Source organism: Parasteatoda tepidariorum, chromosome 1 (genome assembly GCF_982258835.1).
Source record: "Parasteatoda tepidariorum strain Cologne lab strain chromosome 1, Ptep-v5.0, whole genome shotgun sequence".
NCBI lineage: Eukaryota > Metazoa > Arthropoda > Arachnida > Araneae > Theridiidae > Parasteatoda > Parasteatoda tepidariorum.
Window position 1 is genome coordinate 137,173,231 of NC_141755.1, and position 72,089 is coordinate 137,245,319.

A 72,089-nucleotide genomic window follows, 5' to 3' on the forward strand; every position below is an offset into this window, starting at 1 on the left:
ATGTTTCATTTGTCTGTGTCGACCTAGATTAATAACTCGGGGGTCACTCAAATCAATAGTAATGCAAAAATGACATGATTAGGGTTGAGAATATTCTCTTTGGCCTACTTTTAAGAATCACTATCGTCCGTTATGGATCAGAGTTTCCGTTATAGGCAATGTTCTCACTTGCTTTCTAATTAATATTAAATACTGCATTTAAGGAGGTCATTTGGTGGACACTTTAATGATTTTTAATTATTTTTTGGTCCAGAAAAGAACTTTGGTTATAATTTCATATCCTTCCCCTTAGGAAAATTTGCTATAGGTTTGCCATAAAAAAATGCCATAGGATATTCCTATGGGGTTTTGCCTATGGCAAAAATTTTGCCATGCACTTTTGCCATATACGTATGGCAGAATTTTGCCATACATGTATGACAAATTTTTGCTGTAAGCAAAATCCCATAGGAATATTCTATGGCATTTTTTTGTATGGCAAAATTTTGCCATAGGCAAAACCCCGTAGGAATATCCTATGGCATTTATTTGTATGGCAAAATTTTGCCATAGGCAAAACCCCATAGGAATATCCTATGGCATTTTTTTGTATGGCAAAGTTTTGCCATAAGTGTATGGCAAAATTTGCCATAAGTGTATGGCAAAATTTGCCATGGTCAAAACCCCATAGGAATATCCTATGGCATTTTTTGTATGGCAAATTTTTGCCATAAAACTAAGATGTGCTACAGTTTATGAAGAAATATGTTTCCGTAGGTTATGGTACACCCTTGCCATACAGCTATGGCAACATTTCTCGTTGATATTTTACCATACGTCAAAAAATAATTACTTGCAAGAATCTTTCGCAATAGATTTTAAAAAGGCAAAACTTAATAATTGTAGAATAAATATATATCCAGAAAGCTTTTTTTAAAATTTCTTTGATAAACTTCTCCTGTTTTACTTGCAGAATCCTTTTTGTATGTTGTTCTTATTCAAATAAATTTCAAACGGTTGGTACTAACCGTTAGAAAATGGATCCGGTGGTCGGAGCGAGTGGGGAAAATATTAGTTATGTTGATTAGGAACAAAATATATTGAGTACAAGCAACCAATATTTATTAAAGCTGTAAAAAACAAGAAAATAGAAAGTGGGTCCGGAGGTCGGAGCGAGTATAAAAAAACGTTAATTTGATTGATTGGTATCATAATTAGTTAGATAAGCGTCAGATAGAGGAACCTAAAAGAAAGCGAAGCAAAATAACGTTCCGATGGTCGGAGCGAGCATGAAAATTTTTTAAATTTTGATATGTGACACTAAACTAAAAATTAAACAGACTACTAACACAATAAAATACTATTAAAACTCAAAAGATAAAGAGTGGGGCCGGTGGTCGAAGCGAAATCAGTTTAAAATAGATCAAACGGGACAAAAGCTGAATATGTAACGGTGCAACCAGTGGTGGCATGTGAACAAAATTTTATCTATAAAAAAGATGGTATTGGACTATGAATATTGGTATTATACTATGGTATTAGATTTAGGTGCAACCAGTGGTGGCATGTGAACGAAATTTTATCTATAAAAAAGATGGTATTAGACTATGAAAAGCTAAGAATAGAAAACAGGCTAAATTAGTTGATACCCTACTAGTGAAGGATATAAAACTCAGAAAATTTATGTTGAATTGTGTTAAGCACATTTAGAAAGGAGAACGCAATATAGAAACATTGGTAAATACAAAACATGTTTAAGACATGATTAAAATTGGTAAAATTAATAATTGTTATTGACAAATTGACACTTGGTCTGGGATAGTAAATAAAAATTATTTGGGTATAGGGAATCACTAAGACGAAAAAAATGTAAACTTAAGGAAAGATTAAATTGTTAAAAGCATTTTTGGTAACAGCAGCAGATGATATGTCTAGGGACTGTCCAGTTGATATTGAAGCAAAACAATTGTCAACCAGTAATCCAGCAAATCCAGTTAAGTGATGACCCTAAGCTATGTATAAATATGCTACAGAACATTGTACAAATATATGTGGATACTTAAGAAATATTAGTCGTAAGATAGTAAAACACAGAGACATGATAAAAAAAACAATTTAATGGCAAGCAAAAATTAAACACAAAATAAAAATATAAAGCCCTAACATATGTAAGATAATGTAAGAAAGCATTGCAAGAACCTAAGTGGAATTAAAATTTAAAACTAATGAGAATGTAAACACTGATAAAAGTACCAGACAGCCAGAAATTAAAAAACTTAATAAATTCAGATAGATAATCGCATAGGCGTTTGCAATAAAATGTTTTTGGCCAAGAATGAGATCGAAAAAATATTAAAATAAGTAGCGAAAGATTCCACTTGTAGTGGATGATACGTTAATATGGCGGTCTGATACTCTAAGCCTAAATCAATGGAACATCGGATTTCAAACACTCAAAAATGGAAAAATTGGCCACCCGGAGGCAGGAAAAGACTCACCAGGAATGCCTTGTGGGTTTACATGTTGAATTTAATTAACTTCGGGGTGAAAAAATGGATATTTATTTCTTTTAGAAGATGTTTTTGAGGACTCCATAGGAGATGTTGTTTCGTTGGTGGGGATCTAGATCAGCTTTTCCCTATGGTATACTGCCATACAAATCTTTATGGTTACCATTGGCCTATGGTATACTGCCATACAAATCTTTATGGTTACCATTAGCCTATGGTATACTGCTATACAAATCTTTATGGTTACCATTGGCTTATGGTATACTGCCATACAAATCTTTATGGTTACCATTGGCCTATGGTATACTGCCCATACAAATTTCTATCTTTGCCATAGGAGAATGGTGACGTGCCATATAAATGCCATACAGGTCTCTATGGTTACCATTGGTCTATGGTATCTTGCCATACAAATTTTTATGGTAGCCATAGGCTTATGGTGTTGTGCCATACAAATCTCTATGGTAACCATAGGCGTATGGTATCTTGCCATACAAATTTCTATGGTAGCCATAGGTTGCCATAAATTACCATAGGCTTCTCTATGGCAAATTTTCCTAAGGGTCCATAGGTGTCAAATTTATAAAAATATATACATATGCTATGAAATATTGATTAAACATCTTTAAAATTTTTTTTATTTGTCTGTGTCACCCTAGATTAATAATTCAGAGGTCGCCGCTAAAATCGATAGTGATGCAAATATGATGATGATATGAGATGATGATGATGATATGAGAAGGGTTGAGAAAATTCTCTTTGGGCAACTTTTGAGGTTCACTATCGTCTATTTCCGTTATAGGCAATGTTCTCACTTGCTTTCTAATTAATATTAAATACTGCATTTGAGGATTTTAGCGACAACTGTGCTAATGATCTAGGGTGACACTAGCAAAATAAAAAAATTTTAAACATGTTTAATAAATAGTTTTCTTCATTCGCATATATTTTTAGAAATTTTGACACCTATGCAATGATTTAAAATTAATTCGAAAGTTTTCCTTTGAGCTCAAAAAATATAAAAAATCATTAAAGTGTTCGCCAAATGACCCCCTCAAATGCAGAATTTAATATTAATTAGAAAGCAAAGGAGAACAATATCTATAGCTGAAATGGACAATAGTGTACTAAAAAAGTAAGCCAAAAATAATACTCCTAGCCCTTCTCATATCATATTTGCGTCAGTGTCGATTTTAGCGACACCTGTGCTAATGATCTAGGGTGGCATGGACAAGAATATATTTTTTTAACGATGTTTAATAAATATTTTTCATCATATGTATATATTTTCAGAAATTTTGACACCTATGCAATGATTTAAAATTAATAGGAATGTTCTCCTGTGAGCCCAAAAAATATAAAAAATCATTAAAGTGTCCGCCAAATGACCCCCTCAAATGCAGCATTTAATATTAATTAGAAAGCAAACGAGAACAATGTCTATAACTGAAATGGACAATGTGTACTAAAAAAGTAGGCCAAAAAGAATATTCCTCACCCTTCTCATATCATATTTGCGTCACTGTCGATTTTAGCGACACCTGTGTAATGATCTAGGGTGACATGGACAAGAAAATATCTTTTTAACGATGTTTAATAAATATTTTTCATCATATTTATATATTTTCAGAAATTTTGACACCTATGCAATGATTTAAAATTAATAGGAATGTTCTCCTGTGAGCCCAAAAAATATAAAAAATCATTAAAGTGTCCTCCAAATGAGTCCCTCATATGCAGTATTTAATATTAATTAGAAAGCAAACGAGAACAATGTCTATAACTGAAATGGACAATAGTGTACTAAAAAAGTAGGCCAAAAAGAATATTCCTAACCCTTCTCATATCATATTTGCGTCACTGTCGATTTTAGCGACTCCTGTGCTAATGATCTAGGGTGGCATGGACAAGAATATATTTTTTTAACGATGTTTAATAAATATTTTTCATCATATGTATATATTTTCAGAAATTTTGACACCTATGCAATGATTTAAAATTAATAGGAATGTTCTCCTGTGAGCTAAGAAAATATAAAAAATCATTAAAGTGTCCGCCAAATGACCCCCTCATATGCAGTATTTAATATTAATTAGAAAGCAAACGAGAACAATGTCTATAACTGAAATGGACAATGTGTACTAAAAAAGTAGGCCAAAAAGAATATTCCTAACCCTTCTCATATCATATTTGCGTCACTGTCGATTTTAGCGACACCTGTGTAATGATCTAGGGTGACATGGACAAGAAAATATCTTTTTAACGATGTTTAATAAATATTTTTCATCATATGTATATATTTTCAGAAATTTTGACACCTATGCAATGATTTAAAATTAATAGGAATGTTCTCCTGTGAGCCAAGAAAATATAAAAAATCATTAAAGTGTCCGCCAAATGACCCCCTCAAATGCAGCATTTAATATTAATTAGAAAGCAAAGGAGAACAACGTCTATAACTGAAAAGGACAATAGTGTACTAAAAAAGTAGGTCAAAAAGAATATTCCTAACCCTTCTCATATCATATTTGCGTCACTGTCGATTTTAGCGACACCTGTGCTAATGATCTAGGGTGACATGGACGAGAAAATATTTTTTAAACGATGTTTAATAAATATTTTTCATCATATGTATATATTTTCAGAAATTTTGACACCTATGCAATGATTTAAAATTAATAGGAATGTTCTCCTGTGAGCCAAGAAAATATAAAAAATCATTAAAGTGTCCGCCAAATGACCCCCTCATATGCAGTATTTAATATTAGTTAGAAAGCAAACGAGAACAATGTCTATAACTGAAATGGACAATAGTGTACTAAAAAAGTAGGCCAAAAAGAATATTCCTAATCCTTCTCATATCATATTTGCGTCATTGTCGATTTTAGCGACACCTGTGCTAATGATCTAGGGTGGCATGGACAAGAATATATTTTTTTAACAATGTTTAATAAATATTTTTCATCATATGTATATATTTTCAGAAATTTTGACACCTATGCAATGATTTAAAATTAATAGGAATGTTCTCCTGTGAGCCCAAAAAATATAAAAAATCATTAAAGTGTCCGCCAAATGAGTCCCTCATATGCAGTATTTAATATTAATTAGAAAGCAAACGAGAACAATGTCTATAACTGAAATGGACAATAGTGTACTAAAAAAGTAGGCCAAAAAGAATATTCCTAACCCTTCTCATATCATATTTGCGTCACTGTCGATTTTAGCGACACCTGTGCTAATGATCTAGGGTGGCATGGACAAGAATATATTTTTTTAACGATGTTTAATAAATATTTTTCATCATATGTATATATTTTCAGAAATTTTGACACCTATGCAATGATTTAAAATTAATAGGAATGTTCTCCTGTGAGCTAAGAAAATATAAAAAATCATTAAAGTGTCCGCCAAATGACCCCCTCATATGCAGTATTTAATATTAATTAGAAAGCAAACGAGAACAATGTCTATAACTGAAATGGACAATGTGTACTAAAAAAGTAGGCCAAAAAGAATATTCCTAACCCTTCTCATATCATATTTGCGTCACTGTCGATTTTAGCGACACCTGTGTAATGATCTAGGGTGACATGGACAAGAAAATATCTTTTTAACGATGTTTAATAAATATTTTTCATCATATGTATATATTTTCAGAAATTTTGACACCTATGCAATGATTTAAAATTAATAGGAATGTTCTCCTGTGAGCCAAGAAAATATAAAAAATCATTAAAGTGTCCGCCAAATGACCCCCTCAAATGCAGCATTTAATATTAATTAGAAAGCAAAGGAGAACAACGTCTATAACTGAAAAGGACAATAGTGTACTAAAAAAGTAGGTCAAAAAGAATATTCCTAACCCTTCTCATATCATATTTGCGTCACTGTCGATTTTAGCGACACCTGTGCTAATGATCTAGGGTGACATGGACGAGAAAATATTTTTTAAACGATGTTTAATAAATATTTTTCATCATATGTATATATTTTCAGAAATTTTGACACCTATGCAATGATTTAAAATTAATAGGAATGTTCTCCTGTGAGCCAAGAAAATATAAAAAATCATTAAAGTGTCCGCCAAATGACCCCCTCATATGCAGTATTTAATATTAGTTAGAAAGCAAACGAGAACAATGTCTATAACTGAAATGGACAATAGTGTACTAAAAAAGTAGGCCAAAAAGAATATTCCTAATCCTTCTCATATCATATTTGCGTCATTGTCGATTTTAGCGACACCTGTGCTAATGATCTAGGGTGGCATGGACAAGAATATATTTTTTTAACAATGTTTAATAAATATTTTTCATCATATGTATATATTTTCAGAAATTTTGACACCTATGCAATGATTTAAAATTAATAGGAATGTTCTCCTGTGAGCCCAAAAAATATAAAAAATCATTAAAGTGTCCGCCAAATGAGTCCCTCATATGCAGTATTTAATATTAATTAGAAAGCAAACGAGAACAATGTCTATAACTGAAATGGACAATAGTGTACTAAAAAAGTAGGCCAAAAAGAATATTCCTAACCCTTCTCATATCATATTTGCGTCACTGTCGATTTTAGCGACACCTGTGCTAATGATCTAGGGTGGCATGGACAAGAATATATTTTTTTAACGATGTTTAATAAATATTTTTCATCATATGTATATATTTTCAGAAATTTTGACACCTATGCAATGATTTAAAATTAATAGGAATGTTCTCCTGTGAGCCAAGAAAATATAAAAAATCATTAAAGTGTCCGCCAAATGACCCCCTCAAATGCAGTATTTAATATTAATTAGAAAGCAAACGAGAACAATGTCTATAACTGAAATGGACAATAGTGTATTATAAAAGTAGGCCAAAAAGAATATTCCTAACCCTTCTCATATCATAATTGCGTCACTGTCGATTTTAGCAACACCTGTGCTAATGATCTAGGGGGACATGATCAAAAAAAAATTTTTTAACGATGTTTAATAAATATTTTTCATCATAGGTATACATTTTCAGAAATTTTGACACCTATGCAATGATTTAAAATTAAGAGGAATGTTCTCCTGTGAGCCCAAAAAATATAAAAACCATTAAATTGTCCGCCAAATGACCCCCTCAAATGCAGTATTTAATATTAATTAGAAAGCAAAGGAGAACAATGTTAACAATTCCAACAAAGCTTTAAACATCTATTTTAATAACAAAACTCAAATTAAACTTTTGAACTTTAATTTTGAAGATGTCTATTAAGTAACATAAACAACAAATACCCTGAAACAGTTCATGCATAGTTTTTAAATGCATAGTCTTGTCCATCCACATTTCTGAATTGTTTTCTTGCCGTCAGATTTTTGAAGAATAAATAAGCGTCTAAAATTTTATACTTTATTAATTGTTTATTTAGTCAATACTTTATTAAAAGTGAAGTGTTAAATAATGGTGCGCAATTCAGGAAAAAATGTTAATTGGTTGCAAAATTTGATCAAAAATAGAAACATGTTAAAATGGCGCATGGTTGAAATTTTCCCCGGATTTATCACAAACCATAAAATTCGCAGAGTGGATGCACGGCTCCAGATGTTAAATTCTCGAGCTTGAGGGGCCATTCCCTAGTTGAGTAATATTTTAGCTCTACAAAGTGACGCACTAAATCTAAATTCACAATTTAACACGTTGGCAGAGTGCGTGCCAATGCAGAATTGATAGGCGGGTATGTGGAATTGTTATGCGTTTAGTGCATAAATTAATAAAGCAAATCTTAGTTTAATGCGTAGATTAATTATGAATCGGCAGGTATTTAAGCCAAAATATCGTTGAATTTTTGTTAATTGTAGTTGCATAAAAGTCTCTGCCTATTTAAGTTCTAGTGATTTTTACTGTTTGGCTAATACCGTTTTTGATTTGAACGATGTATTTGTGTAGCTGGATAAACTTTAATTCGGGATGGAGAATACTCATTTTTGACAAATTATAACTATAGTTTTAATTCTCGCTATGTCAGCCACTATTCATATGCTGTATTGGTCGTCAATGTTAAGATAAAATCCTAATCTTCCTCGTTGCTGTCTGTCGTGGCTGAAATTCCGCTGTAATACGGGTAGACTTCAAAAACCTTGTGTATTAAACTAGTTTCGCTGTTTTTGATTAAGTATGACTCAAAATTATAGGTTTTACACATAGAGCCGTCGATCCACATCATACACCAGGTTCTGGAAAGTACTTTAAAACTTTTATAGCTATTAAAAATGATAATGCATGCCAGCTGCTAGGCTGTTATTTTATCTAACTATACTGGATCCTTTACTTGACATAAAGCTAATCTCTAACTAAAAAAGTGGATACTAGACAAATTAGTTTTCAAAGCATAAATGGTAGAGTTAATTTTAAAAAGGTTCGTACACAAATTAATTATAACAGATATCAGAATATTCCATAATCCTGATAAACGAAACTTGTTTTTGATCATTTCCAAAATGTGTACAAAAACTATAAGGTACTTCAAGTTCCAAATAAATTATAAAATTAACTTCAAAACAAAGTTTAAATATAAGTTAGATGAGAAAATTAGATTTTAAATTTAATATTGCACCAAAAGTCTATATCTCTTCGAAAATTTAAAACCATTTGGGTTGAGAATATTAACTTAGTATTACTACCAAATTTATTTGGCCTACCCAAATTCAAGATAATTTATTAAAATTTCAAAATATATTTTTAAGGAAGTGATTTAAATCTTTCAACGTTCATATGTTTCTAATAAAATGAAATATGTATTTAGTATGTGTTTTTAAAAAAAATAACAGATTCAACGTATTCACTTAGAAATTAAGTGCTGCCAATTTAAGATTTGAAAAACCGTAAGTTTGGTGCTAAGTAAATGTAGATTTCGACTCAAATGAGTGTTTCAAAAGTTCTCTAACTCATATTTTTAAACTGAACTATTTCTTTTAACTATACCGATCTCGTGCAAAAGTGCTACAAATATAGGTTCTTGGGTCAGATACCCGAATAATCCATGAGACAAGCTTTCTTAATGTGTTCATTTTTAAATCCGACAGCAAAAGTTTTAATAATTTTCAGATTTTCATAGTAAGTTGCAATTACATTTAATACTTTAAAAACTAACGCCGTAGATAACAATAAGCTTGTTTAATCATTAAATGTTGTGTGTTTGAACTATTATATGAAATGCAGATTTGCAAATTCCAAAAAATGAGTCTTTAATCTTCAAATTCATTGATATGGGTTCTATCTTAAGAGGATCATTGTTAAAACTGGCGAAAAATTGTTCTATGCAAATATAAATTCAATAAAATGTTATAGATGATACGAAATCAGGGTCATACAATACAAAACGTTAAACTAACTTTAGGAATCGCTCATAGTTTTTACTTATATTAAGTTAAATTGTCTGAAGTACAATTTCTATGAAATTCTCATTATCTACTTTTAGATGTAGGTTCAACTTTTAATATAGTACCGCTTAACTCAAAGCAAACAAAGAACAGCGTAGTAACCAAATTCACATGTCAATGCCGTTACGGATGCTATAAACATCTGATCCTCCGGGATAAATTTTGAGATACTACATCAAAATTTGAACTGTATCATTTTATAAATGTCGAGATCCAAATTTAAACCAGTTAGCACGTAAATATTAAGACTTCGATTGAAAGACAGCTGAATGAAAAACATTCAGTTCTAGCTCGGTTATAGTTGATGATATAGCAGATCTGCGCAATTTGGGAATATCGATATGCAGCATAAGTGTGCAAGTGTGAATCGGAAGTTTCGGAATGTTCTAGACGAGAGTGGAATATGACGTGGAAGTGGTAGACGGCCGTTCTGCTTCCTCGTCATATTTCACACTCGTCCAGCCGTTTCGGAATTTCTCGATTCACACATGTGCGCTTCTGTAGTGGATTAGTATCCATGTGCTGTGTAGAAACCCTAATAAATCTTTGTAACGGTAGTGTCTTGTTTTAAGAACTTGAAACTAGTTTTTTTTTTTATATGTACTCGTTCAGCTGTGACTCTTAACATAATAAGTAGGATACAACAATGACTTTTCGAACGCAAGAGAGTTCTCCGATTTCTTCCGACAATAGATCGTGTTTTCAGAAATCAAACATTATCCATTTTTTGCTCAAAACACTAAGTAGCAGTAAATCGCCAGGATTTTAATATACACCAGCTTAAAGGTGAAAAAATCCGTTCTTAGAAAAATGAAGTGAAATTTTTATAAAAATTTACTTTTTTATCTGTGCTCTCTTCTGAAAGTTATAAATTAACAGTTTAAATTTTTTTCAGCCTTATAACTTGAACTGAAAGTAAAAGGTAGTGCCAATTTTATGTAAAATTTCAGTCTAAAATCTAGTCTAGTGAAAAACTCAATGAGCAAATCTGCCTTTTGTATAAATTTGTTTTATATTATATTTTGAAAAATAAAATTTTTAATTTTTTCAGAAATTAAGCTTCAGGTGCAACAGAGACATCTTAATTTTAAAATTTATATCTTTTTTCCAAACTTTTTTTAAAATATTTTTTAGATACTATTTAAAATGACAAAATTGAGAATTAAATTTTAATGCATTCAGGTTCATTCTTTTTGCTCTGATACATATTTTTACAAGGAGAATTTTCAATAGATAAAAATATTCATGACTCTTGTGTTGTGTAATTAAATATCAAAGATATATGGTATATATGATAGCTTATTGTACACTTTAAGAAATCCATGTTAATATTTCGTTTGATGTGTTAATAAAGCAAAAGTTTAATGTGAAATGTTGCTAAAAAACACTCCATTGTAAATGTTGTTAGAGCTCCATGTAAAAATAAGGAAGATATTGTTTAAAACTAATTTGTAAATGAGAGTAACATGTAATGCCTAGATGCAGTTTGAAATATATGTAATTATAAAATGTTTTAATAAAAATATTTGATCGACAAATTGGTTAGTTATACTTTTCTTATGTATAAGAATTTCTTTTTTTCCAGACTAATAAGTTGTTCAGTTTTAAATTACCACTTTACAGATATTAGTGATACTCAGAAATGTATCTTGAGATTTTATTTGAAATTTGCATCAGGGAAATATTATGTTACTAGAACTATAGAAATACTTTACGGATAGTTATCAAAGCACATTAAGATTTCATCAGAACCGAATTTAGTTCAATGTTGAGACACTAGACAAGTATTTAGAAGAATTTTTCATGTCTGTCAACATGAACACTTTTTAAAGAATTTTTTTAGTCTTAATGAAAAATCGAATTCAAATAGATCGGCAGTAAAATTCTCCCTAACAAGAATAAGTGCTTTTATCTGATATACATGTTTTCCTTCAAACTCTTGAGAATTGAGATCCAGATTATGTTCTTTGATGCACATATTTTATTAACACTTTGCGGCTGACACTGAAATTACATTTAGGCCGTGTCAACCACCGGTGGCTGACCTTTCACATAGTCCCCGAAAAACAGCTGGCTGACAGCGTATATAGAACTATAGAATTTGCACTCTTTTATGGAATTGCAGAAAATTTATCCAAAATTTACTTAATTATTGTTATTCTTGGTTTAATAAATTCAATTTACTAGGTTTTTATCCACCACTATTTCTAAACAATTTGTATAGGCTTCTATAATTCACCACTTTTTTCAGATATGTCATGCTTTTAAAAACTAGCAAAATCTGTCTAATATTCAGTTTGTAGTTATTTACCGTTGTGGCCTGACGGGCAAGACTTGTAAAATTAGCGTGTTAAACAGAAGGATCTCCCCTTTCGCTGCAATAATTGTTATTTATTGACAGAAAATAGTTTGTATTCTGAAGTTATTCATTTACATATACGTACTAAAAGTAATTCAGTTTGCCTCCATTTCCATGTCCAAATATTATGTTATAAATATTTAGATCTATTGGTGAACAGAAGTAATTTCTCCAAGTAATCATTTCTTAAACTAACATTTACATTGTTCAAGCATTTTAATGCTCAAACAAATTTGAGACCATTATTTAATATTTTCGCTTACCAAATGGGCGGATATGTTAAATACCATTTTATTGCTTGCATCACATTGCGCGTGAAGCTAATTGCATTTAAAGAATCTCTAACGGTATTTAGAACACAGTATTAATGTTTGCAGAAAAATAATTGTAAAACTCTTAATAAGAGAGAATACACTTTATTAATAAACTTTATTTTTAAATGTAGTCCAGAATTTCGTTATAATAATCCAAGAAAATAATTCTCATAGTTTTAAGCTATTGAATTTGAATTAAAAGCGTAATAATAGCAGTAGAGAAAAATACCCTTTGAATTTGAGATACAGACATATTTATCGAAAAACAATACCTTTGACTTTTTATGCTGATAACACTATGGAAATGAGTGAGGAAAAACTGGATCCTACCACGTGATTTTCCAGTCAATAGAAAAGCTCCGACAACAGTGGAAAACTGTGTCAAAAAATTATGTCATATAGATATATTTCATACCTTTTAATTGTATTAAGTTCAAAACTGAAAAAAAATATATTAAACATTTAGTTTTTTATCATAAAATACAGAATGCACTTTTTGCTCCTGTAAAGGTAAAACCGCTGCTCACTTTCATTTATTGCTAGTTTTCATTTGCAGTTAATTAGATTTAAGAGACAGCTATTCATCATTTAAATTTATGTAACGTACAAAATCAAAATTTTAAAATATGACAAATTTTTTTATTTGGATTTTTTCTTTTAGTATCAAGTACCGATAATCTAAGATTTTTTCGTAACTATTAAACTGTTTTTAGAATTAAAAGTACCAAAATATATTTTTACTTGTAATGAGAGAGATTGAAAAATATATCAAAGGGATACCGGTGTCTCGTCTGCATCAAAGGTTAAAAAAATTTTCTCATTGTGAATTAGTTGGTTAACAAACTAAATTCTATTATTTTATCTAATTTTTTCTATTAATTGACACCTATTTTTAACCAAGTTATCAAATTTAAAAAGTTTTTGCATTTAAAGAATAGACTAAGAAAGTTTCTTAAATTTTAAAGCATTTTTAAAACTCTCAAAATCAAAACTTTTAAATTTTTTTTAAATTTTATGAATAGGTTAAATGGAACAAAATTTACTAAATGAAATAAACTGTTCAAATGGTTCACTTAGTTTCTTCAGATTTAAGGGATGGGAAGAGACCTTGTCAAAACCGTCACTAAATTTTAATTTTCCATTATGACACGAACGTAATATTTTAGTTATATAAATTCTCCATTATGATAAGCAATCTACTGACTAAAGTGTACGCATTTCCAATAAAGTTAATGAAGTGTTATTAATTTTTTGACGTAGAAATTTTATTAAACATGTCGTACTTTTTCATTAGATTGCATAAAAGTCAAAACAATTGTGTTAGTTTTATAGTTAGAATTTCTAACTATAAAACTAAAACAATAGAATAACTAACAAATAGAATAACTAACTATATTCAATAATATAGTTAGAATTTTGATCATTCATGGTTATGAAATAGAGAATGTCAATGTTTTTTTTTTTTTTTTTTTTGCTATAAAGGTAAAATTCTTGTAACGCGGCTCACTTCTAAATTTACAAATTTACACTTATTAAAAATTTACATCTAAGAAATAGTAATTCATCATTGAAGTTTCCTTAATTAATAAAATCAATTATTAAATTTTTGACCATGAATAAAAAAATTGAAATTACTTTTTGGATTATATATTTAAGTATAGATTTCGGATTATTTAAGATTTTTTTAGTAAATATCAGACTTATTTTATGATTTATTATACCGAAATATATTTTTACTTGCAATTAAGGTGTCAAAAGTATATGAAAGGGAAACTGGCTCATCTGCGTCAAAGGTTAAGGAATTGTGTATTGGTAGGTTAACAAACTAAGTTCCGTTATTTTATGTACTAATTCTTTTTATTCATTGAAAGCTCTTTTACACGTAGTTTCCAAATTTAAAAAAGTTTTTTTTAATTTAAATATTAGACTAATTAAGCTAAAATATAATTTAAAAACTTTCAAAAAAATTTTGAGTTAAATTTTGTGACTAGGTTCAATAGAACAAAATTTAAAGAATTAAATTAACTGCTCAAATGGCTCTCTTAGTTGCTTCAGAATTTTCCAAATGCTGAGATAAGGGCAAAGAGCTTTTGAAAACCATTATGAAATATCAATCCTAGTTTTCCGATATTACAGGTAATTTAAAAAATCAAATTTTGGAAATATGACTAAACATTTCGTATTTGGATTTTATATTTCAGTATAAAGTAACGATTTTTCAGTAAGTATTGAACTCTTTTTAGAATTTAAAATATATTTTTACTTGTAATTGGAGAGCTTGAAAAAATATATAAGAAATACTGGCGTCCGATCTGCGTCGGTTAAAGAATTTATCTCATTGTGTACTAGTATGTTAAACTAAATTTTTTTATTTTATGTAATTCTTCTTATTCATTGAAAGCTCTTTATGCACCTGGTTACCAAATTTAAACAGTTTTTGTATTTAAAAATTAGACATATAAAGTTTTTTAGAGCATTTTTAAAACTTTAAAAAAAATGTTTAGTAACATTTTGAGAGTAAATTCAATAGAACAAAATTTACTGAACAAAATAAACTGTTCAAATGGTTCACTTAGTTTCTTCAGAATTCTAGTTTTCCAAATGCTGAAGGAATGGAACCTTGTCAAAACCATTATTAAATCTTAATCTTCCATTATTACGCGAACGTTATATTCCAGCTATATAAGTTCCCCATTATGCTAAGCAATCTCAATGACAAAAGTGTACACACTAACAATGAAGTTTTCTGAACTGCTTTATATCCTCGAAATACAATTCTATTAAAACAGCAAATAGTTTCCATTGCGCTGAAGATTTTACAGCTTTCAAAGCTTTTGATTATTCCACAAACGCAAATCCTTGTAAAAGTACTAAATCCTTCATTGGAATTCTTATTTCCTTAATTAAAACTATAAAAAAAAAATTTAGAAAACACTAACAGAAAATCTTTTCAATTTATATGAAGATCTTATGACTGAATACTCCAGGGACCAGAGCTTTAAATGACGAAAAAAAGGTGATTTTTACTTAGAAATATGTAGCGCTGAAACTCTTTTAAAAAATGTGAGTTTAATTCATATTGTTAGGACTTAATACATTTTAGCGAGTCTGAAATCGCAGGATAAAAAGACTTCATGCAGTTTTTTTCCCTTCAGAATTAAGCTATTCCGACTTTTTAAATTTAAGCATTGAATAGAAGAATGCGTGAAAGTTTCCAAATTTCTAATCAGCATTTTTTTTATTAACCAAAAAGATACTGAGTTGGTAATTAAGGTTTCCTTTTTTGAAATGTTTAAAATGGGGATATTATCTGCTGTCAATTTTCCTAAAGAACTTGGCTCTCTTCATTAGGCCGGGGGAGCCTGGTCGGTATGTCCGAGAGTTCGTGGGTTTGAACTCCGCTGGCCGAAGACTCCCCGTGTAGTAAATGGTGACTGATGCACGTTCACTGCCGGGTCACAAAGTCCTCCTTGTTCTCATAACAAATTATACCTCTGAGGGTACAGAACTGGCGGAGGATCGTTCGTTGCTTTAGGTCAAAATTACGATCTGTGGATGAATGACTGCATGTATGAATGGGTCCGCCTTATGAACGGGTGTGACGTATGGTGTGGCAGAGGTCGAATTCTTGGCCATAGATGGCGCTTTTGGAAAACAAGAACAATCGCGCGCCTCTGCCTTAGCAGGCATACGAGAGAGAGAGATAAATGAATGGTTCCATTTTTGTATTAACTCCTTATTCACGGGGAATTTGTAATCTAAAGCATTAGGCCCAATAACTTTTACATTTCGGTACTGTACATGTATAAATACAATATTATTTATACAATGATATAGCATAACCGACGGACAAACGAAGCTATTGTTCAATAACAAATATTTAAAATTGTCGGTTAATCAGTTAAGAACTACTGTTTGTGACTTCGATTAAAGACCTTGGAGATCTCAACGGCCTTATTTTGCGGTGGGTATGGTTCAGAGACGGAGTTTATTCTTTTTCTTGTTTAAGCTTAAACTTTATTTTATAACCGTCGTTGAACAGCCAACCCAATTTTATGGATTTACAACTACTAATGTTCAACTCCGTAGCCTTGTAATTTTTAGCCCGATCCAGGAGACAAGAGAACTCCTGGATCGAGTATGGGGAGAAATTTGCCTTAAGGATGGAGCTACCCTGCATTTGCGTTACACAGAGAGGAAGATCACGAGAACCTCCCACTGTTAGCCAGATGGCAAAGGGACTCTAACCCATGATCCGCCTACTACTGAGGATATTTCACGTCGGCATTGTGGTCGGTGCAAGCCGGATGCGGGATTCGTATCGACTGGAATTCGAACCTGGTTCGCCTCATTGGAAAGCGAACGCTCTATCACCAGAGCCATCGCGGCAAGCACAAATTCGTGAAATCTCCAAAACATAAACGCTTTTTTTGATAATGCACGTGCACATTTTCAGGGGATAAAGCGTTTGCCTTCCAATATTTTGAACCTGGTTCGAATTCCAACTGTGACTAGTCGATACAAATTCCGCACTTGGCTCGCACCGATTACAGTGCTGACGTAAAATGTCCTCAGCGGTAGACGGATCATTGGCCCCCTATTTGTCAGGCTAACCGTGGGAACTTTTCTTCTTCGTGATACACCAATGAGGGTTAGTTGCATCAAAAAATCCTCTACGAAGATAAATTTCTCCAAATACGTGATACAGGAGTTCCCTTGGGTTCAAAATTACGGTAATAGTGTACCCTACCAGGGGAAATAATTATACGCTTATTATAGTACACAATGTTGCCCCATAGGTTACTACGTAAGTATATATATATAAATAAGAGTGAGTTAAATAGCGTTAAAATGATGAAATTCGAAGCCAATATTTTGTATTACAACATATTATCTATATCTCTCCATAATATTTAAATTGGACCACGTATTCTATTACTGGCGTATCCTACAAAAGAAAATAATTATAGGCTTAATAGGGGGCCCACAATGTGGCGCTATAAGTTACTATGTATGTATATATATAATAGTTTGTTGAATTGTATTGAAATAATCACATTTCAATTCGTAGACTTGTGAAATCTTGAAGATATATATACAAAAATGCCCGGCGAGTTAAAAAAAATCTCTAACTCCAATTATTTGTGGCCGTTTATATTCCGGAAAAATAAATCACGTGACCTTTAATTTGAGTTAAAAAGAAAGATTGAATTTGACGAAATTTGTCATGCAAAATGCATTAAATTTAAAATTTTTTTTAAATAATTTATATCTATATATGTATATGCTCCTCACACTTTTTTAGTCCCCAAATGTTTGGTGATGGACATTACTTTAAATTCCGGAATCTGCACTTGATTCCCCCTTTGATGGATCTATTGTTATGACATCACCTGCTGGATGGAATTTCTCTGAGAGGACCCACAATCACCTTAACACACAACAGATTGAACTTTCACATTGCTGCGTTAGAAGCCGATCAGAGTGAGCGCAACTAGCAAAGAAAAACAATGAGGCAAGTATTTACAATAACAACTTTTATTGCACCTTTCTGTACAGGAACAATGAACTGAATTCTTACATTAAAGGGAAATAGAATTTATTATCAACTACGGTACATATATTACGACACAACAACAAAAGAGATAAATGGAACTTTTCATAAATTTTACATCTTCTTAAACTAGAAACACCATAGAATTGACGGGGGGAAAAAACTTGTACTAAAATGGAACCTTTTGTTCGTATCAATGATTTCATTTAACAATCTGATTGCTCTGTCAGATACATGAAGTCTTGATAATGCATAAATCCTTGAGGATTTAGTTAATATGCATTTTCAATAAGAAATATGATTAATTCAGCTTTTATATCTTACATTAATAAACCGCTCGTGTAAAATATTTTATAAGCCAATATGCAAAACGTATTAAAAAATTTTTTTTTTTTTTTTAGATATCAGTGAAGGCATAATCTTTAGAGCAAATGATTTTTTAAACCTTTGTTTTTTCAAACTTTTTTTATCATCGAGTTCATGAAATTTCAAAAATAAAATTCTTAGATTTTTCTACAATTCTGGACTATATTTTATCTATATATGGTAATATGTCGTCAGAAATTTTTTTTTTTATTATTTGATGTTTTTACGGATTTTGAGAACAGAGAAAAACGCAACTAAATGAAGACATTGCGTAAAACTATTGAATTGCGACATCTTTAAAAGGCTTCATTTTAATACAAGTTTACAAAAAAAATAAAAAAATTTTAATCGCAATTCAATATTTAGTTAAAGTTCCCTGTAAAAAAATCAACAGTAACATTTTCTGTTGTGTTAAATATAATAAATAACTTTATAAGTCAATTTGATAATTACTTAGGATTTCCTAAGTTTATAAAATGCAACTGAAATTTAGTTTCATAAGTTATAACTGTATCAATAAATTTTGATTATTTTTTAGAACATAAGCTATTATATTTATACATGAATTGTACAAATTCAAATTATTAACAAAAAAATTTTAACAATATATAAACTTTACTTCCCAAAAATATTTTGAAAAAGCCATAGTTACTTAAAAAAAAAGAAGATAATATTAAGGGTAATTTCAAACCAAAATTTTTTTTCTTCCTGCTTTGAAATTTTTTTTTCGCCTCTGAAGAATCAATTCTCTGTGAAGAAAAATAAATAAAAATGAAAAATTAATGTGTGAAGGGCCAAACCTTCTGAAAGACCAATTTATTTTTCTTGGGCATTTTAGACTTGAGTTATTACAAATTGACTGTAGATAAATAATTTTTATCAATGACAAGTTTAACTGCATTTTGCAAAAAATTATTTTCTTAAAAAGACTTCATAATAAAAAGGTCACTTGAAACATGTCTTTAACCAAGACTTCATGAATCCTGTAATATATTAAAGAAGCACTCAATAAAAAAAAGAGATCAATAAAAAACCTCATCTTTATAAAGTAAAGCAAAATTATACTTTTTTTTTAAATGAAAGAAAAAAGCATTAATTTAAATGAGCAAATTGCTCATTAGGTCAGATTATTATTTCCGGATACAATTCTTTAATAAATTTTATATATAAGTTAAAAAATATATTTCAATCAAATAGCAACATTTCAGTTTTTTCCCCATTCTGTTATTTACAAAAGTTGAAAGAAATTTGTAGAGAAAAAAAAAAAAAGATTTAAACACAAAACACAGGAAAATCAAATTTATGACAAAACAAATCAACAAAAATGAGTACAACAAAAATACACAAGACTGAAATTGCAAATAAGTCAGATTTAATTTAAACGTACTCCTCGAAAATGTGTAGATTCATAATGGGCAGTACATTGCTAAAATCAGGCATGTAAAATTAAATTCTTTGTGTTATGCTTCAGTGCCTTTAAACATTCAGAAATTCAATATTGAACATTTTAATAAGCAATTTAATTAAAGATTAGTAAGAGAAAATAAACAGAAATGTTAAACTAAAACAAACTGAAAAATATTATGAGAAATATATTACTTTTGTAATAATAATATGATTAATAATAATAAAGATTACTAAATAATAATCATTATTATTAATCATATTATATTATTTACAAAACGATAATTCTTATATAAATGATAACTATTATATAACATAATATAAATGATTACTATAATAATAACTGATATAATGAATGATTATTTTTAATAAAAGAGTTAACAGGCTTAAGTTTTTTTTGGAATCAAATGAAATAAACAAATTTTTTGAAATTTTTATAAAACTCAAAAATAATATTGAAAGTAGAAAGTTTTTACACGTCACACAAAATACAAGATCACTAGGTATATTTATACCTAAAATCGATTATTTCAAAAATATTTTAATTTTCCTTAAATTCTGTTGTGTTAAGTAAGTCATCTGCACCTTATAGAAACAATTCACAACAACCAATTATGATTTATCCCAATTTGTGAAGTATTGCTACAACAACACTACAGTTTCACATTAACAAAGATGATAAAACTTCATTATTTTTTTAAATAACTGGTTAAAACATTACAAACATGAAATTTACGTACAAATAAACTTGCTAGCATGAAACACTAATTAAAAGCAAATAAAAAACTGTTAAAATGTAAACTTCTGATTGGGTATGATTTTTTTGAAAATTAACCTTTAATGTACAAAATAAGCTTTATCAAGCTTATGAGCTTATTTTCAGAAATATGTTACATTAACTACAAGATTTAAAAAGCTTTAAAGATGCTAGTAATAACTAATTATTTACACACAAATTATAACATAAGTAAACCACAACTTAAATAAAAAGCGTTAATAAATATGCAAAATAATAAAAAACATAAGAACACACAATCTTAATAAATGATCACACAACTGAAATAAAATAACTTTTACTTAAAATAAAAAAACTTTTTTCCTTGACAGTAAATGTTATTAAAAATTAAGCTTACCTTACATAATAAAATTTATCTCCAAATATAACTCATATTTGGTTAAAAACATTGAATACATTTTGCATATAAAATAATTAACCTTAAAAAATGTTTTATGGGTAAATAGTGTTTGTATTTAGTTTAATTAATGCAATGACACCAAAAATAAATAAATAAATAAAAATAATATGTACTTTGTGAATTAAAAATAAATACCAAGACCTGCACTTTTCATGTAACTGTCAAAAATAATTGTTATAAAAAATTTGTTAAAAATTAAGCACGTGATAAAGATGTTTGCAAAAGAGCAAAACACATAACAAGTTTTTAGCAACTGTTATCAAATTTCTACAGACTCTAACAATCTTTATCTTTAAAAATTAAGTACAAAATTTTTTGCCACACATTCATTGTAAATATTTAAATAAAATGCTTTACGTCTGTATTAAGGCTAGTAATTTATCAGATTCTAATTGTGATTAATATATAATAGTACTTTTTCATTCCTTTTAATGTAATATAAAAAAAAAGAAAGTTAAATTGGAAAATTTTCAAAATTAGGTATGTTATAAACTCTGATTATCATGATAGTTTTAATAGAATAATTTTTAAAACAATTTCTACTTTATTTAAACTATTCAACTCCAAAATTTCACTAATAAATTAGAATCAGATTAGGAACGGCCATTATTTTAATAAAATTTAACAACCAGGAAATAAAATTTTTTTCACATATTTTTGGCATAAACAAAATAACTTTTGAAATACAATGGGAAGACACTTCAAAATGCAATGAAAAATATTAGAGTAGAACCCTAATTATAGAATACCCAGGGGAGTGTGGGAAAATTGAAATCCTTTTTTGAGCTTTTTATGTCAATTTTATAAGTGTGAGTAAAATTACTCAAAGCAATTAGCAATGATAATAGAATCCCTTATCAGGTATGGCAGTAGGAAAAAAAAACCAAAAAGTTTGAAAATACCTATCAGTTCAAATAATGAAAACACAATAAAAAAGCATGTGAAACTATTTTTCACAAAAAGCAAATATTTAAATTATTTAGATACTTGTTTAAAGTTTTTTTTAAACTTCATCTACAAATTGAGAGTCTAACAAAAGTTCTTTTTAAATAAATCATGATTAACAGAGCTGCCAACATGGATAGGAAAAAATCCAGTAGATTTTATGAAATAACATACATTTCATGATAATTGTTGCATTATGTACTAAATATTTTACGCATAGGGAATTTTAGGGATTTTTAAAGTCATCAAAATAGAAACACTGCAATATTGCCCAACTAGTATTGATATTAGATGAACTTAAAATGCTATGTATGATGCTTACACACAATTTTGAATAGTAGTAGGCATTTAATTCATCAAAGATAATTAAAAGTCTTTTAATTGAAAAAGGGAGTTCAGAATAAATAAAATAACAGTACATTTTAATAAAAAAAAAGCTTTAAATTGATAATTATAAATGAGGCTTGCTTTAACTTTTAATTAAATAATAAACAAATAGAACAACATGACATGCGAAACACAAATACTAAAAACCAGTTTGCTGAAAAATTATTTCACGAATTCTTAAAGATCAAGAATTTCTTTTGATCATTTAACAACGAATTATATGTGTTTTTAAATTGATCATAATTAGGGTTGCAAGTTTGTCGTCAAATTTCACATAAAATTTAGAAATTTCCGAGGAATACAAATATAAGCACGCAAAAGAGCAGAAAAAATTGTTAGATTTAATTTAATTTTATGTAACGTTAAATTTATTCATATAAACAGATTTTCAAAGGAATATTGCAAATTGTTAAATTATTCTTGATATGTTTTTCCGTTCATCAAATATTTGTTTGCTAACATTTCTATACATTTTTTAATGCAAAGTTTTTATAAATTTCACAGTCCTGGCCATAAAGCCAGTGCCACTGAGTTAATTGTCATTTCAATTAATTTCTGGTAAAGTAAGAGCTTATTGCACTATTTGGAATGCATGTTGCTCTTATTAATTTATAATTGAAAAGATAGTAAGACCACTTCACTTAATAAGATTTGGACTATCTCTGAACAATTTTTATGTGAAACTGCTATTGATCTATTTTCCTAAACATTTTATCAATAAAAAATTATCAATTTTAAAGCTGCAGAGAAGTAGTAATTGTTGATAGAATTAGTGTTGTTGAATTAGAAAAAGGTGAAAAAACTTCTCTGTTTAAACAATTATTGCACAAATCACAGCACTTCAAAATAAATCATGGAAATGAGCATGAAAATTCACTCCCTGACAAACTTGAAACCCTAATTATACAACTTCAATGACTTTTTCATAACATAACACATTCGAAAAACGGTTAACAAAAATATGTAAATACAAAGATATATAAACAAGTTGAATTCGGAGAATAAACAAAATCAAAATAGTTACTAAAATCGCATTTTAATCTACTAAAATACAATTTTTCTTAAAAAATAAAATGAGATTTCATAAAAAGACATGATTAGAGTAAAACACATAAAAAGATATTCCAAAATAAATTGCAATTTACCTGTCTGTACTGTTTACAAAATATTAAAACAAGAATTTGAATAAAATACAGGGATGTTATTCATCAATTAATAACTCTAAAATATAAATTACAATTTAATAACTACATAGAGCAACTGTTCTCCATAAACACAAATGAGATTTTTTGAAGTAAAAACGTAACAAACTATCATATTTAACTAAATTTTAATTTAAACAATAACTTCTCAAACACTAAAATAAATAAATTTCAGTTAATTTTAACGAATAAAGGCAAGCAATGTTAAAAGATTTGTTAAAAAATGAGAATGAAAGTAATAATGGGTGATTAATGAATTTATATCTTTTCTAACATCATACAAAAAAATATCGAGATGATGTAAAGAAATGATAGGAAGTTAAATTGATACTTATATTAAACCATGCACAAATTTCCAGTTTAAGCTAAAATTTATTTAAAGAAAAAAAATTCATCTTAAAATAACTTCAACTAATCAGATAGTAATTCTAATAAAATTTTGATTTTCATTTATATATAAAATAAAAGTTAAACGGGAATTTAAACATAGAAAATTTACTTGAAGGTTTTGATTCCACTAGCATTATATGTATTTTGAAAGAAATATTAATAGTATTTTATCATTTTCAAGTAGTATTAGGAGCAGAAATAGCTAATTATTTTGGAATATCTTCTGAACAATCTTAATGCTATTATTAGTTTGGATGTGACAAATCAAAACTTGATGGGAAATAAAGTAGTCTGGAACTTTCCTTGCTTGAGACAAAATTGCAATTTGAAAATACTCCAGTCAAAAACTGGATGATACGATCCAATAAATGCTGCACTGATAATCCACAAGAAAGAAAATCATCTCCAAAATGGGAAAAGAAAACAGTGAGGGATGACATAGATCTACTTCTCCACTGCTCAATTCTGTACCCTTTAAAAAGAAAACACTTCATATAAAAAATATGTTTATATAATAAATTTGCATGTTAAGGAATAAGTAATACATGTTTGAATTTAAACAATATATTTATATGTTAGGACAGTTCTGATACCTGCCAACATTGGAGAAATAAATTAACAAAGACTTTACTAACCGACCCAATTTTGGGTTAACGACTAGTGATGTTCAACTTTGTTGCCTTATAATTTTGTACCTAATAACAGAAGACAAGAGAACCCGTGGATCAAGTAGTGGGAGAAATTTGCCTTTAAGGAGGGCTTTTTGATGCAATCAACTCGCATTTGAGTTTGATGGAATGGAAGAAAACGAGAACCTCCCATCAAGGAAGGGGAATCTAATTCTTGATCCGTCTACCACTGAGGATATTTCAGAACTGTGGTCGGCGCCAGCCGGATGCAAAATGCGTATCGACCAGTCATCGCTCGGATTGAAAGCTGGGTTTACCTCATTAGAAGGTGAACGCTCTATCCCTTGAGCCATCACGGCTCAAGTTAAACAATTAACACTCAACATAATGCAGTACTGGCATTAGCACCCACTGTTGATGAATAAGAGAAGTATTTTTGCCATCAATGGATATTTTATCAAAAATTTTTTTTAAAAATTCTTCAATAAATACGGGGAAATTCGAGAATATACAGGTAAACAGGAGATAGTCGTAAAATACAGGAGTCTTCGTTACAAAACAGGAGACTTGGCAGGTATGAGTTCTTTTAAAAAGGGGTATACTTTGTATTATCTATAATAATAAAAGGAAGAGTTTGCCTGTCTGTCTGAGAGTTTGTCTCTCCCATAACTCAAGAATCATTGAATGTATCATCCTGAAATTTGGAAAGTGTCTACAAGAGCAAATTTTGGCCCCGATACAAAAATTCTCCCCAAATTTTCAAATACTTTGTTCAGTAGACTACAACAATACTAGGAAGATTTAATATAGATACCATAGCTGCCAAGATGGATAGGAAAAAATCCAATAGATTTTAAGAAATATAAATTTCATAATAATTGTTGCATAATGTAAATACTTTACGCATAGGGAATTTTAGAGATTTTTATAGTTATCAAAATAGATAGAATGCAATATTGTGTATCTAGGATTGACATTAGATGAACTTAAAATGCTATGTATTATGTTTACACACAATTTTGAATAGTAAGAGGCATTTAATTCATCAAAGGTAGTTAAAGTATTTTTTAATTAATTTAAAAAGGGAGTTCTGATAAAGATAAACTGAATATTTTAGGTCAAAAGCAGTTTTAAACTGATTTTTATATAAGAGACTACCTTTATTATATATAATACTTATTTTAATATTCAAGGAAGCAATAATATGTGCAAAATATCTATTTCAATAGGGATTTTTTATGAAACCTACTCAATTTTATCGAATTTTCTAAAAGGTGAAAAAACCAGGAGAATTTTTATTAAACCAGTAGACCAGGAAAAACTGGAAAAATCCAATAGAGTCGTAACTATGAGATACTATAAAAAAAAGGTTTTTTACTGTCTCTCTAAAGGGATAAGACACAGAGAAAATTGTGTGATTGTTGTAAATTTTGACTATAATGAGTTGACCTATAGCAACAGCCTTATGCTAAATGATTCAGAATACAGTTAATCTTTATTTTGATGAGAGAGCCATTAAAAACATGCTCTGCCTAATCTATTAACACAAAGGATAAAATCTAAGAATAAATTTTAAAAATGGAATATTTTTCAGCTTCACTAATTTGCACTATAATGAAACTCTAGATAAGTTGAGAATGAATTTAAGAAAAGGGAAAGATGCATTTTAAAATGTAACAATTGAAATAGCACAATTATTTTAACAAAGAATAAAAAAATTAAGTGCTTTAAACATATTTATCTATCCTCAAAATAATTTGCAAACATTCTAAATAATTTTTTAATGATTTTATGAAATATTTTTGAAATAAAATGCAGTTTACTTACACATGGCAATTTAATAGTCTTAATCATGTAATAATTAGTAACTTTTACATAGTGTAAATCACATAATTCAAACTAATAAATCACATAATTCATAATAAAGTGATTAGATGTGACTGCTATTCCGATAATTTTTTATAAGCTTATGGTTAAAAATAATCTGACGTCTTAAAATTCATTAACAAAAATTATTCTAGGTTATTTTTAAAAATAGAAAGGTATTTTTGCATAAATAGTGAACATTTAAAGCACATAACATAGTGCATATAACATCCTCATGTTTAACAATAACTTAGTATTTGAACTATTATATAATATTTTATATAAAAGCGTTAAGGCTTTTTAAATTAAGTAAAATTAAGGATTGAAATAGAAAAAAGTTTAAGCATAAAAAAAAGCTTTGAAAAGTTTATGGCATCAAAATATATAGCCTATTTCAAGAGTCGAAATTCAACTCTTCTTTCAATTGAAGAACTTAGTGTAAAAGGAGTTCTAAGCTACACTTTCAATGAAATTGAGATTCTTCAAGGAAAGAACTTATTTAAGTCTTACCTAACTGTATGACATTAATTTAATTTATAATTTTAATTAGTCATCTTTAAATTTTGAAAATCTCAGTGGAAGAAGGCACTAATTGACAATCTGAGAGTTTTTACAGAATTGAAGAAATTCCAAGTGTATTTGGCAACTAACAGTGAACCATTAAAAGTTTATCTTATCGTAGCAAATTAATATACCAAGAGAATAAAGGCTGTGAACTGAATAGTTAAAACTGTTAGGAATTTACCAAAATTTTGCAGGACAGGAAATAAAGGTAAATAAAGGTAGCCTGGATGAGAAAAGTAAAAAACCAAAGAAGCAGAAAATGGATATCTAAAGTATATGCAAAACAATTTTTAAATAATTGAAAAAATACATAAATTTGAGCAAAAAATTAAAAAGTGAAAGGAGAAAACATATTTCCACAGAATATTAATAGCCTTTAAATAAATATATCAATGCGAGACTCTTTATTATATGGTGTAATCTTGATTTTAAATTGATAAAAATCTTGATTTTAAATTGGATAAATCCGAATCCTTATGTGAAATTTTTAAATCATGGGAATATGAATTGTGATGTGTAATTTGAACTCCCATGAATATAGATCATGGTTTTCAATTCAAAATATTGTGAATACAAATTACGACCTGTGATTTTAAATCACCTGAAAGTAATTTTAAATTGTTTTTGCATATACACTAAAAAGCGCAAAAAAAAACCAGATCTTTTTTCAAGAATTCAGGAAAGAGATAATCTTTAATTAAATTGAAAAAATAAATAAAAAGGAATTCTGCCAAAACACAGAAAAACCAATATCATCATCATAGTTGGCCAGACAGCCCAATGTGAGACAATGCCTTCCTCTGCAGATTTCTCCATGACGACTTCCGATTTATCTTTGATCTCCAATTTTTTTCATTAATTGCGAGAAAATCAGACTCCACTGAGTCAGCCCATCTCAACCGCCTCCTTTCCCACTTTCCTTTTCAAGTGGGTCTAAAAAGCAGTATCTTTTTTATTGTGTTTACTCATTCGAATCACGTGGGCGATCCAATTCATTCTATTTATTTTTATATACTTAATAATATCAGGCTGTTTATAAGTCTTGTACAGTTCAAAGTTAAATCTCCTTCTCCAGTTATTGTTTTCATTTACACCACCAAGTATAACCAGCAAGATCTTTCTCTCAAATATTGCGATACAATTTTCTTCCAATTTTGTCATTGTCCAAGCTTCAGAAGCGTATGTCAAGACTAGCTGGACAAGAGTTTTGTAGATTAAGAACTTTGTTTTTCTAGAAAGAAACCTAGATTTAATAAATTTTCTCAGCCCATAGACAGCCCTATTCGCCAAATAGAGTCGGTTTTTTTATTTCAGGAGTAATTCTGTTGTCAATGGTAATAATTGATCCTAAGTAAGTAAAACTCCTCACTGTTTCAAATCTATAAGAGTTTATTTCAAGATAGGGGTCTGGGACTCTGTTTCTTGAGAATGACATATATTTTGTTTTCTCTACATTTTTGACCATGCCCATTTGCCTTGCAGGGGACAATGGCAAGAAATGCCTCTTTCAGGGCAGGCAGGGAACGAACAATTATATCAACATCATCAGCATATGCAAGTAGTTGTACTGATCTAGTAAAAATGTGACCACTGGTATTGATGCCTGAATCACGAATAACTCTCTCAAGTGCAATATTAAAAAGTAGACAGGAGGGAGAATCTCCTATTCGAACACCTGTGAATGTGTCAAGATTTTCTGACAGAGACCCCAGAAACTTAATCTTACACTACAATCTAAAAAACAAACACAGAAAAACCACATTTCCGAATATACGAGGGGACATCGCAATTTTCTTTCAATGTTTGCTATAGATTCCGTTTTTAGGCATAGACTACAGTTAGAGTATTAAGGGTAAGGTTTCTCACCTTTGACCACATATACAATGGAACTGACTGCACCCACATTCGAAGGAGAGCAAGTGTAGTTTCCTGAATTCGTCGGTTCCGGTTGTGCGTCCCTGATCTTTAGCCTACTGACTGCAGTATTTCCACTACCCTTCTGAACTGTGACTGTACCAGAATACATAAGCTGGGGCTTTTGGGCTGTCCGCAATGGCACATGATAGGTTGATGGAACTTCTTACTTCCGCATACATATCTGGACCTTCCATTATTTTAGCTTCAGGTATTGTGAAACATTAAAAAATAATCAGTAAAAAAAAAGTCAATAATGGATTCTGTAATAATAAGGGAATGATTATATATATATATAGTCCCTGTGGCAGAATTTTTTCGGGATTTCTGGGACATACCTCTCTGATACTAATATCTTTCTGCAAGATACTTTTAATGATAAAAAACATATATGTTACTCATTTAAAATAACGAAAGTACTGTGTTTAAAAAAAAAAACTAAATGATTTTTTTTTAATTGAACATGTAATAACTTTTAATTCTAATATTATGGGTGATATTCTTAAATTTTTTTTAGGGGGGATGCACAAATTATTTCCTTCTTTGCAATTTGTAACTAGTAACTAATCATCACAATAATAAACATAATTAAAAATCATGAAATCTGTAGTAGTAATTGCCGAAAGAAAGATCGACAACAAAATCATGCGAATCGGACTCCTCAAATATGTGTTTTGAGATTAGGTCGTTGTGGTAAGTAATAAATGACATCGTATAAAATATATCGGATTTCAAAACTAAGGAGAAATCAATCACAATAACTGCTAAAAATTCGACAGAATCATGGCCGTAAAGAGTACAGAGTGCGTAGCCAAATCTTTCAACAAAAAATAAACACCTCTTAAGTACTTTTTAAGCACTATATACATTAACAAAGTGCAAAATAATACTTACAACAAGATTTTATAAAATATACAAATAAGACTTTATATGATAATGAGAAAACAACTAGTTTCTGACAAAGAACTGTTTTCTTGATTACATTAGCCGTTATAAAATGATTGAGAGTTTTTTCGGTTTGCAGAATTGCACATGAGAAGGCAATAATCTCTCCAAACCTAGCTCAGTAGACACAGATACGGACTCGCAAGTATTTCATCAAACATGTAAAATAATTGGCGCTTTTATAAGCTATGGACCGACGGTATGGCGAAATGAATTGTGAAAACATTGAATAGAACAATGTGAAAAGCACGCTTTTGCATGATACGTCACGAATCGACACGGTCACGAAAAAAAATCTCATTTCTGAAAAGGAAAAATTAAGCACTTTTTAAAAACAGCCAATGAAAAAAGCACCTTTAAAAAGCTTTTAAATCACGAAAATTGAAAATATGCACTTTTCAAAAACGCTATGCACCATGAAGTAAACACTCAAATGCACAATTCATAAGTAATTTTACGTAAAATTTAAGAAGATTACGTTGTAAATTTCTGTAGAAAAAAAAAGTAATTGCTTTCTATTTTTCAAAGGAAAAATCTTTTTGCATGAACTCTGTAACGTTCTGCAACAATGTCGCCATATTTCTGTCCAGGGTACAGTACAGTCCCGATTATTTGAATAAATGTGAACCACAACTAACTCAGTTAATGCGAGTATAAAAAAGGAAAGAAAAAGAGTGGAGAGAAGTGCAATATTTTTGACAAATACTAAAGTTATATGAGTACATAACATACAATTCATACAACATACAATTCATACAACATACAATTCATATTATAATTAAAATGTTACTTAAAAACACTTAAAGAGCATACTTTACGAAAATGAAAGAGTTTTTACTCAAAAAAGTCCTTAATCCTTTTCTGTTTTACATTACTTTGGCACTTTTCTGTAGCAACGTTTCGCCATTTTTTTAGAGATAACAGGAAGGCTGTTGTTGACTCTTTTTGTCGTTCTACATATTCAATAGAGCTTTCAATAGCTTTTAAAAATAAATCTGTATCTGTCCATTTGCATGAGAGATTTTTATATGTTGATTTTCATCGTAACTGTCGTACTCATCTTAGCGAGATTCATTTTCATTATTGACAATATTAATGCATTTCATTGGATCAAAAAGTGCTGAATTTCGTTTTCTTGAGTGTCCGATATGAAATTCAGAATTTCTTTTGGCGGTAGTTTTAAAAATAAAATAGAACAACAACAAAAAATCCTTGAAATATGTGATAGCTCGGTTAAAGCGAAAACTTGGATAATCAGGACTCTACTGTATACATACAGCACAAAAAGTAACACATAGTAATAATTTAATAATACATATATGTATTACTAAATTTATGTGTATAATAATACAAGAAAAAAAAATTTTTAAGGAAAAGAAGAAAAATTAATAAATAAAAGTTTTTTAAAAATATTACAAAAATTAAAAAGTTGGAAAACAAAAAATTTAAAATATATATAATGTCATTGTTAGCTTACATGATTACATCCACAGAACAGAGTCCTTTCTAATATTGTATTGTATGAAGCAAAATACATCAATACAATATGTAAGAAGCACAAAAAAAAATGCTTTACTTAAGGAATAATTTTTCCCCTTGTTTTCTTTCTTTTTGTATTTTATCTTATTTTATGGGTTTCGCAGCTTATGTGCAGAAAAATAAAACTTCTCAATTTTCTTTAATAATCTCTCTTTTCTTGAATTATTTCTTCTCTGTTTAATGTGTTCACACACACATATATATATATACACACATACATATATATTTTCAAGCATGCATCAATTAATCGTAAAACATTTTCCCTTTGCTCTTTGTGGGAATATGCGATCTATTTAATAAACCAATTACAATTACTAAGATTTCCCTAAAATTAAAAATTTTATGGATTTATTTTGCAAGATTTTCCCTAACTTTTTATGAGAAGCACAACATTTCGTGAAGGTTCTCTGTCTAATAATTAATAAATAAATTTTATACTCTCTATCCCTGCGTAAGATCTGTTTTTTTATCCTTCCACTCGGCAACACTGTTATATATATATATGAAAAAACACTTTACCAAAAATAATAACATAACGTGTGAGAAATAGCACACATAAAAGAGAGGGAAAATATTTCAATTATAAATTTAAATTAAGGCAAAAAAAAGGGACATTTAAGCCAAACTCCATTCTTACAAAGTTTTGCAAGCAAATATTGATAGAAAATTTGGATCATAAATGACTCACCCACTACCCAGTCTAAAGTAAATACTCTTGGATGGGAAGGAGGTGACCTGACACTCATATAATCCCTCATCTGCCAATTGTGGATATTTAATTTGGAGTGCCCAATTATTACTCATTTGCATGTAGACACTTTGGAATCGAGTGTCACTCTTGTAAGTATACTCCCCAACAGTCAACAGATGAAAATCTTTCAACCTAATCCAAGACACCTAAAAAAAATTATAAATTTATTATCTACTCAATTTAGTACAAAGATATTTCAGGCACCAATATATATTTAAAATTGTTGTTGTCTTTTTTATTTTTCTTAATTTTTACCAAAACACTATTTAATACGCAAGTATTATGTGCAAGAATAATGAGGAAACCTGGACAATATTATAAGATATAATATGCAGGGGTGATTGTGGGCCAAACTCAAAAATCCTGAAAATTTCTGAGCAAAATCATTCAAAAAATTAATATCTTTATAAATTTAAATAATTGAAATTTTCAAAACATGATATTATAAATGAATTATATGCAGCATAATTTAAATGAATAATTACGTGTAAGTTTACTTTTATCTCTAATCATATTTATCATTCTACCAGAAAAAATATTTACAAATGAAAGAGATGCCAAGTATAAAATCTAGTTCTAATATTTTTAAATAAAATATACAAGAATTTTTATAAATATATGTAATCGATGATTTCTTGAAGCATCTGGACTTAGGATTTCCGGAAACTTCGAAAGATTCGGAAATCCGGCTCTTTTCCGGAACACAATCATCCCTGAATATGAAACTTTTTACACAGGTTGCGTAGCCAAATCATTTAACAAAAAATAAGCAATACTATATACATTAACAACGTGCAAAATAATTTTCAAAGACTTTAAATGATTGTAATAAAATAACTAGTCTCTGACAATGAACTCTTTTCTTGATTACAATAGTCATTATAAAATGATCAAGAGATTTCTTTATTCGATATCAGAGGGTGGGAATGAGGACTGAAGTTGAGAATAATTTGCAAAATGCAGCAGAGTTGCACATAAGAGTGCAATAGTCTCATCGAAACTCAGATGAGTAGATGCACAAAAGCAAGTATTTAATCAAACATGTAAAATGATTGGCGCTTTCATACGTTATGAACCGAGAGTACACCGAAATAGATTGTGGTTCAATGATTTAGGAAAACTTTGAATAGAATAATGAGAAAATCACGCTTTTGCGTAATGCATGGCGAAAATTGACATGGTAAAGAAAGAAATTTCATTTTCAAAAAGGGAAAATTAAGCACTTTTTAAAAACACCCAATAAAAAAAGCACCTTTAAGCACTTTTTAAGAATGCTACACACTCTGTTACACCTCAAATCAAATCTGAAAGAAAATGATAAAATTAAGAAATGGCAAAATATATCAAATTTTAGAAGGAAAAATGATTGAAAGTTGACCAACTGGTAAAAAGAAAATTTCTAATAAATATAATCTTTTGATTATATTTTCTGATTTTATTAAATCAAATTTCTTTCATTCACTATACTTTAGTTTTAGAAGCATTAAAAATGTGACTTTTCCTACTTTTTCCAAATGAAATTTTTTTAAAAGACATTAAATTAAAATATAAAAAAAACTGGTTTACTGTGTAAAAAATGAATCAGATTCTAAGTGAGTTGTAAATTTCATTTATTATGAGAGTTTTTATTATGCATAGTCATTTAGAAAAATTAATTTGATTTAAAACTATTGAATTCAAATAATTTATTTCTGAAATAGGAATTTCATACTGTACTCGCAAGTAGGTAAAAAATATAACTGAATGCTTAATGCAAAATAGTACCGGAGAGTGGCTCACCTTGGGACATTTTTATTTTTGGCCTTAAATTTTAAATTATCTTTTAGTTCTTTTAGATTCAAATAAATTTCAGCATCACCTAACCTTGGAACATATTTTGATTCTATTGATTAAGCAGGTAGGAATTTATTAAGATTTTTATTTTCAAAGCATGTTTCATTACTTTCATATAAATGCTTAATTAGTTGTAGAAATAACTTTTAATGAAGTTATTTTGAATAAAGGATAATATAATGAAGTATAAAGCTTTCCCTTTAGAAGTTATCAAATTTAATTGTTCTAATACTAAGCCTAAAAGTATGATAGTTTAAAATTTCGTATTAAGTATATAGTGCGGGACAGATGAAGGTGACCCACCTACATATACAAAATTAATCCTTATTAAAACAAGATTTTCAACACAAAGATATCGTGCATGCAAAACATTTTTTAATTTATATAATCTTTGTTTATTAATAGTTATTATTTCTTATTATAGGAACTCACTAGACTTGACTAATAACAAGAATTAGAAGCAAAAAGTATAAAATAATGCAGCAGTTGTTGCTAACAATGTTGAAAAATCTGCCGCAAATTTTAACAGGGGAAATGACTTATACGAAAGCTGTTGAATTCTACAGTATTAGTAAGACCACTCTAATCTGCCATTTTATTTCCCTTAAAAAAAATAAATAAAAAAAAAGAGCTGTCAAATTCTAACTTTCCATATATTTTAAATATACAGATTTGCAAAAAATGTAACAATCCTCCAGGTACCATTAGGGATTAACAATATGCGATGCACATGCACTTACATAGGAGTGTGCCTCGCCAAACCAAATGAACATTCCTCCAACATGAGAGAATGAAAAAAAAAATCTGGGAAAATGAGGATTTATTGCTCTCCGAATTAGTGAGAAATACATCCAGAAGAAAGCCATTAATTAGTGATTTATGCAATGATAACAGTGATGATGATGCTTGCAGCTTAAATGAACAGTGAAAGTGACAACAAAATATTTAACAATAAGAAAAAAGTTCATCTCCAAAAAAGTAGTGAAATAAGATTACATATTCGAGATTTTGCTCTTATCAAATTTGCTGGTAAAAGATCTGATGTTGCCTTTGCAGGTTGCGTTGAAAGAGTTGATGGAGATGAGTAAGAGTTATCAGTTTTGCGAAGAGTGAATCAATCTGCAACATTTATTTATCCCGAAAAAGGAGACAAATCATACATAGATTTAAATGACATTTTGTTAAAATTTAAGAAGAGCAAAGCTTTGAACATTCTTCAGGTTTGGTATTTGATTCTGAACAACTGGATTTGCATACAAGAAGTTGAAACTAACAAAATAAAACTTTATTAACAAAATTAATGTAAATTTATTTAGTTACACTATTTTTAGAAAATTTCTACTTAATTTTTCGCATCTTTTTCACTGTCCCACTAGGTGGTACACCTTGGGACAAATAACAAGGTAACTAAACATTTTTAAAATTTTTTCTATGGCAGATACAAAATCAAAACCTAGTTAAAAATGTTTTCAAATGTTACAAGAATATCAGGTAAAATTTTGACTATAATTGATCAAAATAAAATGAAAATAAAAAAGTGTCCCAAGGTGAGCCACCCTCCCCTACACATCTTTCTCCTTAATTAACACTTAATGAATTATAAAAAAGGTATGTTACTCCTCTAGAAAGATAATATAAGCTTGAACTTTGATTTTACATTATGAGTTAGGAAAGAGTGCAGTACAAGGTGATGAAGTATAAAACAATTTTTTTTTCTTTTTAAATCAAAGAATAAATATATTGACATAACATTTATTATGTAATTAAATGACATAACATACAGTGAATATTATGAACATCAAACTAAACTCCAATTTGCTTTTCACCATTCCAGCTATATGACTACTTTAACAAGTTATTTGAAATTTTGCACAGAGTGATATATTTGATGACAGCATAAACATTACTTTAAAATACAAAAAGATTTACAAAGCTGCTGTCCTTTTACAAAGCAGCTAATACTTATTGGCCATTCACAACAAATTACCTTGCCTGTTTAATTTAGTGAACAATTCTGTATAATATTAATAAGAATCAAAAGTAGTGATATAAATGAGTAGCTTAAAAAACATACTGAATTGTGTATAAATTTTAACTAGAGCAATGTATTTACTATATATATGTTCAGTAAGAAGAAAATATTTATTAAAAAAATGTTACTAACTTGAACGATGAATGTTCCCCCCCCCCTATCCAGGTGTTGTACCAATCATACTCATATAACTTGCCTCATTCACAAAATTGTCCAGTCCGTGATACACACCCTGAAAATGCAAATAATCATAATTGAGTACACTTTCTTATTATTACTTTCAAATTATTTGTAAAATAAAAACAACCAAAATTGTACAAATGTAAAAAAAGATAATTGTTTGTTTGTTTGCATTAAAAAAAACATTCAGTTTTAGTAAACCAAAGCCAAAAGAGCATGGCTCCAAGCCTTTTCAACTTATAAGCCATAAATATTCTTTGAACAATAAAATTTATAGTTTCTATGTGACATCCTAATTTTTAATTTGATAATGATTCTTTTTATCAATGCATTAAAAAAAACTATAACAGCACAGATTAAAAACTTAAATAATGTTATCATATTTGAAATTTAGGGAACACTCTCAAAGCATTAAGTTGAAGAGGTATTGAAGGTGCCAAAATCTTTTTTCAGATTACTACATTAGACTGTCCTTTCATAATACCATTTTAACAGAGTTGCCACTCAAATCTGGAGAGAAAAAAATTCCCTGTACATATTATACGCAATATATTAAGAAGAAACACACTAATTTCTGTGTTCTTGTGTGAGCTAACTATATTTATTAATTTAAATTGCTGGAACAGCTGAACATACTTAATGCTATAGTAAATGAAATAGTTTAATGTAGCTGATACATCATCCTTAAATATCCCATAGATTATGCATTGAGAGGTCACCATTTTTAAAAAGAAAATAAGAAACAAAATTCCCGGCATTTCCAAGTTTTCCCCTGTTCTCCTTGTAGAGTGGCAACCCTGTTCAAGTTACCCTAGATAATTAAAGATATAAATATTTTATCCATGTAACTTTTATATTGTTCATTTTCAAATAAAAATAAAAGGTTGAGAATCACATATTTGCATCTTCCTTCACACAATAACATGATGAATAAAAATCTCTATACAAAAATATTGCACTTGCAAACAAAACATTTTAGTTTCATAATTAATAGGTTATAAAAATTTTGATCAGTTTTCTCATCATTTAGAACTGGAACGATCGAGGAAAAAACAAAAATGTAAATTTATGAAGTTGAATAAGAGGTTGAAGTTGAGTAAATTTTTAGGTCGAGAGGATGCAGGGAAGGGACAAATGTTTTTATTTCCTACTATGTGTTGGAAAGAATCTGTTTTCTGACAATAAGCTGCTGCCAAGCAAACATAAAGAAAGGGCATGCTGACTTCGTTTTCTCTTTGAGTTTTGAGGGGGAAATGCATAATATACGCATATCAGTGAACAAATAGAAGGTGAAAAGTAAATAAAAGAAGAAAAATACACCCCTATAATTTACTCAGAAAAAGTAAAAGTCAGTTAAGAAAAAGAAAAAGTAAGCAGTGACATGGAAATACAAAATATTAATAAGAATACGAAAACGATTAAAATACGGCTATTGTTTGTTCAATAAAGTAAGAATAATCAGTTTCTTGTGTGAAAAAGCAAAACGCTAAAATTTTAAAAAGAAAAAAGTTAAATTGTAAACTAAAGATAAGGATACTATACTAAAAAAACATAAAAATGAAAGGGTAAAATTTTCAACTACATAATGTTTAGATAAATTGTAACCATTTGTTAGCTAGGCAGCTGTTAACTTAAACAGTTAGATAAAAAAAAGAAAAGCTTGGTAACAATTTTAGAAATTGAAAATAAATTACTATTTGCTACATTTTATAAAATAGTTACCAATTTTAGTTGTTTGAAAATTTAGAAAAAATTGTAATTCTATATAACTTTTAAAATTTCTAATACACTTACCAAAAACAAAGTTAGAAATTGATTAAAAGCAAACACATATACACCAAATTTAATGTAACAGAAAAGTAAAGATAATTTTAAATTTATCCTCGTTCATGATAACATTTGGAAATGTGACATCAAATCTAGGGCAGCTTCTTGCCTAGAAAACAACATAACTTTTGCAGAAATCTCTCATTATGTTTCTCTAAAACAAGTCAGCAGATACACACTAGAAAGTCGAGTAAAGATGTAGCCAAATGTTACTTATTCAATGCCCTAATAATTATATTTATTCTTAAGCTTATTAGCTTAAATTTTTTTTTGTGTTTCATTTTCTTTGCAATGGTTTGATTCTGTTTGGAAAAAATTGCTCTCGACATTTCATTTTAATAAAAGTTTTAAATTTCACTATGAACATTTTTTCAGAAATACAATTTTCTTTTATTAACAAGGTTTTTTTTAATACAGTGAACTCTCGCTACTGCAATATCCAACAATAACTCCCTAATAATAGAACATAGACAATAGAACAATAACTCCCTTTATTACGTTAATATTTCATGGTCCTGACAAACTTGCATATGAATTAATGTTATGTTTCTCTCAATATTACGATATTCTCTGAAGCAATAGACCGCTGCAAAATAATTTTTTTTCTCCAAATTTCAACCATATTTTCTCCATTTATTATTGGTTTTCAAACAATGCGAAAAAATCTCATTTCATCATCTTTTGCCATTTTTTCCACCTTTTCTGACAAACGAAGACTCACTGCTGACCACCCCAAGAAGTTCCTTTCTTAGAATTGCCTCCCTTATCTCTTTAAGGAGTCACAGATGCAACATTCCCCTTTATGTTAAAAGCTGATCATGAGTCACGAATGACCGCAAGCATCACACCTGAAAGAGAATTTCCTTCTATAGAGGGTGGGTGGATCACCATTCACAAAAGAAAATCATTTTCATGCTTTGGTTTCAATGCATACTTTGTTGGTTGACTTAACAGTAAAAAAAAATGAATATACAAACAAAAATATCAGATGATTTTTAAAAATGGTTTTCAGGTATGTTTACGATCCTATTTTCTGGATTTATTTCAATTGTTTTTAATATTTTTATCCATAATTAACAATCTGCAAAATTTTTTTTACATGATATATAAACGTATTTACAGTTAATACATATATAACATTTAAATTTTAAAAAAAATCTTATTGTGTTCTTAAAGTATGTAGGCTCTCGTATAACAACATATCCCTCTACAACAATATATTTATTGGGTCCCCAAAATATTGTTGTAGCAAGGTTTTACTGTATTATTTCTGAATCATGTTTACCACAATATGTGCGATCTGTTAGACATAACACATTGACATAGTATCAGATTGATAAAAAACATTTATAAAAAAAGGGTCATTTTAAGAATCTTACTCTTCCAGTTGCAGAAATTCTTCCATGTATATCACCTTGATTGATTAGTTTACCAGTTATAGAAGCGTGGGAATTCATATCTGTATGACCTAATAAGAGGATAAAAGCATACATTAAAGAAAATACTTGTTATTGTTATGTATAAACTTGCATTGTTATTGTTATATATAAATTTTGACAACAAAAAAAACTTACATTTTTTTTATAAATTCCGCTAGAAAAAAAAATCCAAGAAAAATATGAGTAAGTGCGTTTTTTTTCTCTTCTTCAAATCTTCCACAGATTAAATCAAACTTAGTAATGATCAATTGTCTGGCGTATCACAAAATAACCAACCATTTTAAGGAATGTGGCATAAAACAAGTCAGAATGGGGAATAAAAGATTCTAAATTCGGAATTATTGAAAGTATAAATAAAATTTTAAAGACTGTATTTGAAAAGTGACTCTATTAACTGTGATCATAAGGAGTAAACAGTAGAATTTTTTAAATTTCTTTTCTTAAAATCTATTTTCAACTAAGTAATTTTCAATAATGCTTGAAGTTCCTGAGAAAAAAGTTCCACTCAAATACCCTGTTGACCGACAGAAATTTATGATAAAGAATCTTCCAGACAAATCAGAAATTTTTATTTTCTGTTTACTGCATATAGATAGGAAATCAGTAGCTTTGGTAGACAAGGATAAATTTAAAGAAACATTAATGTCAGAAAATACTATACGATGCTATGAGATCAAGGCTCATTATGTAATACTTGGTAAACAAAAAACAAAAAGAATTCACACACATGTTTTTCCACATCTGCTCTCTTTCTATTAACTTATGTTCTTTCAGATTTGATACTTCGATCAATACATTCTCATGAATACATTAATTACCAACCAGCAAGATAAGTTGAAAGTTTTTAATGATTAAATATTTTTTCTTAAAATAAGGAGGGCAAAAAAGTTGTTGTGAAAGATCATGCAGGGTTTGAAAAAACCCGGGTATTTTAGAAAAAACTCAACTCGCCTGAGTTTTATTGAAAAAACCTGGGGGGGAAATTGGGTTTCATTTGAAAAAACCAAATTGGGTTCTTTCATTTAGTGCTCATAAGCTTTAAGTTTTACTGTGTAAATATTTTTATTAAAAAGTGTAGTATAAGCTTAAAAATAGAAATAAATCCAAAAAGTTATTTTAATTTTGTCATAAGTATTTTATATTAAGTTTAAATAACGCATTATCACCAATACATACTTGAATCTTCTTTATTGTTAAGTACATGAAGTTTCACAATTTTTAACTCAACATTATAAAAAATAAATGCAGAAATAAAAAAGGAACAAGTTGATTAATCTTTTTGCTTTCACACATTTATTTACTATATTTATTAAACACATATATATACATATTACCTATTATAAAATTATAATCAGTAAATATTTATAATCAGTAAAAACTAAAATTTCATCTGACCTTAATAAAAAACTGAAATAAATATTTAATGGACTTCCATATTTTTATAATAAGATTAATAGAAAGTGAAATTAAAATTATGTATAATTATCAGTTACATGTCCCATTTTTTTCAAATAATTAATCCTAGGAAAATAATTTCATTTTTAGATAAATAATTTTAAAAAGTTCTCTTATAAAAAGTTTTAGCTTATTTTTTAAAGCCAGAAAAATAAAACTGTTTAAATTTGTTAATGTATCCCTTACTAAAAAAAAGAAAAAAAAATTTCCAATTTTTTTTAAATATAGGAATTAATAATAATAACCTGTTTATTAATATATAAAGAATGCAACTAAATTTGAAAAATTGATCTCTTCAGACTATATTATCTAAACTTCTATTTGATTTAATTTCATTAAAATATTTTTTTGAAAAAACCCACTTAAAGTTTTCAATACTACTATAAAATTATAGATTCAAGTGTTTCCTTTACTTTACAAATATTAAAAACTTAATCATATGAAACATGCAAGTCTATTTGACAAATTTACTCCGCACAAAAAATTATATAGAATTAAATGTGCATCATTAAGTTTTAATAAAAAAATTTGTTGTTTTTGTTGTTGTTGAAAAAACCCACTTATTGTTTCAAGTAGGTTTTTTCAAGGTGGGCCCACCCAATAAAACCCAGGCGGGTTTTTTCAAAGTGGGCCCACTTGGCAAACCCTGTCATGCATTAACATGTTCTTGGTCAGAGGAGATTATATTGAGCAGTTTGAATTACGAATTGTTCATAATCTTAAGAATGATTCATTTCAAATAAAAAATAAATAAAAAAAAAACATTAACAAAACAGTTCTTACTTTAAATCTATATATTAGTCCTATACTACCTTTTAAGTAAGCAAATAAATATAATATCTTACCTATAGTCTGGGCATAAATGTTGGCAATTCAACCCATTTCTCTCTCTCTGGTACCCATGTCAGGGGCAGGCACATCTAAACCTGGTCCTATAGAGCATAGAGAAGAAGGAAAAAAATTACATATTGGTAGTCATTGATATTTTATTTATTTATTTTTAATTATAAATAGTGCACTTGCTGAAGGGCATTAATTACTGAAAGCTGAAGCAACAATTCCCCACCTCACAGATCTCATAAATCCCAACTAAAGGATATGAAAACTTTGATGTTTACACTCTCTGTACGAAATGAGTTGAATGTTCAACAACTTTTCTGATAATAACTGTCAAAATTTACACTGCTAGCAAATTATTTGTGTTCAAAAATACAGAATTCATACATTTTCTTGGTATTTATCATAATATTAAAAAATAACATTTTAAAGTTAGAAAAATTTCTCAATGGTTGTCGTTCATTATAGTTTTCTAAATTTTGCTGTTAAATAAAAGAAAGCATCTAAAGGCATTTCTATAGTTACATATTGTTTCATAATAATAGTTTATTAATTGTAATGTCTATTTTTTTAAATATATTTTCATATATTTATACATTATCACTAAAAAATGAAAACTTGAAATGCTAATTTCCTAAAAAAACAATCTTTGAGCATATAACAATGGAAATATTACTTTTTCTCATAAATATTTAAAAGTGAGGCGTTATAATTTAAACACATAAATATTTTGAATAATGACATTAAAAAATACATTCATTGTGAAATTGGAAGAAGAGAAATTCAATGGAAAAATTCTAATAAAAGTTCTTAAACGTGTAGTTGTTCAACATAAAGCATAATGCTGGGTTCAGCACAGGACATTGTAGAAAAAGTGGTGAAAAAAGTGATTAAAATTTTTTAAAAAGTGATAAATAGTGACTTAATTAAAAACAGTGTTATTATCTTAACATCCTTAAAAATATACAAATTAAAGAAAAATTGATCCAAAAACATTTTTTGCTATAGTAATCAAATATAACTTTAAATCACATTTTAATTAACTGCTATTAAAAAAAATACATAATAAACATTAGTTTTTCCTAACAAAAAAAAATGTTGCATGTTTAACTTCAGTTCCAACAACTTAAAATATTATATTAAAACAGCAGTGACATATTCCAAAGTTTAATTTCATTTCATTCAGTATAAATAAAATTTATTCAGAACATTGAAAACTGAACAAAGTGACATTAAATTTAGTTAAACTTTTAGCTTTACATTAAGCTAGTTTTAAAAATTTTGTTTACTAAAAAAATTTTGACCATTCATAATTTAAAAGCATCTGCCTATGAGCCAAAAATAAACTACATTATTAAGAAAAACATATTTACAGGGGTGATTGTGAGCCCAAGTCAAAATTCCGATTCTTGAGATAAAAAAAAAAAAAACAGTTTAAATTGAAAAATTAGAAAAAAATTTAAACAAGGTTTTTTTCCATTTTCTCAATATTTCTTAGTTTACTGAAGATATATTTAAGATTTAACACATACCTACGATGACCTGGAGAAGTAATTAAAATTTACAAATATATATTTCTTTCTTGAGTTTATGATTATAACAACTATTTACTGATAAAAAATGAATATTAATCATGAATATGAGCTTATAAAGTATCTCTCCGGCTCTTCCTTACAAACAACTAAAATAAACTGAGCTTCTAAGTCCCACCTTTGAAATTTTGATTTTCGGAAACTTCTGTGATCAATGATTTTTTGAAACGTCTGGGCCTTCGATCTCCGGAAACTTTCGGATCACTGTCAGCGAAAATTCCGGAAATCTGGATTTTTTCCGGAGCACAATCAGCCCTGCATTTAATGAGGAATAATCACTTTTCAATGCTTAATTAGATAGAGCAGCTGCAATGATAAGGGGTTTAGAAAGCAAATCAAACACCTAAAAATCCTTTCTTTGTCAACTGAAGAGCTAAATTCCTAGCTATTTTCTCTAGTTCAAACAAATAACAATGAGTAGGAAAGAAAAAAAGAAAAAGAATTGAGGAAGTAATTTTATGTCCAACAAATTTAGTACTTTTTAATAATGAATAACATAATTAATCTTATATTTTCATCATTTAAAATTTTAAACAGAAAAATAAAATTATATCAAATAGCTCAGTTGGTCAGAAAATATAGAAATTGAAAAACATTCAAAATGTAAAATGCTGGTTAAATAAATAACATTATATTACATTAAAATAAAACTATTAGTATAAATATGAAAGACCTAGGAAGAAAAATTGGCCATACAAAAATCAATTTAATTGTCAAAACTTATAACTTCACAAAAATTAAAAATTTATTACTAACTGATTCCCTAATATGCTGCGAGGAAAATTCCAAATTGCCAGTACCTAGCCTCAAACACTATCAGTCCATAGATTTAAAATTTTATTAGCTTAGTTTTTAATACTTGTGGAAAAATGGTTAGTTAAAAAATTTTCAATCCTGAGAATAAAAAAAAAATGATAAAATAAATGAAAAATCATAGATTTGAGGAAATATCTTGCCATTATAGATTGAAATTATGCTAAATGGAATAAACCAAAAAACTAATTATAATCCTAAAAACTTTAAGGAATGCACGATTTTTAGAAAACATATCTAATTTGATTTAAGAGGACAGATATGATTTAACAGATCATTAATTTAGTAATAAAAAAACAAATTGTTATATTACTACTTTCTTAAATAAATTGTGCAGTCAATTAATGGATTGAAAAAAAACCTTTATCACTTAACAAATAAGCTTTTCAATTTAAATTTAAAAATTTTCTTCTTAAGCTTTTAATTAAACCTAAATACGTTCACTAATTAAAACCGTATAATGTCAATAGAGTTTAACAAATTACCTTGAAACACAATTAGATACACATTATTACAGAGAACCTTTTAATCAACACACTTTTTAAACATAAATATGATATAAGTTTTGTACCAATAATATGCTATATCAGAATTGCGTATACTAACTTGCAGTCCTGGATACGTTAAATTGCTTAGGAAAGGATGATCTACTTGCTTAATAACTTTAGCTTCAGCTTTCTTTGCATCATGCTCTGTCACTAAAGATGATAATCTGAACACATCTAAAGTATATTTTCTAAAAATATAAACTTTGCTTAGTTAAAATAAGATAGTTTATAGCATACAGAGACATTATTATATAAAGAGAAATCTGATTGGTTTTATAAACAAGCTTCTGTAATGGTGAAAATTAAAGACATAAAAATTAGACTAACAAGGGAAGTACACATCTCAAAACAAAATTAAACTTCACTTGAAGAGCATGTTTGAAAACTTTGGATGGGGACAAAATTAGACACCTAATTTGCCCCATTAAAATTTCAGTTCATTTATTTTTAAACTAACAAAATTTCCAGACTTATGTCAATGGTGCTGTAATGATTAGGCTCTATGCCTTCTACCAGAGAGGTCTTCAGTTGGGGATCCTGATCTCAGCTGGCACAATTGAATTTTATTTCTAATTTTCTATTCTAAAGAAGATTGATAACTATCTAACATGCTTTATTCAATTTATAAATTATTATTTTTTAGTTTAAATGTATTTTTTTAAAAAATTAAATTTTTAAAAACATAAAAAATTAAAAGATATTTATTTTTTAATTAAAATGCATGGATTATTTAAAAAAGAATTATACAATTTTAATTTTAATTTTGAATTTCAAATTTTTTAAAATAATCCATACATTTTAAATAAAAAATAAAATTTTTAGATTGTAATTTTAAAAAGATTACAAAATGTTATTTCAAATTTTAAAATTTTTTTCTCAATAACCTAGATATTTTAATCAAAAAAATTTAAAAAAATATTTTAAATTTCTATTAATTTAGTTGTTTTTAAGAATTTAAGTTTTAAATAAATAAAAAATTTATTAAATGAATAAAATATTAAATAGTTACGAATCTTTTTTAGAAAAGGAAATTAGAGATATAGTTCAACCTTCCCAGCTGGGATTTAATCTCAGGACATCATTTCTACGAGTTTAAAAATAAATGAACAGAAACTTCAATGGAGCATATTTTACCCCAGTTAGGCAGCTAATATAAGCCCTATCCAAGGTTTATAAAAATGCTCTTAAATTTAGGTTTAACTTTGCTTATATAGGAATTTTTAAGCTGTCCACTTCCCTTGTAAGCAGGATTGTTCTGATTTTACCCACCCTGAGAAAACCAACTTGAAAAAAACTCACGTTTTTTCATAATTGCATTTTATTATTAACAAATCAGCTCAAGATATTAAGTTTATAATAGAACAAAATATTAACTACATACATTGAAATATTTATATTTCCATTACTTCTATATTCTGTTCATTAAATTTTAATAAATATGTATGATTAGAAAGTGGAAATAATGTACTAACGTATTCTCACAAAAATTTGAGATACTAATTCACAATATAATTAAAACCAGTAACAAGATACAATATAAAATATGATTAGAATCACATTTCAATGAAATAGGAAAATATTTTTTTTAAAAAGTGTATTTTAAATACTATTTTCCTAAACAGTGAGTCTAATTATATAGTTTAAAATGATACTTATAAAAAATAGCCCCTTTCAACTGGTAAAATACTTCAATTCAAAATTCTTGTTCTGATATAATCCTTGTTGTTGAAATAGTAGAGCTTATTCTAGAAGCCCACTTTGACTATACATAAAAAAGGACACAATAACACTGTTAGAAAAGTAATGTAATGCACAATTGCATAAATACATTCCCCACGTTAAGAATTTACTTTGAAAATTGACTTTCAATTGAATAAAAATAAATAACTTATTTCTTCACTTAAACATTTAGTAGTTTTTTTAAATCTATCCTAAAACAGAATTTGTAAATCCTACAAAAGGTAATTGAACCCTATAACTCTCATTAAAAAATTATTGCTAATTTATCAATGTAAATGATATTGATAATAAAATGTATTAATATCTATTTTAATATTAATAAAATTAATGGTATTCATTCATGCAGCTCTAAGACTTTAATGAATAAAAGAAATGATGAAAAAATCCAATTTAACCCTGACAAAATAAAATTTTTTTCCAATCCTACTCGTATGTGCTATAGGACATATATTGTATCATTACTAGTAATCATTAATCCTTTAAACGATTACATATCAGGCAAAATTGTACTGAAATTGCCCTCCTACACACTACTTTTTCAGGTAGATATTTACTCATTAAGATATATTTGGAGCTGGCCACACGCTGCAATTATCCCTTAAAAAAAACTCCCAATCATACAATCATTTGTTCCTTCCAGAAAAATAAAACAGCAACTTTACCAGCTTCATGAAGTCATAATTCACAACAGCCAATCACATCTTCTAAATCAGTCAGAAATCCTTCATCTGAATTCTCCTATCAAATATTGCCTCCAAGACTATGCAAATAGCTACGACGATCCTAACACTAAAGAATAAAATTATAAATCTCAATAATGGGCAGAAAAAGAGATTTAAACTTTTTATTCAGTAATACGTTTCTACCCTTAGAGCTGTTTTTTAAAACTGATCTTTTTGGAATCAAGCACTTTTTCAATAGCTGGAACACTCAAATAACATTTGGAATTATATGGTTAAGGTTAGATTTTAATTACCAGTTTTACTATGACATGATAAAAAGTAGGTTTTTAGTGGTAACAAAAAAAGAGGAAAATAATGAAAACCTGTAAAAAATTAGCAGCCCATAATTTATTTGCATGTTTACTACTTATAGCTGATACAATTAAATAATATAGATATTGTATAAGTTGATACTTGGCAGTAATGGATAATATATGATTAAAAAAGCAATTAAGGACTAAGGATGTACTTAAACATGATAAGGATGTACTTAAACATTCATTAAAAATATTATTTTAAACATGTTTGTGACTTGAATTATTATTCTCTTACTATGCTATCATAAACTCACTTTAATAAATACTTAAAATAAGAAAAGCATTTTATTTTAATAATAACCAAGACTGCTATTTTTCTTGATTTGTACCTTATCCTATAGCTTACTACAGAAAATTATAAATTTCTGAAAATTTTTTTGTTGTTGCTGCTCCTACCTGAAAATTTGTAGGGAATAGCCTATGTACTATACAAAAGCAACTAATCATTAGTTTATGAACTAATTGCTTACAAAAGAAAAAGCGGACAATTCACTGCAGACAAAAACTTACTAGCACCAAACAGGCACCAATATAAAAATATCCCTAAGTAATTCTACACTGATATTTCGTCTTGAAAATAGATCCATCACAATATATTTTGTTTTAAAACCCAGTTTTTTTTTTAATTTGATTTTAATTATGCACTTAATTTTAATGAATTAACGCGAAGTTTAGTAAAAATCGATAGCTTTATAAAATTTTTTGACAGACTTCTCAAAAGATATGAGAGTCATTTGACTTGTAACTAAATCATTTACTATAAAAAAAAATAATAGTTAGGTTCGTTACAATTGTTACAAACGACTCACAACTTCTTCAACTTTAATATGAATTCAAATTCATAATATAATTTGATTTCATATTAAAGTCGAATGAATTAATAAAAATCACTCGGATACCATAATTAAAAGAAATATAAGAAAAACAGTTCCATACCCAAATGCTGATTACAGAATATATAAAAAATTAAACTCAACCTGCTCCTCATCAGTAGCATCATTAAAAGTAGGAACACTCATCCTAATTCGGAATTATATTTATTAGAAAAGTTAATGTCCTATATTTATTTCAGAAAGACTAAATAATAACTAGAATCTTAAATCAGAAAGAGATCAAATTTTTTGTTTTGCTAAGTTGCTTGCTGCTGCATATGTCTGTGCGATTTAAAACAAGCTTTTAACTTTCAAAGCTTTGTGGAGGCTATAGGTGGCGTAGGTATGTAGGTACTTTATTTACATAGCACTAGAGCTTGTGGCGTAACTACCACTACGAATTTAAACATCAATTCAGTATATGTTAACAGTTAAACATCAATTCAGTATATCAATTCAGGTATATAAGACATGCTAACTTGATTCAATCACGAAGTACCTTTTGATAGATGACGGTTGGCATGGACTATAACTCCGCTCCCACAAGCTGCACGGTCTAGGAGACATCCCGGAAGATGATACGAAGACATGCCATCTCAATTCTAATTCTCTGCTGAGGGGATGGCTAACCTGCTTTGGTAGATAGATGACCTGCGCGAAGTCGAATACTTTGCTGCAGAACAGTTTCACGAGGACCAATACCGCTCACCTTCAGTCCCTACTCAGACTAATCAAAGTGGTGATCTACCCGCTTACAGACCGCAGACTGTTTTGCTTGACTTCGGTGTTCTACTGGGAACCGTGTCTTTACTATCAGTTCACTGCGGGACACAGGTGGCGTGGAGCAGAACCTATGACAACGCATGCTTTCGCTAATAGTGTGTGGAGAGTCGTGCCATCCAATATTGCATTATAAAGCGTTCTTTCAATTTAAATTTCAACGAAACAAAGAAAAAATGAATTTGGAAAACTCCACTAGCAAGCTATAATACAATTACGAAATTGAAAATAACATTGCAGTGTTATTGTACACTTCTTTTTCTTTGTTTGCGTGATAGCCCCTTTTAGGCCTTGTCTGCGGTAACAGCTCACAAAAGCCAGCGACTCATATCCCTGACAACCTCCCTTCCAGATTTTAATCTCTAGGGCTTTCAGGTCATTTTCGATTTCGTTGAGGATATTGTGCACTAATATAGTAAAATAGGGGATAACATTCAAAACATGGCAAACCCTACCCTTTATTTATGTTGTGATATTATTGTTCTTAAATTTGTTTAAAGCTCACGACCTGTTAGAATTTATAAATTGTAGAAAACTCTTTTGAATGGTAAAATTATTAAGAGTACATTTAAACACAAATCACAACAATAAAACTTCTTAGAATATTAAGCTTGTTCACACATCACCTCGTAAGCATAACATCAGAGGAGGAACTTATCGAAAATGATACTATATCTACGACTATGTCCCGCAGTGGACTGATCGTTAAGACACGGTTCCCAGCAGATCACCGAAGTCAAGCATCACTGGCTGCTGTCAGTGTGCGGGTGGGGAACCACTTGGATCAGTCTGCGTAGAGACCGAGGGTGTGCGGTATTGGTCCTCGTTAAACTACTTTACCGTAAAGTGCTCGACTTTGCGACAGGTCGTCGGGCTACCGAAGCGGGGGTGCCATCCCCTCTTTAGAGAATCAAAATTGTGATGGCATGTCTTCGGATCATCCTCAGGGATGTTTCCCAGACCGTCGCCAATAGCCCATTGTGCAGTTCTAGTGCGACGTAAATGAATACAACAACATCTACGACTATATCTACATAGTTTTAATTTGATAGTTCTTTTTCAATCGGACATATTTTTCACCCTTTTATTAAGAAAATTATTATAAAAAAAATAATCTGTTGAGCATTTCAAAAATAATATTTATAACTGATTAAAAAATAGGCCTAGTTCTGAGCCAAATTTATTTCAATTTACAGCTAAATAAATTTAATATCGCATTTATGTAGTTAATTAGTAATTTTCAGTTTAGATTTTTATTTCTGATAGATACTTTCATGGTCAATAATATATATTTTAATTCAGAACAGTTTTTAATTATTTATACATTATATTTTGAATAATTATTTTATTTCATTAAAATTTAAATGTTTTAATTACATGATAAAGCATTTTTATAGCATTGATGAAAATACTTTTACTTGACAAAACAATTATACTACATAGTATTGTGATAATGATTTAGAACACAAGAAAAGATTATTATTTTTATTACAGCGATGGAAGGAAAAAATTAATTTTTAATTTTAGAGCTACCACTAATTTTTAGTGAATACGTTATTTTCCTAAAAGAACATAGTTTTAATATCTATTTTACATTTTATAACCGTCGTTGAACAGCCGACCCAATTTTTGGGTTTACGACTACTAATGTTCAACTCCGTATCCTTGTCATTTTGAACCCAATCCAGAAGACTAGGAAACTTCTGGATCAGTACCCCCGGAGGTATGATTTGTTAAAGGAACACAGAAGACTCTGTGACCCGACAGATTTAACGTGCATCTGTCACCATTTACTAGTCATCGGCCGGCGGGGGTCGAACCCACGAACTCTTGGACATGGGCCCAGTGCCCTACCAACCAGGCTATTCCGGCCTATTCTATTTGTAAAATCTATTTAATTTAATTTAATAACCGTCATTAAACAGTCGACCCAATTTTTGGTTTTACTACTACTAATTCTCAACTCCATAGCCTTGTAATTTTGAAACAATCTGGAAGACAAGGGAACTGCTAGATCAAGTATTGGGAGAAATTTTGCCTTCGTGGAGGACTTTTTGATGGAACTAATCCGCATTTGCGTTACATGGAGGGGAAGACCACGAGAACCTCCCACGGTAAGCCTGACGGCAAGGGAGCTCCAACCCATGATCTGTCAGTATTTGTCTTGCGAAAATAAAGTTGAAAAAAGATTTTTTACCTTCTGAAATTGCCAATTTAACTTTATTTTTACGAATGTCTAAATTTCAGAAAAAACGAAACATATTATTCGCCAGCTTACTTTAATTTCAGAGGATATTAAAGTTTTATCACTTCTAAGTGGAATTTTTTTTTTCTCTATTAAGTTTGTCAATTAAACTTGACAATAATGTATGTCTAAATTTCAGAAAGAGCGAAACACATCCTTCGCCCTTAAACTAAATTTCAAAAGAAAGTTTTATTTTCGAAAAGTAACTTCTAAATTGAAATAAAAAGTCCTTTTATTTTTTTAAAAAAAATTTTACTTTATTTTCACAAATGTCGAAAGTTCAGAAGAAGCGAAGCAAATTGTTCGTCCTCTTAATTAAAATTAAGAGTAAAATAAAGTTTTCAATTTCGAAAATAACTTCAAAGTTGAATTTTTTTTAAAAATTATGAGTTCAACTTGACATTATTTTCATGAATGTCAAAATTTTTGGTGAGCGAAGCACGTTATTATCTTTTTTACTTTAATTTCAGGGTAAAATATAGTTTTCTACTTAGAAAATTGCTTCGAAGTTTAAAAAAAAAGTTTTTTTACTCTATTTCTAATTTTAGAAGGGGCAAAATTAATTATTGGCCCTTTAATCAATTTTGAAAAGAAAATTAAGCTTTTTTCTTCTTTAAATAACTTCAAAATTGAAAAAAAAAACAGTTTTTATTTTCTAAAATTACCAATTACGTGACTTTATTTTAGCGGCGAATGTTCACATTTCAGGAGGGGCAAAACATGTTCTTCGTTGACCCCCCCTCCCCACGCCAAGAAGTGGAGGCTATAGCAGACAAGTATGAACTGAACAAAAGCTTTTATTCTCCTTCTAACGTTTACCACTGAGGATAATTTACGCCACGAAGCCGCATCCGGAATTCGTATCGACCAGACATTGATGGGATTCGAACCCGGTTCACCTCATTGGAAGGCTTTATCCCCTGACCCATCACGGCACAATTTAATTGAATTGTTTCAACTCTTGGCCATCCGCGGAACAAGTTTTGGGAACCGGTGTTCTAGAGAAACACGTCTTTTTTAAGGCTGATTTTTGAATCAAATTATAAGGAATAACCACAATTTGAAAATGCGGTCCAACAATTTTGTTAATTTCAGCCACATAATGAGAATTTTATTTTTTGCAGAATATATCTTCAAAGAATAAAAAAGTAATTTTATTTATTCTGTAAATTTAACATTAATTTAAACGTTTTTGTCTTGTAGCATAAAAAAAATTTTTATATTGAAATTTTCAGCTAGCGTTTTACATTGCAAGATGATTCTTTCTTTGTTTAAAGCCTTTTTAAATAATTTCAGAAAAATATTTTTCTTATTTATCAACTATTATTGAAATTTTAACCACACCCGAATTGGATTTTTTTTCATACCCTGGTGAGGAAAATGTAATTATTTCCTCATTTGCATTGCTTTAAACTACCGATAGTTCAAATATTAATAGTTTTTTAGTGTTTAATTTTTTAATTTAACGCATTGTTTTTTATTATCTTTTAAATACATCGTTCATTGAAATTCCTAAGATCGCTGGTGGCAGCCTTGTATAAAAAATAAAACAGTGGTAAAGTAGAGAGTTCCCGCAACAGCCCGTAGTGGGTTATGGGGGATAAGACTGCACCATTTCGTGACCAATATGACATGATTGTGGTTAGCACTATGCACAGGCCACCTTTATTTTACACACCAACTGATACCCATCGATCTGAGGCTGAGTAGGCTTCTTACTGCCTCTGGAAATCGAACTCCAGCTCTTCTCAATGACAGCTTATTTCGTTAACCACTGAGCCATCACGACTCATAACAGTGTTAGGAGAATTTCGATAATTTTCTCCGGTTTTAACCGTTTTAAGCCAGCCTCTCTAAATTTAAAAATCAAAAATCAGGAGACACTCCTGCCAGACCTAACTGTCAACTTTAAAATTACCTCCGAGCTCCGATCGGGGAGCTTTCCATAGTAATAGTAAATACATATAAAATAAGGCCGGGATAGTTTGGTATGTAGGGCTCTGGACTTACCTTAATGAAAAGGGGAGTTCGAATTCAGCAGGCCGTAGACTTCCGTGTAGTAAATGGTGACTGATGCACGCTAAATCTGTCGGGTCACAAAGTCCTCGATGTTCCCATAAAAATCAATACCTCTGGTGTTGCTGAATTGGAGATTTATCATTCTCTGGTTCAGGTCAAAATTACGATCTGTAGATGAATGTATGAATGAGTCCGCCTTATTAACGAGTATGGCAGATGTCAAATTCTTGGTCTTAGATGGCGCCACTGGAAAATCACACCCCCTCTGCCTTAATATCCGACTACAACAACAATATAAATTATATAAAATATTTATCTATCAATGTTAATAGATAAATATTTTATAATAGTTGCATTGATGAAATTGACGACCTCTCCCAGATCGCACGCCTTTCTTTTTCGATAGAAATATTTTAAACAAAACGCTTTTACTGAAAAGATCATGAATAAGGAACTAGCGCCCTGCCAACCAGACTCACTTATCGTTGCCGGTAATGTAAAAAAAAAAAATGCATGAAAAGTTTCTGTAAAAATTATAGCAATTTTTTACAATGTGCTAATTGCAAAGACAAAAAACCTTTTGAAACATTTACTAAATACATTAAATAATTCGTTGAATTTCATAAACAATTAACACACTCTCATCAAGTTCGTAAAATCTTTCCAGTTTTAGGAAAAAATACACTCCTATAAAGCTATTGAAACCCGTGTATAGGTTTCATAACTTGAAAAGAAGCTCCAAGGAATATATATTGAGTTCATTCACGCTTATAATTAAACTGAAGCACGTATGAATGTAATAAGTAAGCGTTAAGTATAAATTGAATTTTCTACACTAAGTGTTGTTTTTTTTACTCTTTAGTTTCATAATTTCAATTTTGAACCAGTCAGCTTATATAGTTTTTAAATCTTTGGTCTAACAGAGAGAGTTTTCATGGTTTTCTTCTCCTTGTAATAAGGTACAAGGTTTTACTGAAATAGCTTCTCATTGATGAGAAATTGCACCTCCGAAAGATTCCTAATTTTCTGTATTGGGTTTAAATTAAAAAGGATACAGAATTTTCAATAAAATCGAAAATCCGCTATCTTTTTCGCTATCTATCTATTCAATGGTGGTATAAGAAGAAAAAAAATTCAACACTGCTTTTTAATTTTTGTTGTTGTTGTTGTTAATTTACGTCGTACTAGAGCTGCACAATGGGCTATTGGCGACGGTCTGGGAAGCATCCCGGAGGATGATCCGAAGACATGCCATCACAATTTTGATCCTCTGCGGAGGGGATGGCACCCCCGCTTCAGTAGCCCGACGACCTGCGCGCGAAGTCGAGCACTTTACGGTAGCACAGTTTAACGAGGACCAATACCGCACACCCTCGGTCCCTACTCAGACTGATCCAAGTGGTCACCCACTCGCACACTGACTGCAGCCAGTGATGCTTGACTTCGGTGATCTGCTGGGAACCGTGTCTTTTAATTTTTAGAACATCGCTTTAAGTGACAATTCATTTTCCATCTTGTGAAATTTATGAAGACTTAAACTCCAGATCTTTTTAATTTATCTGGCGATAGTTTTAAAAATTTTATTTTAAATGTTCGATTTATAGTTCCTCCCAAAACCAGGAGTAGAATTATATCTAATGCTCGACAACAAAATTTTTTATCATTACAAATGTTCTACATGGATCATGCCATCGGGCGAACCAATAAAGGGTTTCTTTGATTTTCTTCATTGTTATGCCGATTACTGCCATTGCATGTCTTCCATAAAAGCAGGTTGTGACTGTAACTTTTTTTTTTCTTCTTTGTGATCAAAATTAGAAAGCGTTAAGCATTGTCTGCCATGAATTTATGGTCTATTATCAACGCCGATGATAAAATAAATGAGACATAGCATTTTTACACACAGTTTCAGTTCAATTCTAATGCATAATATGCATTGCAATGTTCTATATTTCAATCAAAAATGATAAAGAAAATTAAAAAACTTTCCTTTCTTTTTCATTAAAAGTGTAAGTTTAATTGAAAAAAGTGGGGAAACACAGAAGTTCTATATATCTTACGTGTAAATTTACACTAAAATCTATGCATTATTTATTTTTGTTTTAATATTAAGTAAGAGTAAAACTTGCTCAGGCACTAATTTTTCTGGAATTGGCGTAATTTGTTTAGTTTTTGGTAACCCTTTAAGATGACGTTGAATCCCGGTCAAAACAAACTAATTCAAATTTGAATGCGATTAAGTAAGTGTCCTTAATACTCAAAATAATTGTATCTAATATTTTATCCAATATATTTAATGATTTTTAATATATATTTATAATCCTATATATATATATATATATATATATATATATATATATATATATATATATATAATCGTATTTAATACTTTATCTTACATATTTAAATTTCTTCCTTGGATTTAACATTTTTTCACATATCAACGAAAATGATAATAGTCATCTAAAATATTCAATTACTAAATATTACATATTAATTTAATTCACTAAATTGACACTATAAAGTGCAGTTGGCCTGCTGAAGTTAGTGCGAGTTGATATGGGAATTTTAATATCATGATATATGCAGTTATTTAGAGATCTAAGAGAAACAGTTGTTCATCATTGAAATTTCGTTAATTTACAAAATCAGTTATTGATCAAAATTTAAATATGAATGAAAAAACTTCAAACTGCTTATTTTGGATTTTATACTTTAATACAAATATAATTTTATATTAATTTTTTTAAAAATAATATAACATATCTATAGAAGGGGTATCCCATCTACTTCAAAAGGTTACACCCCCCATGACTGTAAAATTTATTGACGTTCTTTTATAATCAAGAATAAATGTTAATTATTTTCTAATACTGTTAAAAAAGGAAACAACTTGAATAACTTTTGATAGAATGATTGGATTTTCGCTTTACTGGAAGTCAATTTGAGAGTCTAACCTTAAATATATTAATTAGGGCAGATTTTATTTTACGCTACGAAGGAAGACACAAAAATTCATTTCAATAAACGTATTTTGTATAGACTTTTGGTCCTCAATATATGGAAGGATCTGGAAAATAAAATTCCACTAATTTAGGCAATAGAGTGTTAATTTTCAATGTTAAATTCACTTTTTGCGTTTTTTTACGAGATCATGTAACGGAAAAAAATTATTTGTTAATTTTTCTTTAATAATTTGTTGTTATTTTGCATTTTGATAAATTATGGTCAAAAAGTTTTTCAATTGTAATGCATATTAAATTTTATACCTTTTTATACTTTGCAAGTAAAAATCACAAAGTTCCAAATTTGAGCATAATGAGTCGCCGCATAGAAAAATTTTTAATTACTATATATATATATATATATATTTGAAATTTTTCGATCGATTTCGTTCAAATTTTGCATTTTGTGTCTGGGTTTGATTATGCAGGTTTTCTAATTTTACAACTAAAAATATAAACAGCGAAAATCAATTTTTCCTTTAAGTACATCCTTTGGAATCATTAAGCTTGTGCTCGAGTAGATGAAACTCGGATTATCGATTTAAAAGTTATTCAAAGTGTGCATCTCGAAAGAACAATTTTGTTTTTGTTTTTCTTTCTTTTTCTCTTTTTGTGTGTTGAAAGCTGAATTATTCAAAAACAAAAGTAAAACAATTACAATTAATAAAAAGCAAATAACAGATATTGTTTCAGAAAAGTATTATCTGAAACTAGAAAAAATGATTCATTGACAGACTTATGCCAAACAAAGGAAATCATAATTAAAAAGTTTAAAAACGAAATTTTCCGAATAAAACATGAAATGATTGATGTTTCTCTAAAAACTATGCAACAGCTGTACAACAATTGTATCCGCCTGTTATATTTTTGTTATGAACTAAGAGTAAAGTTTTAAATACATTTAATATGAACTGAAAAATGTTGAATGAAAAACAAACTATTGTGAAGAATTTGTAAAGCATTGGGTTCTTAGCAGTACACATTGATTAAAATTTGACGCTTTTTTCTTTCTTTTTTATATATAGCCTTTTAATGGCGGCCTTAGTCAAAGCTCAAATTAAAAATTTCAACTTTTAAGCAAAAAAAAGATTACCACCGCCGTTTTTTTATGCCATTGCGCAAGTACTGTATTGGCCTTCAGGAAAGCAAATTTTTCCCAATATTTCATTCATTTTGATTAAATGAAACATAATGCTGGATCCCAGCATAAGCAAAAGAAACTGGCCAAGCCATGATGGCTCAAGGGATTGAGCGTTTTAATGAAGTGAACCGGGTTCGAATCCCAGGGATGGCTTGTGACACGAATTCCGGCTTGCACCGGCCACAGTGCTGATAAAAAATATCCTCAGTGATAGACGGGTCACCGGTTAGAGTCCCTTTGCCGTCAGACAAATCGTGGGAGGATTTCGTGTTTTTCCTCTCCATGTAACACAAATGCGTGTTAGTTGCATCAAAAAGTCATATACGAGGGACTCCCAATCTTTGATCCAGGAGCTCCCTTGTTTTCTGGATTGGGTTCAAAATTGAAAGGCTACGCAGTTGAACATGGTTAGTTATAGACATATTTATTAAAGTGACCCTGGAAGATTGAACAACTAAATCTTCTCCTTCTAGCAGAGCCTCATTCCGCAACATCAACTTTTCCCCGCCGTATTTAAATTGACCGATGCATTTTTTTAGATATCTCTTTCGGGAGCAGCTTTTCTGCCACATAATTCGTAAATCTTGTATTTGAATTTTTAAATTCTGAGTTTTCAATCTTAAATTTTTAGGATTGTACTGTTTAATAACTTTTATCTATGTTTTTCCTTTGTTTTTTTTTTGTAACTTAAGTTGTAATTGTTCTATGTATAATTCCAGCTGTCAATTTGACATACTGCTGTTTCAGCCGATCTTTTTTAAATTTGCTTTCTAGCCATAGTGATGCTCTTGTCAATTTTACTGTGCTTAATTGTTTTAACTATTATACATTTTGATATCTCTTAACTCTATAAAGGTCCTTTGACCTATAGTTTTAAATCCGTTCAATTTTTTCATGGGCTGTGTTAGTAATACATTTTTATATAGAGATCCTTTGACCCTGTTGAGTAACTTTTTATCTGGCAATTAGTGAATGTGTCAAACTGTTTTAATTGTTTTCTTATACTGCCATATTCACAGAGATGCCAACTTGCTCCGGGCAACAAATCTATATCTTAAAGTGGTAGTTTATCAATTGTAATTCTTGGTTTAACAAATTCTGTTTAGTGTTCTGATGAGTTAGACTGTAATTTGGCGTTGCCAGCTGTTAACTAATTTTGATGCATTAAATGAAGCTAAGTCTTGTTGGAAAACAAAAATATCCTCTTCAGTTGATGAAATAATATTGTGCTAGAGAGCCGTGATGGCTCAGTTGGTTCTGACGTGATCTGACCACGCCTACGTTGACAGAAACGTCTACTTCGATAGATGGTCCACATTAAACTGTTATTTGTCACCTGCGATATCGCCCCCATCAAGCTGTTAATACTCAGTCTCGAACACATGCAACGTCAGCTCGACTACTAATGTCAGCACAGGATGGACAACGACCGTCGTGATCTTAATACAGCTCTCCCGGTTTCTCACATAACAGCAACGAATTCAACTGGCGATTCATCGAATTCAATCGCAGCTTAAAATTCTGGTGGGAGAGTACTGTGGCGTGGTTAAAACTACAGTTAATCAACTTAAATTCAAAAAAATTATATAAGACGTGATCTCAACTCTATGTCGAGCTATCTTTTCATACATTGTCTAAGAACACTTTCCCCATGAGGGGTGGTCAGTTTTTGCATTCCCCGATTGAACATGAATTAGATAACCAAAATCTTTCTAAGAATTTAATTAGAGACTATGTCATTAAAATTTTATGGTGTTTCATTGGATTTGATGTACGAAAATATTTGTTTAAACAGAACACACTTAGTTTCTTGACGGAGCAGTAGTTTCTCAGATAATTGTGTTTTCTTTTCTCTGTAAATAATATTGAAGGTGAATTGAAATACTTTTTTTAAAAAAAATCGGTACCTTACACCTACGAAAGGTTATAAAAATATCTAACCCTACTTGGAGGTTTTGGGTACATATCAAAATAACTAATGTTGCCCCATCCCTCATTCTAAGTATAAGGTTCTGTAAATACGATATATACATTCCTATAAGTTAACACTTGGGTCATATTATGAAGAGACAGGAATACTCAATACTTTCGACAAATTAATTTCTTTAAATGCAAAGTCAAAAAAAAAATCTAAGTAAATAAATGAATATAATAATTAATTGTAAAAAGATGCCAGAATGCTTTTCCTCAGAACCATCTTTTTAAGAATTACCTTTTTCAGAATTCCGATTCTTACTGAAACTTATTTTCAAAATATTGCTGCCTAAATCCTTAGGATAATTTAAAAACAGTGGTGTAATTAAGCATCTTGAGAGTTTGTATTTCGGAGGGTAGATTCTTGCGATCGGAACTTCGATCAGCTTTCAAACTTGGTGCTAAAAGTTCCGTGTCTAATGACAATTATTTCCAAGTCGTTTTGAGCGTGATGCTATCACGAAATACATTTCAATTATTTACCGAAATTTCAATCAGTTCCCAATTAGCTAGCATGTTTAAAATTTCTATAACTGTTTCGTGACTAGAGTTTTTAAATTCTAAATAGAGTCTGATTATAACATTCGTTTCACGATGGTCACTAGTAAAATGCATCATTCATAAAAAATAGAATTTATGGTCAATCGGAAATTCGATCTTTTTCCAATTAACTGGAGTATTGTTGAGCATGCAAACCTACAATCATTGCTTCACGCAGAGTTTATTTTCAATCGATATTTTGAACACTTACAATATAGCCAGAATGCTCAGATTTCAACTGGATGACTACATAAATAATATTTATTTTCGAATTCTTAGGGACAAAATATATCGCCTGTCGAAATTACTAATATTTTATGACGTAAAAAAGATAGTATACACAAAAAAGTTAGTATATACAAAATTTAAAAGCAGAGAATAATAAAATAAACTAAAAGTTTTTACAAACTATCCTTTCTACCTAAAATGTAGGTTGCATCCAGGTTAAAGGTTGCATCAACTTAATAATGAATCACCATCAAAAATTCCGTCATCCCATACAAAATGTTTTTTTATTTATTTATTTATTTACGTTTATCTTCAGTTTTATACATTATTGTTTTTTTGCTGTAAATGCAGTAGATTGAAGTTCGCATAGAAAAATTTCTGAACTACAATTTTTTTTAAGAACTGAAGTCGTTTCCTTCACTCACCAAATTAAATTTATTTTCAATCAAATTCTGACTAGCGAATCTCAATAGGAAGTGATAATACAAGTTTCTCCTTATCGTAGGTGACAGATTTTATCTTCAACCAAAATTTTGTCTTCTTCTCGTCTACTTATCATAAGTGTAGTATTAGTGTAGCATTAGAACTAAAAAAATTTCTGAATTTTTATTTTTGAACCCGGAAGAATCTATGTTTGAATAAGGCAATATTTTTAAACAGTTCATATATAATTTGTCCAAACAATTCTATGATCATCAATTTTAAGCAATCTTCAACAATATTTTATAAATTTTATTTTTAAAAAATAATTAAAATTTGAACTTAATTTCAATGGGAGAAAAATGATAAACATAGGTTTGATACTTTTCAAAGTAACTTTTTGGATTGGTCAAGTATTCTTTTTCTCTCTCCTTAAACAGCATGCTTTGAAATCGTAATCAACATTCTAATTTACTTAAAGCGTAAATTTTTCGGTAAAATTTAATGGAAATCAATCGTGTTAAATATCATATTTTTTACCCAATATATTCCGTTTCATGCAAAATGTCCTTTTTTTTCATTTATTATTTTTATATCTGGCGGAGATATTTTTTCTAACCTGTTCCAGTAGAATCTATTCTAAACTGTTTCTTTCAAATTTTTAAAAAAACTTTTCAAAATTAAGGTCCAGACTTGGAAAATTGCCCCAAACGCATAAAAATATTAAAAGGAGCAGATTTTTACAAATTATAAGAATGGATTCTTTTACATTTTAAGAGAATTAGATTTTTTCTCACTTTTAATATTTGAAGCTTTAATTATCACCGGAGTATGTTATGATGGATTCGATTTTTTTTACTGGATAAAAGTTAAAACAAAATAAATTTGAGAAAACTGGTTTTACGATTTCGGCAATCTGAGCATATCCGAAATTACAAGCCTAAACTAATTTATTTTATTTTTTTCATTATTAATGTATTTCAGGATCATTAAAATTTTCTAAAATTTTTTACTACAGGAATCTAAAATTTAAAATTAAACATAATTTAACTAAGCATAATTTCTAATTAATAAAAATTCTGGAATTAAAAAATATTTAAGGTTAAAAGAATTATAAATGATGATTCAGAAGAAGCCTAAATTTGAAAGATAAAATTTAAAAGATATCCTCGCAATCGTAATTTCATAGAATTATTTTGTTGTTGTCAATTTTTTGAAATAGCATATCTTATTCTGAAATAAATTCTTATTATGTTTAAAATCGTAGTATTTCTCTGTAGAAAAAATTAGTGGGAATTTTTTCCACTTTAATGACATTCTTAAGATTCAAATTTACTGTATTTTGCTAACATTCTTTTAAAAACCTTTGGAACCTAATTGCTCGGCGCCGGGATAGCCTGATTGGCAGGATGCTGATTGGCAGGATTGGCAGGACTCACTTTCGTGAGAATGGGAGTTCGAATCAGAAGACTACCCGTGTAGTAAATGGTGACTGATGCACGTTAAATCTATCGAGTCACAAAGTCCTCCATGCTTCTATAACAAATCAATACCTCTTGGGGTACTGAATTGTAGATTGACCGTTATCTGGTTCAGGTCAAAATTACGATCAGTGGATGAATGAATGGATGTATTAAAACGGTATGGATGTATTAAAACGAATGGATGTATTAAAACGGCCCTATAAACGGGTGAAACGCATGAGTGTGGCAGAAGTCGAATTATTGGCCATAGATGACGCCAGAGGAAAACGAGAACAATCGCACAAAAATGCCTTAATGGCCTAATTAAGCAGCAACAACCTAACTGCTCTTGATATATTTGTTTTATTCTTTTTAAATATTTTATTATTATTGTAAATTTGAGTTCTTATAGAGGAGAGACTATCCACTTAATATGAATACTGTAAGACAAAATGAAGTATTTTAAGTAAAATGAAATCGAATTCCTGAAAAGTCTAATAAAACTGAAATCTCTTTTAAAAGTAACAACGTCGATAACTATTATGGCTTTCTCTTTTAAAAACGTCTTTCTACCCCTATAGATGTTACAGCTATGCTTGTAGTGATCTAGAAAAGATTGAAAAATCGATCTTCTGTTAAGATTTCGATACTCTTGCTAGTCAGAAACCTGGTGAGATTCCTATTACATCATTCCATCCTCAAAAACAAGAAAACAGTTTAATAAAAATGAGATAAATAATAATAAAGAAAACCCAAGCAAATTCTGAAGCAAACGCTCTTTATAAGCTGCCTACTTATTACAACATTTAAGATAATTCTTTTGAGATTTAGAGCTCTCCGTAAAAATTGCATCCATTTATGAGTTTAGAAAATTGTATGACTATTTCAAAAAGGTGCAATGGGAATAAAATTTGAATTGAATGCTTTTTTTTCTTCCTTTTCCAGAACAAAGTGAAAATGCCTAAAGTTGGTGATAAACGAAATAGGGTAAGTTTTGGTACAATTTTATCTTTGTTATAATAGTAAATTCTACGCTTTCTTTTCTTCTAAAAACTGTATTTTACTCAATATTCAAATTGTTTATCGTTAGATTTTAGTTGTTTTTAATGATTTTGAAAATAATGCAGAAAGATTGATAGAATAAAGGTGCATGTTAGAAAAAATATAGCCACTACTTTTTTTAACATAAATTATGAGCTTTAAAAAGACAAAGAACCTAGTGAAATTATGGATGAATATAAATCCGCTTGCAAAATTTAAAATCATGTGCAAAAATTTGGCTAAAAATCTCAAATAAGGTGAAATAAACAAAAAGTAAAATTAAGGGGACCGAACTCCTGAACTTTTGGGTCCCTATTTTTCAGAACTCCCTTCCCGTATTTTGATAATCTATCAAAAACTTAGTAAACCAACTTATTTGTATCTGATTCTTTAACTAAATAGTAAATACAAAATCATCAGCATATTTAAGGTCAACCCTTTAAACCACTTAGTTTGGTTTTTGCTTGTTGACATTTCGATCAAGTTGTTCATAATGAACTAATCTTTGATTTTTTTGCATAAAACACTTATATTAATGCAAAAATTTAGTAATTAGTGAATTTTAATTTATGAGGTTGCGGTGCATAACTTGCATCCCTGAAAGAACTGTCCATTTCCATGATTTGTTTGCTTCTTTTATGCAAAAATTCTTAAGTAAAACCAATTTTAAATACTCCTAAAACCAGTTGATATCCCAGGAGTGCAGCTACCCTAATATATGAGGTCCTAAGTTTTATAGAAAATCTCTAACCATGAAATTTTTTTTTTAAAAATTATTCTAAGATTTTATTTATCTTTTGTACTTATGTTTTTTTTCTACTAACAGGATGAAGAAGGGGACGAAGGATCTGGTGGGAGAGGCGGTTCCAAGTAAGTAAACTTTCTCTCGACTTATAATTCACTGTATCATTCATTTTTCCACTAAGGTGTCATGCAGCATGAAAACATTATAGTCAAATATAATAACTTATAATTGTTTTTCGTGAACTAATATCATAGTTTAAATAGTATTTATTTCGTCTTGCTGCTTTGGAAATATCTAGGCTTTCAACCGTTAGAGTAATTCGAAAGTTTGGGCTTCTTAATGTTGATTTAACTTCGAAATATTTCATCATATTTCCAAACTTTTTGAAGTAAATCAAATCAGTTGCGCACACAGTAATAAAATTCATTTTTTCAAGTATACTCCATGTAAAAAATTACTCACTAAATTTTTTATTTAATTTTTTTGTAATGGTTGAAATTTTTTTGAACTTAGAGGCATAGAAACCGTCTCAAACTGTGTGATGTAAATTAAAAACGAATAGTTTTGAGAAATGAACATTTAAAAACATTATTTTTCATATTTCATCACTTAGAAACTATTCGAACAATTGTGTTCAAAGTTCATCATTTAAAATCACAATGTTTAAAACTATTTTTATCATTCTGATTTTCCTAAATTCCTATCACTTTAATACCTACCTTCATTTAGTTTTTAAATCGATCTCTACCTACTAGTATTAAGAGTTTTAATTGTATTTTAACATGTTTGGTCTAGAGATGTTTCGGTATTTTAACATGTTCAGTCTTTGCAAGCAATTTCTATGCATATAAATAAGTGTGCATACCTGAGTGCAAATAACTATGCGTTTATTTTATTAAAAATTAGTTACTGAAATCTTGTGAGTTTTGTAAAATCATGGGTATTGACTCCTCTTAAGCTTTGTTACTGAATGGCATGCACGATTCTTATGTTAATATGTTTATTGTTTCAGTGACCGTCCTGTTGGAAAAGCATCCCGTGTGCTTCGTTCTTCGAGCGAGGAAGAAACTCCCTCCGAAACCGTGAGTTCATTTTTCTAAATCATAATCTTTCTGTTTTGTCAACCATCATCTTTTTTTGTATTTATATGTAGTATTTGTAATCTCTCGAACAGAGTGGTACCCAACTCATTCTAAATAATTTTCATTGTTTTTTTATTCCCTACACCGAAAAATATCATATATATTGAATAGCTGTTCAGATTTTGATTATTTTTCAACATGTTTCAATAATTAAACTATTAAAGCAAAAAAATGCTTAATGTACCAGTTCTTTCATAGTTTATTTTTTAATTAACAAACTTATTAGCGAAATAAACTAATAATAATTACTTTTCACTTTCAGTCTTAATAGTTCACTTTTGTTTGAGTTCAATTCTATTGAACGTATAACATTATATAAGATACAATGCCTCAATTTTTTTTAAAAAATAGCAATATCAAACGCTTCATAAAAGCAAAATTAACTTTTCGTGTAAAAACACTCAGTACGAGGGTTGTACTTAGATAGTTTTGACAGTTGAGATATTTTTAATGCTCAGTTTCAATCATTTTATTTTTGCAACATAAAGCAAAATAATTATGGAAATTTTTATTAGTTTTTGGATATTTTAACTGAAAGAGTTGTAGCAGAACCTCCTGTGTTTACGAGATAAATTAATAGTCTAAATTAGAAGTTCTCAGATAACCCAGGATGCAATTTTTTTTTTTTTTAAATAAATAATACGGGGTTGATTACCACAAAGGATGACTAGGCTTGAAGCCGTTCAATTTAAGGAACCTTCAAGTATTTACAATCGTGAAAAATTAAGGCACAACGATAAAAATATTTTTCAACACTTAATATTTTTAAATTGAATAAAGGTATGAAAGGATAAAGTGTTAATAATTATAAGTTCACATGCTTTGTTTTTTTTTTTTACATTTTTCTGTACGTAATTTTTTAAAAGAATATTATCTATGAATTTTTGCAAATCCTAAACGCGAAACTTTAGTTTATTGGAAATTCTCATTTTTGCTCAATTTTTTATAAATAAACTCTTTGCATACTTAAAAAGTGCTTAAAAAATATGTAATACGCATAATTGCTTTATAAATAACATGATTTTTCCTTTTAAATGTTTCTTTTTCTGTATTCTTAATTATTAATATTCGTAATAATATTTAGCAACTTAATTACCATCTTTAATTATTAAATTATATTTAATTTAAGTAATAAAATTGCAGCTTTAAATAAAATAAAGCTTAATATAAAATAAACACAAGAATTACATTTAAGTTGATTGAAAGAGTTTGAAAAGAGGATTCCAACTTATTGCTCGTTCTGTTACTCTGTCCTCAAAAGGAATCAAGTTAGATATAAAGGCAACAAATTGGAATTTAATCTTGGGAAAAACTACAATATGGAACTACACCCGATTCGCGCCGAACACAGTGCTGTCGAAAAAGATCATCAGTGGTTGACGGATCATGGGTTAGAGTCTCCTTGCCGTCAAATAAACCGTGAGACGTTTTAGTGGTATTACTCTTCTTATCGTTTTCTTTCGGATTACGTTCGAAATTTCAATGCTACGGAGTTAAACACTGGTAGCCGTAAACTCAAAATTGGGTTGGCTGTTCGACGACGGTTATGAAATAGAATAAAATATGAAACTACAATTAAAAAATAAATAAATTTTGGTTTTTATTTCTCATATTCACCAGTTTTGTTTCTCTTACAACTCAGACAAGTATTCTTTTACAGAAAGAAGGATGAAAGAAAACTTTTTATTATCCTATATGTGGGAAGAATGGTACCCATTGTCTTGCAAAAATAACGCGTTGAACGCCAATTGTCGCATTTCGAGGATTGCTAAATTTTAAACAAAGCTATAGCGAGGAAAATCGGTTCTCTTCGAGAATTATTACTCCGATGATGGTCGTGTTAAGGGTTTGGCTTATCTTTGAATCAACTTTCATGTACTCAACACAGGAACAAATTTTGTATTTTGTCATATAAAATTGCACTTTTTAAAATTATGCAAAAAATTCTATACATAACTATTCAAACTTTTTTCGAATATTGTTCAAAATAGTAAAAAAAATAAACAGTTACTGCAATTTATTTTTTAGATGAATGAATTTCATATACAAATATTTCTAATTTCGCATGAAACAATGGGAAACATGTTTCTCAGATTGCGGCTGCACCCTATATTTTAGGAGTCAGAAATCCGAATTTATCGAAAGAAAGACATGTTTATTCAGAAAAATTTTGTTTTTGTGTCGGATTTCGGAACTTTAAATATCGTCTAAGCTAATTAATTAGCATGTTTGAGATCACCCCTCGACTCATTAAGAATGAGTCCTGGAATGTGTGAAAATACAATCAATAGATCAAAAATTATTCTGAGTGGTTCGTTTTTTTTCCGCACTGAACAGTGAGCATAAAAAATGATATCACTCTGAATAACTTTCGATCTAATGTTCAGGTTTTCACGTAATTAAGAGTCAATCCTAATGGTTTCTGGTTGCTGCTTCAAATATGCTAATTGATTAGTGCTAACAATTAATTAATTATATTTTTGTGATATCAGACACGAAAACGCCCTTTCTCTGAATAAACAAGCATATTTCTTTTTTTGTCATTTGGATTCCTGATTCTCGAAATAAGGGGGGGGGGGGAATAAACAGATTTTTGGAAAAATTGGATCAAAGTTTAGGGTGCTAAGAAGTTTTATATATTTGGAGGAAGAGGCAAAGACTAATCGAAATATTAGAAATTTAATATAACTATACTCTATCAGCGTAAATGACAGGAGAGAAATAGTACGTTGCTAAGCAACCAAGCTGAGAGAATAAAAAAGAATGAAATGAAAACTGAAAACTATTCTTCGTTTGTGTGCTAACTCTGGTCAGAAAGACTTTTTTTTCAAAATTGTTTATGTGAAAATATCTTTTCATAATAAGTAATAATATTGTATATAAATATTATAAGTTTTTTTGGCAGCAATTTTGTTTTTTGTTGCCCAAAACCCAAAGATTGCTTTCATTTTTATCTTTTTTAAAAATAAAATTTAAGTCGATTTATTAATTATTTATAATTTTACAGATTTTAGTATATGAACAAAAACTTTTTATAAGACATTTTTATTTAAGTTTTTTTTAACTTCTTGAAAGATAAAGATTAAATACCAAACCAAATTTGTATTATTTTAATTAGATTCAGTTTTACGGGGCAAATTACGAAAAAAATCCCGTAAAAATTTTAAAATATCTGGAAGAAATTATAACGCATATTCAGAAGGTTTTATATATATTTCTTTTGCTTCTTTTTTTCGATATTTTTTTTATTTCTTTACTGCGTTATTTCTTTTTTTTTAATAATTGAAGAAATTAGTGAATGTCAGGTGAAATTTTAAAAAGATTGAAAAATGTATGTTTAAGAATATTCTATAACTCGTTTTTTAAAATCGTTTCATTCTATCGAATATGGGTTGTATGTGACTTTCCTTAGATAAAGATAATTTGCAAATAGCATCCTGATCTTTTTATACATTCTGAAACGGATCTTCTGAAAATGTCGCTCAACATGTTGAACAGTTACGATCACCAAATATTGTTACTATAATTTAATTGCTTCATTTCTTTATTAACTTCAATTAAAAAAGTAAGCTCTATTCAATAAAGTTCAATTCCCTTATTAACTATTCAAAACTTATTTTACGATTCCTTGCCGTCATTACATACATTAATCTCCCTTTAACCTTTTCCTTGCGGCTGATACGACATGTAGACCACATGTGATGGTAGTACACCGTAAGCAAAGGGTTAAACAGAATTCGTGAGTTCCTTAAGAAACTACAACTAGTGGCATCAGAGCTAAAAACATAAATATTTTTCTCTACCGTTACCACAGTATTTAATAGCCAATTAGAATATATAAAACTTCACATATCTGGTAACAAAATCTTCAGTTTTGAAATTTAAACTTTAAAGTTAAAAATAACATCTTTATTTCAATATAGGCGTCGCAGTTTTTTTAAAATGTTTTACGGACCGCAGGAACTCTGTTTAAATAACAATTTACAAATCTTTGCTTTTTTCAGTATAAGATTCTGATCAAAATAATGATCAAGAAAGATCTGTTATAATAAAAACTTCACTTCCGGGAAATGCAAATCAGGGCAAAATGTATTTTTACATTCCATGGATAGTTGACGTGAGACTAATAGAGTTAACAAGAGAATCTACATTCATATGAAAAAAATAAGATTCCCGTGTATCAAGTTGAGCAGATGTGGCTGGGTTGATATTATCGAGATTAAATTTATTCTCAAGATGCAAAGAATTTGTGGCAATAGAATTATCGTTTTCTTGAAAATGGACTTATCTACCGTGTTCCTTTAGTCTAAATGACTCCTTTAGTCCTAGGTAGAACGCGATAAACATTTGCTTCAAACGTTGCCATTCTGAGGGCTCGCTAGACAATAATGACTCGCAGCATGAATATTTGAATGCTTAAAACATCTCGACTTTTATTTATATTTTCTTATTTTTGAAGATAATGCAATTTTTATCTTCCTACTTTATTTTTGGGGATTATTCATTTATGGGCACAAAATATAAAATTAAAATATTTAATGTGATATTAAAATTAGTTTTATGTAAGATAATGGATATGGTTCTTAGATGGAAAAAAAACATAATATGTAATTTATCAAACCTTCTAAAAAATTCAAAGTGCATTTTTATTTATTGTATTTCATTTATTTATTTATTGATTGATTGATTGCTGCTCTGAAAAATATTTTGTAGTATGTTAAACAATTCCGTCTACAAGTAAATTTTAAAAGTCGAGTGAATTATAGGAATGATCCCACTTCCCTGGAATCGAAGTTAAGTAGCTACAAATCAATTACACTGGTTATCATAAATTAAGGAAAAATCACAAAAATAGCGATAACTCTTTCAAAAGTAAGCCAAACCGTGCAAAATTTGCATATGTTGTCCACTAAGAGTAGCTGAGTAAAATTGCAATATGCAAATTAGTGGCGCTGCACTCGGCTTACGTCATCTGCCTGGAGCATAAAAGTCCAAGTTTGAGAGAAAGCACACAAATTTTACTGTGATTGCGACATTGAAAATCTGAGATAGCCAATTCGTAATAATGACCTCTAGGCATCATTTGCCTGAAGAACTACGATGGAGAGCCATCGGGAGACTAGAGGCAGGGCAGAGTCAATCAGAAGTGGCCAGATGGCTAAATGTGAGTCCATCTGTGGTTCATAGACTTTGGAGGCAATTTCAAACCACAGATTCGGCATCTAGGAGGTTCAGTCAAGGACGGCCAACTGTTACGACCAGTGCCGATGACCGATATTTGACATTAAGTGCACGCAGGAATAGAACCGCTACTCCGACACATCTTAGATCCTCTCTTGCTGCAGCCACCGGAAGGTTGGTGTCAACGTCAACTGTGCGCAGAAGGCTCCACGAAGGTGGTCTGTATGCGAGACGACCAGCCATTTGCGTGCCGCTCACATCACGCCATAAGAGAGACCGTTTGCAGTGGGCCCGACAACATGTCCACTGGACGTCAGATCAATGGAGTCCTGTTCTCTTTACGGATGAGTCCAGGTTTAGTCTAGAAAGTGACAGTAGACGTTATTTGATATGGAGAGAACCTGGGACCCGTTATCATCCATCAAACATCCGTGAAAGAGATGCATACGGAAGAGGCAGTGTCTGTGTTTGGGGATAATGCAAGACGTGCGCAGAAGGCTCCACGAAGGTGGTCTGTATGCGAGACGACCAGCCATTTGCGTGCCGCTCACATCACGCCATAAGAGAGACCGTTTGCAGTGGGCCCGACAACATGTCCACTGGACGTCAGATCAATGGAGTCCTGTTCTCTTTACGGATGAGTCCAGGTTTAGTCTAGAAAGTGACAGTAGACGTTATTTGATATGGAGAGAACCTGGGACCCGTTATCATCCATCAAACATCCGTGAAAGAGATGCATACGGAAGAGGCAGTGTCTGTGTTTGGGGAGGCATATCCTTAGGAGGGCGCACATACCTCCATGTCTTTCCAAGGGGAACCGTGAATGCTCAGGTTTATCGAGACAACATCCTTGATGCTTATGTGCGCCCATATGCCGGGGCAATTGGTGATTGCTTCCTGTTACAGGACGATAATGCAAGACCACACAGAGCTCGCATTGTTGATGATTATCTTCAACAGGAAACAATTACTCGCATGGAGTGGCCAGCTCGATCCCCGGACTTGAATCCTATCGAGCACGTTTGGGATGCTCTAGGGAGGCGTGTATCTGCCATCAATCCGCCCCCTCAGACCCTTGCCACGCTTGCAACTGCTTTACAAGAGCAATGGCTCTCACTTCCTATTGAACTGATAGACCGCATAATTGAAAGCATCACACATCGCTGTTTGTGCTGTATTGCTTCTAGAGGCAATCATATTCCATATTAAAGGTACTTTTTCTATTGCAAACCGATACTTCCAATTTGTTTATTTTATACATGTGCTAATTTCTATACTACTATTGATGTCTGATAATTTCTTTTTATGTTGTTTAATACCTTACTATGTGTTGTATATTGTGGGTAAGTTTCATAAAATTCCATGTGTAATTTCTTGAGTTATCGCGATTTTTGTGAATTTTCCTTAATTTATGATAACCAGTGTATTTCGAACAAGTTAACGCCTAATTCGGAGTTCTTGGAAAATATATTTTTCATTTATCGATCCAAAATCTATCTTGCATATGTTTTAGTGCATACTTAAGGACATATTTCAATAGAATTTATATTTTACCGCTTATTTATTTATTTTTTTGTTTAACCAACTCAAGTTAAATGATTAAATGTATGAATAGTAAGTATGATGGCAAACGGGGTACTTTTCCTCTCTTTTCCTACAGCTCACAACAAAATTGTAAAATAAGTTGAATTTTTTTCTCTTTATTAAATAAGGAATAATTTAGACGACTA

General features: G+C 29.5%; 1 protein-coding gene across 8 annotated transcripts; it reads right to left on the minus strand.

Moving 5' to 3' along the window:
• Window positions 1-18,098: 18,098 nt before the first annotated feature.
• On the minus strand, window positions 18,099-48,753 carry LOC147817070 (zwei Ig domain protein zig-8-like). Of its 8 annotated transcripts, none has more exons than XR_015430088.1 (9): window positions 48,541-48,740; window positions 47,187-47,313; window positions 44,843-44,972; window positions 41,840-41,926; window positions 39,480-39,568; window positions 36,290-36,325; window positions 32,166-32,374; window positions 28,946-29,198; window positions 18,099-24,492 (listed from the first exon to the last, which is right to left on the minus strand). XR_015430088.1 is itself a non-coding variant. In XM_087154318.1 (9 exons), the coding sequence occupies exons 6-9, from the start codon at window positions 39,555-39,557 to the stop codon at window positions 24,480-24,482; spliced, it is 336 nt and encodes a 111-aa protein (XP_087010444.1). In that variant the 5' UTR covers window positions 39,558-39,568; window positions 41,840-41,926; window positions 43,542-43,678; window positions 44,843-44,972; window positions 47,187-47,313; window positions 48,541-48,741; the 3' UTR covers window positions 18,099-24,479. The 8 variants fall into 8 exon arrangements, 7 of the variants coding, with proteins under 7 accessions (XP_087010444.1, XP_087010442.1, XP_087010441.1 ...); XM_087154318.1 differs by lacking the exon at window positions 28,946-29,198 and adding an exon at window positions 43,542-43,678 and having other exon boundaries at window positions 48,541-48,741; XM_087154316.1 differs by lacking the exon at window positions 28,946-29,198 and having other exon boundaries at window positions 48,500-48,753.
• Between the last annotated feature and the right edge of the window lie 23,336 nt (window positions 48,754-72,089).

What these genes read in the sequence shown, in the direction of transcription:
- LOC147817070 (XM_087154314.1), bottom strand. Translation starts at nt 29,105, where the DNA reads ATGTATTCTGGTACAGTCACAGTTCAGAAGGGTAGTGGAAATACTGCA. An exon ending in CATTGTATATGTGGTCAAAG is followed by an intron (nt 24,493 to 28,945) that starts GTGAGAAACCTT and finishes TTCTTTTTAAAG; the next exon opens with GGTACAGAATTGAGCAGTGG.